The sequence below is a fragment of the Lathyrus oleraceus genome, chromosome 1 (assembly GCF_024323335.1).
Source record: "Lathyrus oleraceus cultivar Zhongwan6 chromosome 1, CAAS_Psat_ZW6_1.0, whole genome shotgun sequence".
NCBI lineage: Eukaryota > Viridiplantae > Streptophyta > Magnoliopsida > Fabales > Fabaceae > Lathyrus > Lathyrus oleraceus.
The window spans coordinates 153453854-153525942 of NC_066579.1; positions in this window are offsets into that span (position 1 = coordinate 153453854).

The following is a 72089-nucleotide window of genomic DNA, read 5'->3' on the forward strand; positions in this document are numbered from 1 at the left end:
AATAACTAATGAGTCCATACAATTTCATGTTGCTTAAGTCTTGGGCTTCTTAAATAGTTATAACCTTCATGTCAAACTTCCTAGGTAGAGATCTTAGGATTTTCTTGACTAGCTTTTCTTCAGACATCTTCTCACTTAAGGCAAACGAAATGTTGCCAATGTCCCTAAGTCTGATGTTAAAATCAGAGATGGGTCCATCTTCGTTCATTCACAGGTTCTCAAATTATGTTGTGAGAAGTTGTAGCCTTGACATATGCACTTTGAATGTGCCTTCATGAGAAGGCTTGAGAATTTCCCAAGATTATTTAACTTCAGTACATGTATTGATAAGTTTGAACATGTTATTGTCAACACCATTGAATATAATATTCAAGGCTTTTTCGTTTCCAAGTGCTTCAACATCTTCATCTTTGGACCAATCAACTTTAGGATTTAAACTTGTTGACCCATCTTGAGAAGTGATCACAGGATGTTTCCAACCTTTAACCGCAACCTTCCAAGTTTTGTTGTCTATGGATTTGAGAAAAGCATCCATATTTTCTTTCCAATAGTTATAATTTGTGCCATCTAAAATAGGTAGCCTGTAGTGCTAAATTTGTGACCATCAAGCTATGGATAAGCTTAACGTCAATAAAACCAGAATCGCCACCATGCTTTTATTGTTTCCAAAGGAAAAACGAGAAAGTACGAACAAAACCCAAAGATAAGAAGTTTTCAAATCAAAACTAATAAAATGCCAAAGATTACAGGTAAGGGGGTTGGTTACACAGAGGGAATGTGTTAGCATCCAAAGTGTCCTAGGTACTCCTAGGGAGCCTTTTTTTATGTGTGCATATGTGTTTGGTATAAAAGATGTTTGAGAAAAAATAGAGTGTGGGGATGAGAAAAGAATTCATTAATTATATTTTTTTTGTGTTTGACAAGACCTTCGGACTCGTGCCTACGTACCAACATAAAAATGAGGGATCAAAACCTCGTAGTTTGTGGTAACAATTTCAAAGTCGGTGAATTGCTTTTAACAAAAGTTTAAATGAAAAGGCACCAAAGGGCCAAAAAAATTGAATGGGTTTGTTAGTTCTTTTTGCCTTTTTAAAATTTTAAGTCAATATGATTAAGTTTATTTACAAATTTGATTTAAGAAAGAGTTTGAAAATTCAATGGCATAAGGCCAACATTTCTAATCATTTAAACAAAGTCTAAGTGTGAAATCACAAGCAAAGAAAGTTTTTGAAAAGGGGGAGAGATTTTGAAGTTGAATAAGTGGGAGAAGATGAAGAGGCTATCCTAAGCATAAAATTAAAAGTTAAGAGTTGAAAATATTTGACCAATGAGATGCAATCCAACAGACAAGAATGTCATATAGAAAACCCACTTCCTTTTGGACTTTGAATCAAGCAATAATCAACAAGCAATTAGCAATATCAGACATCATGAAGATCAAGACATCAAATAAAGATATCCATATCCAAGCAAGCAACTCCATAGCTAGAAGTCTTCTTTGTCTTCTCATGTATCAGATGAAATATTCCTTAATTACTTCAGAAGAAAGCATCAGACACAAGATCAAAATAACAATTAGCACTAAGACAAAGCAACAGATGAATTCAAACAGAGTCCCAAGGCTTGCATCAGATGAAGGCTCAGTTCATAATAACTTGGTCTCAGAATGTTGGCATTGGCCAAGTCCTTTTTGCATAGGGAATGTTGCCTAATCCTAAGTCCAAAAGTTCATATCAAGATCAACAATCCACCAAATATTTTTAGGGTTTTTGTTGTTTATTAAGTGTTTTAAGGTCCTAAGACCATAAACAAAAATCAAAACGCACAAACAAATATATACAATCACAAGATATGGCTCAAATGAGAAAAGTCAGAAGGGGGGGGGGGGGGGGGGGGATGAGAGAAACACAAATTGGTCATGGGAGGAATTTTATCAAATTAAAATCATTCATTCATTTTGGGAGATGAAATGTACATTTCATCAATCCCCTAAATCCAATGATTTTAATCCAATAAAAGTCAAATCAACCTTTACCAAGGCCCAAAAAAATAGTTAAACATCACAAGACCATAAAAATGGTTCAACATAATTTTTACACATTTAATCAATTGAAAATCAATTTAAAAAAGTATTAAAATACAATTTAATTTGGTCAAAACCTAAAATCTCTTCAAAACACCAAATAAATGGCCAAGAGTTTTATCCTAGGTCAAAGGACCTTAGGCAAAAAATTTCATGATTTTTGAAAAGTCAGAAGTATTTTTAAACAATTAAAAATATGCACAAAAATATTTAATTCATGAAAAATATCAAAATTAATCTAAAAAATAATTTTAATTCAGAAAGTGAAAGGGAAAAATATTTAAAGATTTTTGGAGAAAGTCCCATATTTTTTGGATAAAAAATGAAATTAATATGAATTAAACAAAATAAAAGGATTAAACATAAAATCAGAAAAATAAAAAGAAATTCAACAAAACAAGGGCCATCGGATCTCCCTCATTAATTGAGGTGGCAGATCTGATGGCCACGCGCTAACGTGTATGATGCGCTCAAGTCAACCGCGTGGCATAAGTGGTAATCACAACAGATGGCTAAGATTAAAACGTGAGATCATGATCCAATGGTTTTGGACATGCCAACTAGGGGTGTTCAGATCCAATCCAATCCAAAAAAAAAACCAAAAACCGAACCGAAAAAACCGAAATCCAAAAAAACCGATTTTTTTTGGATGTATTTGGATCACCATGTTGCATAACCGATCGGTTCGGTTCGGTTTACGGTTGGCTTCATGAAAACCGAACCGGTCCAAACCGAACCGGTATTACTTCCATTTACTCATCCTATTAAATTAATTATGTTAGCCACCACTAATTTCTCTAGAGAATCTCAATCACTTCTGTAGTTTCCCTATCAATGTTGCAGGCTGTGATTTTGAAACTATCAATTATGCTGTCATTGATATTTTTCTTGAAGTTTTATTATTATATTCACTTTAATGCAGCTTTGGTATGTTACTGTCATATATATTTGTCATATATTTAATTTATATTACAAGTCTCCCTATAAGCACTAAGTAAGCAGGTCTCCATATAAAATATTTATTACAGCAATGTCTATTTCGTTGGGATAGATATTGTCCATATATTATAATGAATCTTTGCAACAATGACATCAAATAGCCATATAATATGAAAATTAGATATTGTCTTAGTAGACGTTGGTGGCATAATTGTAACTGGTATTGAAATATATTCGTTTTAAATTTCACAGTGTTGATTTAAAAACCGAATAAAACCGATTCAACCGAACCGAAGTAAACCGTATAAATTGGATTGGATTGGATTGGATTTTTCTTGTTGTCATCCAAAAACCGAACCAAACCGTATGCTTTATATATTTTGGATCGGATGATATTTTGTCTCAAAACCGATCCAAATCGGACCGTGAACACCCCTAATGCCAACACATCACCGGAGCTAGGGCTCCGGTCTTCTTCTCCGGTGGACCTCACCGGACTGCTCCACCACCAACCACCACGGAAATGAGAAACAAGGACATGGATTTAAAGAAAAAATGCTCAGGAGCTCGAATTTGGCCTCAATTTTCTCCAATTCCAAGTATATCAAGAGATACAGGGATTTGAATTTTGAGAATCATGAATTGAGTTACTTCGATTTGACCTCAAAGAAACTAAATCTTGTTGCCTACATTGGTAGGACTTCAGCCAACCAAAAATCAATCAAAATAACTGAGAAATGACGGAGAATCGAAGAAGAGAAGTTTCTGAAATTCCACCTTTGAGTAGCTTCAATTCAGCTTGATCTTGATCTGGATTTGCTTGATTCTTCCTCCTCTTGCTTGCAGTAATCAATTGAGATGAAAAAGGCAATGAATCCTTGGAGTTTGAACTTCAAAACAGAAGGTGAAATTCAAACATAATTTCAAAGAAATCTTCAAGGAATTCTATGGTGTGAGGTTCTGAGTTCTCTTGGCAAAGCTTGGGCAAGGTGTGTCTGTTGTTTCTGAGGCCGTGAGCTTGTTTAAATAGGCAAGGGAATTATTTTTTGCACCACTTGAAAATTTGCTAAAATTTGAAACCATAGTGCATGGATGCATGGGAAATGATTTGGCCTAAAGAATGATGTAATCCAACTTCAATTCGTTCCTAAAGAGTACTGAGGTCATCACATGGAAGCATGCAAAGAGGAATGATCATTTGAATCCAAAACTTGCCAAAACAAATCCCACAAAGGAGCCATGCGCAAGTCCCTCAATTTTGGTCCAAATGAGGTGATCTTAGACTTTTTGGAAAGGTGGGATCAATGGGAACAACTTTAATGTTGAACACTTGTCCATTTGAAGCTTGGATCATGATGAATTTTGAGGTGTAAGTTTGGAAAATCAAACATATTTGAAAATTTTCTAAGTACCAAGTCAAATGTTCACTTCTTCCACCTTGAATAACTTTTGTTACGGGCTTCAAGTGGAACAAGTTTATTGATCAACTTTGTATCTCTTTTAAACCTCTTCAATTTGGTCACAAATTTGACCTCATTTGGATTTAGCATGAAGAGTTTATGCATTTTAGATGTTGAGGAAAATCACTTGTTGAATGGTAATGGCCCAAAATGACCTATAATATTTCCTCTTGGAACATGCATTTGCAAGTTGAATTTGAACTTCTTCCAAATATCAAAGTTAGAGAGGACATCTTGAATTTAATCATGAAACTTTAGTGGATTTCATCTCATAAAAATTTAGCAAGTTATGGTCCTTGGAAGTTGACCTCCTAACTAGGGTTCAGACAAAATGACCTATAATCTTTCATCATATAAAATGACTTTCCAAGAAAAACTAGCTCTTGACCTAAACATAAAAGTTGTTTGGAATTTCATAATGAGTAACTTTTATCTTGGAATCATTTTCATATGACAAACATTGTAGGAGATAGGGTCTAGGGAAACCCAATTTTGACTAGTTGACTTTCTCTAGTCAACCACCATGAACCAACTTGAAAACTTGACATTGTCTTGATATTTGGGACTCATGGAGGATAATATATGTGTAAAATGATGTAATATGAGGTATCCTTTGAAATATTTGATCAATGGTGAAGAAGCCTGCTGAGGAAGTCATACAAGATACCCAGATGAATTAGGGCTTCCAAGGCAAACAAGATTCAAACTTTGGATGAATTCTTGATCAAAATAATATGTGAAGATAATGGGGATGCACATATGATGTCTAGAACCAATGTAAACCTTATCTTGATTAGTCTCCTTGCATTTAGGGTCTTAAACCCTAAATATAAGCTTGGTGGAACATGGGTGAACACACACACTACCTATAAAAGCAACAAACTATAGATTGACATATTTTTGGTATTTTGGTTAGTAATAATGAAAAATAAAGTATGATACAATCAAATGTGCTTGTGTATCTCTTCCAATGCAAAGCCAATGGATGAGGGGTAATGAGGATCCCAAGGTGTGATCCCAAAGCCAATGCATATGATGGAATAACATGAGGGATCTTAGGGTCAAAATTAGGGTCTTACAGCTGCCCCTATTTAAGGAAATTATAATTGAGGATGCGAAGGTTAAAATATTCGTATCAACTCAGTAGAATGGACTTAAATAACAACAATAGAAACAAATTTTGGTCCCTAAGATACCTCATGATGCATATGATATGAAATGTTAAAAATAATCTCTATGGGGAAAATATTGCCACAAAGGAAAATAATATGGAGAGACTAAGTCCACAGGAGCATAATGCATTCCATAAGGAACACTTTTTGGAGAGAAAGAGACTCTGGGGATAAACAGTTGTGCGTAGGCCAGGCTACGACTTATAACTACTAGGGACACGAGGGAGACTTCCATGAAAATAAATCAATGGAAGGACTCGGTTGGGGATAAGGGAAATCTGCAGGGGAAATGGGTAAATCAGAACAAAATTAAAATACTCGAACCAAACAGGGGATTAGCGACTTCACTGAGGAAATACGCACTCAAACTCAATCGGGGAAGAATGAACTTCAACACAGGAGTACCAAAAGTATATTATCTATTACCGGTTACTGGGTAGACAGATAATATATTCTGATAGAGGATCATCCTTTACCGGTTAGGGTAAATATATCAAGGATGACTCGCTGAGAAAAAGGTGGTGTATTCGTTACCGGTTACTGGGTAAGAATAGCCTACTAGAAAAAATAGGATTTACAACTACCTGTTATTGGGCAGAAGATCGAAGAGAGAATATCTGTCACTGGTTACAGTGAACATATCAAGGATAAACTCAAAGGAAGCATATTCGTCATTGGTTAGGATGAACATATCAAGGATAGACTGTCGGGGAAAAATAGGAATTATATCTATCAGTTACTGGATAAAATACCAAAGAGAGAATATCCATCACCGGTTAGGATGAACATATCAAGGATAGACTCAGCAAGAGAAAACAGGATTTACAACAACTTGTTACTGGGCAGAAGACCTCAAAGAGGAGAAAATCCTTCATCGGTTAAGATGAACATATCAAGGATTAACTCTCTGGGGAATGAAATAGGGATTACAACTACCTTTTTATTGGGTAGAAAACCACAAAGGGAGAATATTCATCATCGGTTAGGATGAACATATCAAGGATAGACTGCCTGGGGAAATGCAGAAACGAATCTGCTAGGGAAAGCAAAGGAAGTAGATTACATTTACCGGGTATTGGGCAAAAGTAATGTACTCAAAAATTGAGAAGAATATTACCAGTTACTGGGTAACATATTCTCAAGGGACCAAAATATCCATCTAGGTAGTAACTAGAAAGAAACGGTCAAAAAAATACTCGACCCAATAAGGATATAACTCAAGGGGAGTGATTTCATCCAGATAGTTAACTGGGGAGGAAATTGAAGCAATAATCATCCACGAGGAAATAACTCAGTGGGGAAATAAGAAAGGTTAAACTCTCTCTGCCTAAGGGGCTGACACTCTTCAATTGAATGAGGGCAGACACACCAATCATGTATGGGGAATAATATCACTATAGCAGGGGATCAGAGATAAGAAATCAAATACAATAAAATGCATAATGAAAATATCTGATGATGTACTTTATGCATGAATATGTATGTATATGATTATAATTATGCTGACAAAACAATCACAAAGGATACAAATATCCCAGATTCGAATCACCGCTGCAACACTTGTCTAATCCCAACAAGATGGAAACACCAACTGGAGAGAAAAATGTTGGAGATGAAAAATAAATCATCTAGCTCTGAATAACTCAATCATGGTTGGGGAGAGAGAGAAAATATATGATGAGGATTCAACTCTGCGGGATTTTTAGGTTAACACCATATCAAATGGGAGACAACCTCGCAGGGGACCAAACTTTGCTCAAAAATCAAGTATTGTCGGGAACAAGAAATCTTCGATATCTGAAGATGAAATTAGTTGAGGAACTACAGGAGATAAAACTCTATACGGGGTCTGAACCATTTACTAAGGGTGAGATCCTACTACTCAGCTGGGGGAAATGGTTTGCAAAAGGGACTGATCGCCAACTCAACTCTACTGGGGATAAATGACGAACTATTTGGGAAAAATCACCAAACCAACTACTTGGGGAAGACCAACAAGGTTTCGCATTCCAACACTTACCTGTTCTTAGACTGTTGTTGATATTCCTTGTTGAAATTGGTTATTCTTAAAGAAATTGCTTTTATATTCTTAAGAAAAAATGATCTTTATTTATTGATTTATTTCAAAATTATCATCATAAAAATTCAATTTTATTTAACTGAAAATAAATAAGAGTAGAAACAATTGGATAAAAGCTCAACTTTATTTAATGGGATGATAGTCTGTAAATGACAAGACTCCATAGATCTTTACAAGAGTTGAAAATGGTAATTTACATGGAAAGTGGCTACATTGAACACAATGATCACTACTCTCCCCTACCAACTTTAATATCCCTTGTGCTCTTGGTTTTGGTTGAGAATGACGAATTAGAACCAAACGATCTACTCAAAATTTCTCTAATGATCAGGACCAACCGAATGCAGTTACTTGCCATAATCCCTAATTTTTGCCTAGATTACCCCAAGGTGGGGTACTCAATTTACCGGGATAATTTTCTATTTTATGTCTCTAACTTTTACCAGAATCTCCCTTTCGGGTTTTCAATCCACCGAGATGCTCATTTTTGCCTAAGCCGCCCTTTTGGGTTTTCAACTTAGCGAGTTGTTCTTTTCTTTTTAGGCGAAGTACTTCTTGACTACATCAGCATTCACATGACGAGTGAACTCTTCACCATCCATATTTGTAATAATCAAAGCACCACCTGAAAAGGCTCTCTTCACAACATATGGGCTTTCATAATTAGGAGTCCATTTGCCCCTAGCATCAGGTTTGAAAGATAAAATCTTCTTGAGCACGAGGTCACCTTCTCTAAAGACACGAGGTCTGACCTTCTTATCAAATGCTTTCTCATTCTTTGCTGATATAACTGACCATGACACATGATAGTTAACATTTTCTCTTCAATTAAATTCAGCTGATCATATCTGGTATGGCACCATTCGGCTTCTGTCAACTTGGCTTCCATCAAGACACGCAATGATGGGATCTCAACCTCCATTGGGAGCAAAACTTCCATACCATAAACAAGAGAGAAAGGGGTTGCCCATGTTGAAGTGCGGATGGATGTACGGTACCCATGCAAAGCAAATGGGAGCATTTCATGCCAATCTTTATATGTCACAGCCATATTTTGAATTATCTTCTCGATGTTCTTGTTTGCTGCTCCAACAACCCCATTCATTTTGGGTCTGTAGGGAGAATAATTATGATGTGCAATCTTGAAGTCTTTGCAAAGAGCTTCCACCATAGTATTGTTCAAGTTAGATCCATTATCAGTAATGATCTTACTTGGCACACCATACTGGCATATAAGCTGATTCTTGATAAACCTCACAACAACTTGCTTGGTTACATTTGCATACGATGCCGCTTCAACCCAATTTATGAAGTAGTCAATAGCCACCAAAATGAAACGATGTTCGTTCGAAGCTTTAGGCTTAATCATACCAATCATATCAATTCCCCACATGGAGAGGAAATGCCATTCAACAGTGTCAGAGGAACATGAATCTTATCTGCATAAATTTGACACTTGTGGCATTTCTTCACAAACTTGCAACAGTCAGATTCCATTGTCAGCCAATAGTAATCTACTCTCAACATCTTCTTAGCCATAGCATGTCCATTCAAATGAGTTTGCTTTGTGCCTATCCACGCATTTGAGCAAAACCATATCGAAATTTCTCTTGTAAAGCACATCACCATTCAGGTAGAAGTTGCCAGCTAATCTTCTCAAAGTATTCTTATCTTTCAAAGACGCCCCAGGCGGGTAAAACTGACTTTGGAGGAAACATTTGATATCATAATACCACGACTTTTCATCTTTGACCTCTTCAACAGTAAACACATGAGTTGGCCTATCAAAACGCATTACAGTCAAATTGGAACTTCATTCCAAAATTTCACAACAATCATGGAAGCCAGTGTTGCAAGAGCATCTGCCATCAGGTTTTCATCTCGAGGGATATGATGAAACTCAACCTTTGTAAAAAAAGTTGAAATCCTCCTCACAAAATCTCTATACAGTATGAAACTGGGTTGATTCATATCCCATTCACCTTTGATCTGGTTCATAACCAAAGCTGAATCACCATAGACATCAAGATACTTGATTCTGAGATCAATGGCCTCTTCAAGCTTCATACTCAGCCATATTGTTTGTACACTTGAAGGTCAATCTAGCTGTAAATGGAAAATGAGTTCCTTGAGGAGTAATAATCACTGCCCCAATGCCATTACCATACGAATTAACAACTCCATCAAATATCATTCCCCAACGGGAACCGGTTTTTGGTCCTTCTTCAAGCAATGGTTCATCACAATATTTCATTTTCAGGTATAAAATCTCTTCATCAGGGAAATCATACTGCACTGACTGGTAATCTTCAATTGGTTGGTGAGCCAAATGGTCAGCCAAGGCACTACCTTTGATAACTTTTTGAGATCGGTATTCAATATCATACTCGGACAACAACATCTGCCAACGAGCAATTCTCCTAGTTAAAGAAGGTTTCTCAAAAATGTACTTGATGTGATCCATTTTGGATATCAACCAAGTAGTATGATTCAACATATACTGGTGCAGACGCTTAGCAGCCCAAGTCAATGCACAAAAAGTCTTTTCAAGCATAGAATACTGAGTCTCACAGTCGGTGAACTTCTTACTGAGGTAGTAAATTGTGTATTCTTTCTTTCCAGATTCATCTTGCTGACCAAGAACACAACCCATAATCTTATCAAGCACAATCAAATACATGATCAAGGGTCTTCCTTCAACAGGCGGAGACAGAATCAGAGGCTCAAGCATATACTCTTTGATACTATCAAACACCTTTTAGCAATCCTCGGTCCAATCACAAGATTGATCTTTCCGAAGAAGCTTGAATATAGGCGCACAGGTGGAAGTCATGTGTGATATAAATCTTGAGATGTAATTCAAGCGGCCGAAAAAACCTCTGACTTGCTTCTCAGTTTTGGGTGCATGCATCTCTTATATTGCTTTGACCTTGGCAGGATCAACCTCAATACCCTTCTCACTGACAATAAAGCCCAACAACTTACCAGAACGAACACCAAAAGTACACTTATTAGGATTCAAGCGGAGTTTGTACTTCCTCAAATGCTGAAATAACTTCAATAAATGCTCAACATGTTCTTCTTCATCACTTGATTTGGCAATCATATCATCAACATAGACCTCAATCTCTTTATGCATCATGTCATGGAAAAGAGTAGTCATAGCTCTCTGGTATGTTGCACCAGCATTCTTTAAACTGAAAGGCATCACTCTATAACAGAATGTTCCCCAGGGTGTAATGAATATGGTCTTCTCCATATCTTCAGGTGCCATCTTGATTTGATTATAACCGGAAAATCCGTCCATAAATGAAAAGACTTTGAATTTAGTTGTATTGTCTACCAAAATATCAATGTGTGGTAGATGAAAATCATATGTTGGACTAGATTTGTTCAAATATCTATAATCAACACAGATGCGGACTTTTCCATCTTTCTTAGAAGCAGGCACAATATTGGCCACCCACTGTGGATACTCAGAGGTAACAAGGAAATCAACATCGATCTGCTTCTACACTTCCTCTTTGATCTTAACTGTCATATATGGATGAGATCTCCTCAACTTCTGCTTGACCGACAGATATTCTAGCTTCAATGGCAATCTATGCTCCACAATCTCAGCATCCAAACCAGGCATGTCTAGATAGGACCAAGCAAACACATCTGAATATTCTTGAAGAAGATCAATCAACCCCTTCTTAGCTTATGGACACAGTTGAGACCAAATCTTGACTTCCTTCACATCATCTGTGAAACCCAAGTTGACTAATTCAATCTTCTCTTCAAATGGCTGAATGGCTTTTGCCTCGTGTTCAAGTAAACGAGATAATTCATCAGATACTTCTTCATCATTAGTCTCTTCCTCAGCTTCAAACACAGGGAAATCAAAGTTTGGAGAGGGAGTAGGATCATTGTATTCAACGGGTTTGAGAACCAATCTGTATAATGATTTGTTATTTTGATTTTAGAGAAGTGAATTGTGACCAAATATTATGCAGATGGAAGATTATTGTTTATTTATGTTTTTTTTGTGATTACCATTTTTCAGAAAAGCAAAAAGTAAAAATAAAATATCATAGATGTGGATGAATAAAATTGCATTTTATTGATGATATTAGAAATGCCCAACAATGTTCACTTTTCCTTTAGGCATAGGAAAATGATTTTTCTGAAAAATGAAAACAAATTACTTAGAGCGATGAATAACAGTAGGAACATCAACAGAAACCCATTTGTTGCAAATCTGGCCATGCGTCACAAAGTTGGCGCATGCTTCGTCTTCATCATCACCGCCTTCAATCACAGCAGCTGAGTCTTGATCATATGAATCCTCCACTGTGGAAATTCGGTTGTACATTTTCAGTTTTGATGTTGAACGGCCCTGGTTGAAATCCCAATTCATCCCCATTCTTGTTCTCAGCAATCTCCGCCATACTGCCCCACTGATCAATGTTGCCAGCCTCAATAGCCTTTTGTGCATCCTTTAAAGAGGACATGGGTGCCCCAATTTTCTTCTCCTCAGCAATAGACAAGGCTTAGAACGGCGTTCCAACCTACTCCTCAACTTCAACATAAGAAAAAGATGACAAATAGCTCACCAATAACGCCTTTTCTCCACCAACAACGATAAGCTTGCCGTTATTTACAAATTTTAGCTTTTGGTGTATAGTGGACGTCACAGCTCCAGCTTAATGAATCCATGGCATTCCCAATAGAAAACTGTAGGTCGGGTGGATATCCATTACCTGGAAAGTAATTTGGAAATCACTCGGACCTATCTTCACTGGAAGGTTCACTTCACCAATGACAGTTTTACGAGAACCATCGAACGCTTTAACAATTAAGCCACTGTGTCTCATTGGGGCGCCTTGGTAAGAGAGTCTTGATAATGTTGACTTCAGAAGCACATTCATTAATGACCAAGTGTCAACTAACACATTGGACAGAGTGTCCTCCTTACAATTCATCGAAATATGTAATGCCAAATTATGATTTCTGCCTTCCTCAGGAAGCTCCTCATCACAAAAACTCAAGTTATTACAAGAAGTAATATTCACAACAATGTGGTCAAACTGATCCATAGTCACATCATGCTCAACATAAGCCTTCTCGAGAACTTTTTGCAATGCCTCCCTATGTGCCTCAGAATTCATCAACAGTGACAACACGAAGATCTTTGATGGAGTTTGGAGTAGCTGCTCCGCAACATTGAACTCGCTTCTTTTGATCAATTTCAAAACTTCATCATCCTCACTAGTCTTCAGTTTGTTGGATTCACCATACTGACACACTGAAGTACTAGCAAGATTCGCTACTGGAATCTCTGCCTTCTTACTTGCTACAGCCTCTTCTACCTCTTTCGAAAAAACTGAATCGACCACACAACCACCATGGGTCACCTTCGCAATATCAACAATATTCACCACAGAATCTGCAACTGGTAGAGGAACCTCTTGACCATTTTCTATCATTGTGGAGTTGTATTGATAAGACACAACTTTATCGGATGCATACGGAACAGGGCCCGCTAACCGTATAACCAACGACGATACCGATCTGTTGTCATTGTTACTGCTGCTGCTATCAAACTGGATAACTACCCGCTCAGGGGTCTTGAATACTGGCACGATCACATTCACATCATCAATATCTCTTGACTGGCAAATCTGAATAAGTCCTTCATCCATCAACCTCTGAATATCCCTCTTGACAATAATACATCTGCGAGGGTTCACGCTATAGATAACACAACCATCATGGTCATGCTCACAGTCACTGACCAAATAGATATCTTTATGAATTTCCATCAAAGATTGTCTGATATGGTGAACATCATAAACCTTGTACTCACTAGGACAACCATCTACCATGTTGACTGAAGCATTACCATGAGCAGGCAACGGATTAGCTTTCACATTAGGCACTCTGTCCTCAAAGGACACCATCCCACTTTTCACAAGCTTTTGTACTTTATACCTCAACGGATAGTAGTTCTCTATGTCGTGGCCAGGGGCTCCCTGGTGAAAATCATAGTGAATTTCAGGTTTGAACCAACATGGAAGTGGCTCAGGAATTTGTGGAGGATTTCTGGGTTGAATGAGGTTCTTGAGAACCAAGGATGGGTTCAATTCTGCGTATGACATAGGAATAGGGTCAAAGAAGACCTTTTTCCTCTTAAAACTTTGCTGGTTATTATTGTTGTAATTTTAGTTGGTTCTTTGTTGCGGTTGTTGTTGACGTTGTTGTTGCTGAATCATAACTGATTGTTTATTGGAATTGTTGGAAAATACATGGATCACTAATGAAACTTGATGTTGATGTTGACGGGGTTGAGAACTCTTTCTGACGTGAGGCCTCCTCTGCCTCCCTACTGATACTGAATTAGTTTCCCCATCCTTCCTTTTGGAGAAACTCCCACCATACTTCTTTCTAGACGATGCTTCTTCTTTAGACAGACGTCTCTCACGGACTCCTTTTTCTAACCTCATCCCCATGTTTACCATTTCGGTAAGTCATTGGGGGCACTTGCGATCATACATTCGTAGTAAAACAAACTCAACATCTTCAAGAAGATCTTCGTCATCTCCTTCTCTTCCAATGGTGGACTTATCTGGGCAGCAAGCTCTCTCCACCTCTTAGCATACTCTTTGAATGTCTCATTATCTTTCTGAGACATAGACCTCAGTTGGTCTCTATCAGGCGCCATATCAACGTTGTATTTGTATTGCTTAATAAAGGCTTCACCTAAGTCATTGAAAGTACGAACACTTGCACTGTCTAAGCCCATATACCATCTTAAAGCGGCACCAGTCAAACTGTCTTGGAAGTAGTTAATCAGCAACTGATCATTATCAGTTTGAGTAGACATCTTTCTTGCGTACATCACAAGGTAGCTTAGCAGATAAGTGTTTCCCTTATACTTTTCAAAGTCAGGGACCTTAAACTTCATCGGGATTGTCACATTAGGCACTAGGCAGAGCTCAGCAGCACTCTTCACAAATAAGTCCTTTCCTCTCAGAGTCTTCAACTCTTTACATAGCTCGAGGAACTGATCCTTCATTTCTTCCATTTTCTTATATACATCTAGGTCCTCAGATGGCTCGGAATGGTAGATGGTGTCCTTAACACGAGGCAGAGTATGAACAACTAGAGGTGGCACTGACATGACCGAGCTAGATGTCGGCAAAGAAACAAAAGTGGGTGAATACCCTTATGGCATAAAGTTGGATGGCATACCCCAAGGGAATCCAGCAGGCATGGAGGGACCAGATTGGCTGGCAACAACAGGAAGGGTTGAGGTAGCAACCTCAAAAATAATAATCCTTTGGGGAGGAGTTGCAGGAGTTGGTGAAGATTGGTTCTGCGCAGCAATGACAGATTCCATCAATGCTGTTAACCTGACAATTTCATCCTTCAGCTCTTTGTTCTCTTGCTCTAAATTCTCCATGATTCTTGGTTGATTAACGCGAGTGTTGTATCAGTGAGTCAGCTTGGCTGAAGCACAGAAGAATAACCGATAAGATATTTGGCGGAAGAAAACATGTTATGCAAATGATGCATGAAATTCAATGTTTTTGTTTTGTTTTTAATTTCAAGGAACATATGAAATCCTATTTGCAAATATACATATTTAAATAATAACAATAGTAACAAAAAAATCTCTTTTTATTCATAAAATTTGGAAGGATTACACTTAGTACAATTTCAGAAACCAAAATAAAAATACAAGAGAAAAGGAGACTAATCATTCTAAGGGCCCCTTAGCAATTATATCAGATGATTGGGTTGCGGGTGCGTACTTCCTTCGGATGCGTCAAATCTCGGACTCAAAGGAGGACTTCATCTGAGTTTTCTCAAGGACAAGTTGATCAACAATCTTCTTCCAAGCACCAGAAGGCTGAGGCATACCAGAGGAAGGTAGGCCCTCTGACTCCCTCTGTCTCTTTACTGCTCGGTCTTCAAGAAGTTCAATAAGCAGATATTTGTCTTTCGACTCAAGTTGTAACTCCTCGTGTTTTAGGCTCAAATCGTGGAACTGCTCTTCCCACGTGTATTTCTCTTGCTTCATCTCGGTGAGTGCATCTTCCAACTCCTCTACATCTTCGTGAGGGAGAGTTGATGACTCAGCCACAACCAAAGACATAGGTCTTTCACAAGCATACAACATCTTCAGCTCCAAGGATCTCTTCTTCACCCAAATAGTGTAATCTTCCAAAGCTACATAGTTGCATGGACCAAGCTTGGATCTTCCTTTCCTATGCACATTATGCCAAGCATGTATCATCTTCTGCTTCAAATGTTGGGGATCTTTACCCTCTTGATAGAAAAGACCTTCTAACTGAGTGTTATTAGGTTTATCTCTCAAGGGGAACCCAAGTTGACAACGAGCCAAAGCAGGGTTGTAGTTGATTCCTCCTTGTGTACCAATGAGAGACACATTAGAGAATTCACCACAACTATCAATAATATACACACTACTCAATGTCACATACCAAACAATATCATAATTAGTGAGAGACATGAGTCTCTGAGACCACCACAAACATTGATTGTTCTCCAAGAAAGCAGGCGTCTGAGGAAAGTGCGAAATAAACCACTTGTATAGAAGAGGAACACGGCACACAATAGTCCCACCACCTTTAGAATTTCTCAAATGCAAAGAGAAATACATGTCACCCAACAGAGTAGGAACATGATTCCCGATCAAGAAGATTCTAATGGCATTAACATCAACAAAACCGTCAATGTTAGAGAACAAAGCTAAACCATAGATGAGCAATACAGAGATGGCTTAAAAAGCATCCATACTACCCGCTTGAGCAAAGACAGTAGCTTTACCAATGAGGAACTCAGAAGTCAACCCAATAATACCTTATTTCTTCATCAAATGAGCATCAATCTCAGATTTCTTCAAATGAAGAGCTTCAGCTATGATATGAGATCTGGGAATCTCTTCCAACCCACTAAAAGGTACTTTGTCAGATATAGGTATTCCCAAGAGATGAGCATACTCCTCTAACGTAGGTGCAAGCTGATAATCAAGAAAAGTGAAGCACCGGTAGAGAGGGTCATAAAACTGAACCAAAAGACTTAGAAGGCCTTCAACTATATCAGCAGATAACACAAACAAGATCTTCCCATGGCGTTGCTTGAAGTCCAAGGGATCTAATACAAAAGATGAAAAATTCCTTAGCTCTTTCAAATCAGGACATCTGAAACTGTACTTCTTAGTGTTCCTCCCTCCATAATCCATGGTCTGAAAATATTTGCAAACATGACCTTAGTTCCTAGAAATTTATTTTCTGTGATGAATGTTATGATATGCATGTATACATGAATGCAACAATCACAAACAAGGGGATCACACCCAAGGCAAACATAAACAAAGGTCAAGGGATGGATCAAGTCATCGTCAAGATCGATAATCCATTTTGGTGGATTATGGTTTTCACCTCATCGACACCCAAGTTCCATTGATATTGATGAGACTTGATCAGATCAACCAAAAATCAAAGGGTTGGTTGTGAGTCACGAGCATGGAGTTAGGTTAAGAGCCATCCCAAAGGGGTGTACTAAGGATAAAAACCTGTAGATCATGTTCAATCAAAGTTCCTAGAGTCTTAATCCCATCTATCGGATATTCAAGGTTAGGATGACTGACTTATCAACCCATAATATTCTCAAGAGAAACTCGCCTGAGTGTAGTATCGTGTAACAACTGTTATCAGATCTACACCCGAACAGTCTCTGCACTACATCTTCTACGGTCCTCAGCTTCTCAAACCCCAAATCAGAGAAAGTAATTCCTAACCACAAATAACTTGTGCGACATCAATAACTCCAAAACGGTCTCCACTGAGTAGATGAGTCGCAAGCCAACTTGTTAAGGACTACTCCATACAAGTTGAACATGACTATACCATCCTCCTATCTTAATTGCACTTAAGTTCGGGTTAGAACTTATCTCACCACTCAGAGATCACCAAGCACAACAGACAGATTGTATCATACAAACAAATATACAAACATCAAATATACAAATATATACACATAAAAAAGTAGGCTAAACCCACTGAGGACTACTCCCCAGCAGAGTCGCCACTTAATTTCTGTAGCGGTAAATGCGTGACCATCAAGTTATGGATAAGCTTAACATCAATGAAATCAGAGTCGCCACCATACTTTTATTTATTCCAAACGAAAAGGGAAAAGTACGAACAAAACCCAAAGATAAGAAGTTTTCAAATTAAAACTAATAAAATTCCAAAGATTACAGGTAAGGGGGTTGGTTACATAGAGGGAAGGTGTTAGCACCCAAAGTGTCCTAGGTACTCCTAGGGAGCCCTTTTTTATGTGCGCATATGTGTTTGGTATAAAATATGTTTGAGAAAAAATAAAGTGTGGGGATGAGAAAAGAATTCATCGATTATATTTGTTTGTGTTTGACAAGACCTTCGGACTTGTGCCTACGTACCAACATAAAAATGAGGGATCAAAACCTCGTAGTTCGTGGTAACAATTTCAAAGTCGGTGAATTGCTTTTAACAAAAGTTTAAATGAAAAGGCACCAAGGGGTCAAAAAAAATTGAATGGGTTTGTTAGTTCTTTTTGTCTTTTTGAAATTTTAAGTCAATATGATTAAGTTTATTTACAAATTTAATTTAAGAAAGAGTTTGAAAATTCAATGGCATAAGGCCAAAGTTTCTAATCATTTAAACAAAGTCTAAGTTTGAAATCACAAGCAAAAAAAGTTTTTGAAAAGGGGGAGAGATTTTGAAATTGAAGAAGTGGGAGAGGATGAAGAGGTTATCCTAAGCATAAAATAAAAGTTAAGTGGGATGCAATCCAACAGACAAGAATGTCATATAGAAAACCCATTTTCCTTTTGGATTTTGAATCAAGCAATAATCAACAAGCAATTAGCAATATCAAACATCATGAAGATCAAGGCATCAAATAAAGATAGCCATATCCAAGCAAGGAACTCCATAGCTAGCAGTCTTCTTTATATTCTCATGTATTAGATGAAATATTTCTTGATTACTTCAGAAGAAAGCATCAGACACAAGATCAAAATAATAATTAGCACCAAGACAAAGCAACAGATGAATTCAATTAGAGTCCCAAGGCTTGCATCAGATGAAGGCTCAGTTCACAATAACTTGGTCTCAGAATGTTGGCATTGGCCAAGTCCTTTTTGCACAGGGAATATTGCCTAATCCTAAGTCCAAAAGTTCATATCAAGATGCACAAACAAATATATACAATCACAAGATATGGCTCAAATGAGCAAAGTGAAAATGACATAAACATAAACAAGTTAAATAAAATGTAAATGGTAATGAATGATAAATGGCTTAAAATTAAATTGCATAAAGTAAATGAGTTGAAAGTAAAACAAAATTAATAAGAATTAGTCAAATATTAGTTAAGTGTTAGTGGTGTTTTGCTTTTTAATTAATTAATTCATTCTTTGGAGAACATTCAACCATCCATTCAGAAGCATGGATCCTTAAACCGAGACATATTCCATAGGAAGGAAAAAAGGTCAAGTTTCCACACAATACCATGAAGGATGGGAAACTTATAATCTCACTTACTAGAATGTTGTACCTTTAGGGTAAAATTTAGCTTTATGTTAAGCAATCGTAATTGGACTTATGTAGAAGTCACAACTATCTGAGGTCGGACAATAAAAATTTAGGTGTTAATACATGTTAGAGATTTGGTATAATGAACCAAACTCTTAAAATATACCACAGACTAAAAGAAAAGATCAAGAGGGATGAACCTATCTCATCCATACTTGTATTAGTTCATCTGACACAAGGTCATTGATGAACCAAATAGCCTTAGGATATTTGAGATTTCATTGGTCAATGAAAGGAATGGGAAAGAATGGGGATGAAGATGAAGGGGGAGGGGAATGGGAGAAACACAAATTGGCCATGGGAGGAATTTTATCAAATCAAAATTATTCATTCATTTAGGGAGATGAAATGTACATTTTATCAATCCCCTAAATCCAATGATTTTAATCCAACAAAAGTCAAATCAACATTGACCAAGGTCCAAACAAATAGTCAAACATCACAAGACCATAAAAATGGCTCAACATAATTTTTACACATTTAATCAATTTAAAAAAAACATTAAAATATAATTTAATTTGGTCAAAACCTAAAATCTCTTCAAAACACCAAATAAATAGCGAAGAGATTTATCCTAGGTCAAACAAGGTCAAAGGACCTTAGACAAAAAATTTCATGATTTTTGAAAATTCAGAAGTATTTTTAAATAATTAAAAATATGCATAAAAACATTTAATTCATGAAAAATATCAAAATTAATCTAAAAAATAATTTTAATTTAGAAAAATGGAAGAGAAAAATATTTAAAGATTTTTGGAGAAAGTCCCATATTTTTTGGATAAAAAATGAAATTAATATGAATTAAACAAAATAAAAGGATTAAACATAAAATTAGAAAAATAAAAAGAAATTCAAAAAAACAAGGGCCATAAGATCTCCCTCATTAATTGAGATGGTAGATTTGATGGCCACGCGCTAAGGTGTATGATGCGCTCAAGCCAACCATGTGGCATAAGTGGTAATCATAACATATCGCTAAGATTAAAACATGAGATCATGATCCAATGGTTTTGGACATGTCAACACATCACCGGAGCTAGGGCTCCGGTCTTCTTCTCCTGTCGACCTCATCGGACTGGTCCACCACCAACCACCATGGAAATGAGAAACAAGGACATGGATTTAAAGAAAAATGCTCAAGAGCTCGAATTTGGCCTCAATTTTCTCCGATTCCAAGTATATCAAGAGATACAGGGATTTGAATTTTGAGGATCATAAACTGAGTTGCTTCGATTTGACCTCAAAGCAACTCAATCTTGTTGCCTACATTGGTAGGACTTCAGCCAACCAAACATCAATCAAAATAATTGAGAAATGAGGGAGAATCGAAGAAGAGAAGTTTCTGAAACTTCACCTTTGAGAAGCTTTAATTCAGCTTATCTTGATCTGGATTTGCTTGATTCTTCCTCCTCTTGCTTGCAGTAATCAATTGAGATTAAAAAGGCAATAAATCCTTGGAGTTTGAACTTCAAAACAGAATGTGAAATTCAAACTCGATTTTAAAGAAATCTTCAAGGAATTTTATGGTGTGAGGTTCTGAGTTCTCTTGGCAAAGCTTGGGCAAGGTGTGTCTGTTGTTTCTAAGGCTATGAGCTTGTTTAAAGAGGCAAGGGAATTCTTTTTTGCACCACTTGAAAATTTGCTAAAATTGGAAACCATAGTGCATGGATGCATGGGCAATGATTTGGGCCTAAAGAATGATGCAATCCAACTTCAATTTATTCCTAAAGAGTACTGAGGTCATCACATAGAAGCATGCAAAGAGGAATGATCATTTGAATCCAAAACTTGCCAAAACAAATCCCACAAAGGAGCCATGCGCAAGTCCCTCAATTTTGGTCCAAATGAGGTGATCTTGGACTTTTTCGAAAGGTGAGATCAAGGGGAACAACTTTAATGTTGAACACTTTTCCATTTGAAGTTTGGATCATGATGAAAATTTTCTAAGTACCAAGTCAAATGTTCACTTCTTCCACCTTGAATAACTTTTGTTACGGGCTTCAAATGGAATAAGTTTATTGATTAACTTTATAGCTATTTAAAACCTCTTCAATTTGGTCACAAATTTGACCTCATTTGGATTTAGCATGAAGAGTTTATGCATTTTAGATGTTGAGGAAAATCACTTGTTCAATGGTAATGACCCAAAATGACCTATAATGTTTCCTCTTGGCACATGCATTTTAAAGTTGAATTTGAAATTCTTACATACATAAATGTTGGATAGGACATATTGGATTTGATCATGAAACTTGAATGTATTTAGTCTCATAAAAATTGAGCAAGTTATGGTCCTTTGAAGTTGACCTCCTAACTAGGGTTCAGACAAAATGACCTATAATCTTTCATCATAAAAAATGACTTTACATACAAAACTAGATCTTGACATAAACATTAAAGTTGTTAGGAATGTCATAAGGAGTAACGTTTCTCTTGTAATAATTTTCATATGACAAAAATTGTAGGAGATAGGGTCTAGGGAAACCCAGTTTTGACTAGTTAACTTTCTCTGGTCAACCACCATGAACCAACTTGCAAACTTGACATTCTCTTGATATTTGGGACTCATGGAGGATAATATATGTGTAATATGATGTAATATGAGGTATCCTTTGAAGTATTTGATCAAATGGTGTAGAAGCCTGTTAAGGAAGTCATACAAGATGCCTAGATGAATTAGCGCTTCCAAGGCAAACAAGCTTCAAACTTTTGATGAATTCTTGATAAAAATGATATGTGAAGATCACGGGGAATAATATAGGATGTCTAGAACAAATTTAAACCATATCTTGATTAGTATCCTTACATTGAGGGTCTTAAACCCTAGATACGAGCTTGGTAGAGCATGGGTGAACACACACACTACCTACAAAAGCAACAAACTATACATTGACATATTTTTGGTATTTTGGTTAGCAAATAATGAAAAACAAAGTATGATATAATCAGATTTTCTTGGTGATCTCTCCCAATGCAAACCTAATGAATAAGGGGTAAGGAGGATGCCAAGGTGTGATCCCAAAGCCAATGCATATGTTGGGATAACATGAGGGATCTTAGGGTCAAAATTAGGGTCTTACATAGCCTGTTGACTGAACCCCCATCCTTAGTGTTGTCCATTTGAACATAAAATATCTTCCATAGATCTCACCCATGTGAAGATAAGCTTCCTATAAGATTTTGATGAAGACAACATTTCAAGCCCTCCATATCAAAAGAATGAAAAAGAATGATTATATCAAAACTATGGTCAAGACTTTCATGGATCAAGTAAAGGTATATGAAATTCTTGATAATATACTCCTAGTGCTCAAAAGTTTTTATCATGCATTATGTGTTCATTATAAAACTTTTTCTATCATGATTTTTGTTTTAAAATGATGTTTAAAACATTGCATATTCAAAAGCATTTTAAATTAGAATTTTTTTTCAATTTTTTGTCTGGACCAATCTATTGGTCCTGTATGTCAATCGATTGATCAAACTTTCTGTTTTAACATTTTTCGCTTCCAAAGCTGAACCAATCGATTGATGCCTTAAAGCAATCGATTGATCCTAGTGTATTTTTCAGTTTTTGGCCTATGTCAATCGATCGGTCATATGTGTCAATCGATTGATGCTGAGAAATTTTTGAAAAATCTGAATTTTATTTCTTCACTCCTTGCACCATTTCATCATAACTCTTCATGGCAAAGTTTTACATATTTTCATCAACAAATCTCATATTTCTCTTTTAACCATTAGCATGCTATGTTGAAAGGATGCATTCATAATATAAATACTCTTTATATTTTCATTTCAAATTCACCTCTTTCAATCAAACTACAAAATCTCTCTGCATTCATCTTCATCTAAATTTTCATATACAGATACTTTTGAAAATATATTTTCATATCATTTTCTTCAAAAGTATTCTTGAGCACTTAGAGATTATTTTATCTTGAACCTTCATATTGTGAAAGAGAAGAAGATTCTAATCAATTGATTAAAATCTTGTCCAATACAAATATTCATATTCATTCAAAATTACTTTGTAAAATCCTAAGTACCAAGGATTGTTTGGTATTAGGTGTGTTGCTTATCATCCAGGATTGTTGGAGATAAGTGTCAAGAAAAGGAAGGATTGTTTTCTTTTCTTGTGAGTTAACTTTTCAAGAGGATTGTTCTTGATCACTTAGTTAGAGGCTTGTTTTAGGAGATCGAACAATAATAAAATCTCTTACACATTATAAGGGGACTGGAGTACTCTCAAGTTGTGAGGGGAACCGGTATAATTCCCGGTGTTCTTTAATTTCCGTAATTTACCGCTTTCATCATCTTATCAATCCAGAAAAGAAAAGAACCTTTATCCAACAAATCAGAATAAATTTTCTAAAGTCCTACTTCACCTCCCTCTTAGGCTCATTCCTAACTTACAACGCAAACAGAATAGGATACCTGCTCTGATACCAATTGAAGTTTTGTTCCTGATGGGAGAGATGTCGGGAACGATGTACGGACAAACGGTCAAACTTATCAAACCAGTAAGACAACAAAATAACAATAATACAATGCAGAAAGCAATACAATAACATAGGAGATTGGTAACCCAGTTCGATGAAATCACACCTATGTCTGGGGGAACTCTACCGATGAAAGGAAATTCACTACTTCAAATTAGTATAATTAGTCTTATAGGAACATCAATCCCATGATGTCCAATGCCTTTTCCTAATCCCAGTGACTTTCTATTTAGGTATCCCCCTAAATATGATAACCCCTCTCACTTTCTTTTAATAACTAATCCCAAGTGACACACTCAATAAATATATCACTAATCTCAAACGACCAACACAATAACAACTCTATTGATTATTGAATTTACAACTCAACTAATACAAACCAATAACTATGCCAAGTTACTGAAACATATAGTTGTGTACAACAGTAGATTCAACAATAATCCTAACAAGGGCATTAGCATGGAATACAAAAAAACAACATACTCAAAAAACCCTAGGCACAAAGAACTTAATCTTATTCACAAAACTCTTGCCAAAACCTGAGAAACGAGCCTCCTTATATAGCAATGTAGTCTTGGCTTTCTCTCCTTGGATATAAGAATTAAATTCATCTAGAATAATAGATAAATTAGTTGGATTTTATTTTCTCCATAAATCTCTCAAACAAAAGATATGATTTGTTATATTTCAAATTCAAATTTAAATATGATTTGATATTCAACAATCATCAAATAAATTATATAAACATTTCTAAATAATCTGTAACAAATCTGACTGAGATTCAGTCAGAAATTTCGTACCAAACAACATTCAGCATTGCCTGCTGACCAGGGCCACATGTTGCACTGCTCACATGATGGAACATCGTATTCCACATGTTGCATAAGTACATCCAAATTAATTATTCTTTATGAATTATATATCTTTTTTGTATAGAGAATCTTGGATAGAATAGTTTTGAACCAAAAATGCAATAACATTTGTCTGTTGCCAGAGACCATATGTTACAACACACATGTTAGAACATCGTGTTCCTCATGTGTCCCTTCTGCACAAGAAACAACTTGAAAAAAATCCATGTTGTTTTTGAATAATGTAGACAATCCCAAAAGGATCAACAACTCCCTACACTCTATTGCACTATGTGCACTTCATTTAGATTTTTATGCATTTTTATTTCCTTGTAATTGGAAGAGAACAATATTGTTGTATCTAATTTCCTCTGTAGTTTACGTTTTATTTATCTTTGTTACTTAGTCATTATTTACCTTATATTTATGAAAAAATTTATATTCATGATAATATCTTCCTTTTCTAATACCAAGATCGAGTAGTTTCATCATAGGCTTAAGATTTTGAGGACTGTCTAAACAGCATACCTCATGTAAACTCTTATGTTAAACTTTGTTAAGAGATTTTTGGCATAACTTTGATTTGTTAGTTTTTTCACGTATATCTCTATGAAAGCAGAGATAGCATCAGATATCAGTCGATACACTAAAAGGTGAAGACTGTTATCCGAGCTAAAATGTCAGATGGTTAAACTAAGACATGAAAGTGTCTCGAGGTTTGAACAATAAAGTTATGCATTTCTAAAAGATAACTTTTCTAAAAAGAATCCTGAATAGAGGAATTTACTTTACAAAAGTAGGTGATTCATTAGTTAAAGATACTATCATATGCTTTGAAAGGAAATGTGATTGTATTTGTCTACTATATTTCTACTATATTTACATGAGTAAGTTGTAGATAGATAATCACAATCCTAAGGTTATTCATTATAAAATTCTTAATCAATCCAAATATATCAAATTAACTTAATATCATTTTAGTTAATCACTGAATACATAAAAAATGATAATTTAAACAGTCCATAATAGAATGATATCTTACTATGTTGATATAACCATTCACTTGTAGCCTATCAAGTTTTTCGCGCCGTTGTAGAGACTGTTTTTGATATTGATTTTTCCCGATTTCATCGATTAGGCTAAATATTTTTTCTATTATTTAATTTTCTCGTTTTTTTGTTGAATACGAAGAACCTGTAGTGTTAGGGATCTTGTTCAACTAATTTATGAGATTGAATAATTTATGCATTAGAGACATTCATAACAACAACAAATGATAGCTAAGAATTGAACATTGAAAGATTATGTACCCCTAAACAATACAAAACCTTATTCCAATATTTTGTGTCCTATGATGGATTCAAATAATTTTGAACTTAAGTCGTCATCCCTATTATACATGGTACATCAAAACAAGATATGGTTCACCGACATATGACATAAACCTACATGTGTCCATCTTTATTGAATACTGCAACACTTTAAAAATGAATGGAGTGACCAACGAGGCGATCTGACTGAGACTTTTCCCCTTTTCGCTAAGGAATAGAACTAGAGCATGGATACATTTCCTACCTTCTGATTCTATTAAGACATGAGTTCAGTTGAAAATCGCTTTCCTAGCTAGATATTTTTCATTAAGTAAAACAACCCAACTTAGAAACCAAATAACCAACTTTACTCAAAAGGATGGGAAATACCTTTACAAATAATGAGAAAGATTTAAGGAAATATTAAGTTTATTGTAAGACCCCAATTTTGACCCTAAGATCCCTCATGTAATTTCATCATGAGCATTAGCATTGGGATCATATCTTGGCATCCTCCCTACCCCTTTTTCATTGGGTTTCTTCTGGGAGAGATCACCAAGTACTTTGTGATTATATCATACTTGTATTTATCATTTCACTAATCCAAATACCAAAAATATGTCTTTGCATTTGTCTAACTCTTTTGTAGGAAGGGCATGATTCCATTGATTCATCAAGTTCACATCTAGGGTTTGAGACCCTCATGACAAAGAGTGCAACCATGAATTGATCCAAGAATGGTTATGAGCATCATATATGAGTCCCAATGTTCTCTACATGTTATATTGATCAAGTTTTCTTCAAGAGTTTGAGGGTAATTTGCCTTGGAAACCCTAGTTTGACTAGGTATCTTGAGTAACTTCTCCAACAAGCTATCTCACCAATTTATCAAATTTCTTAAGGGACGCTAAAAATTTCATCATCTTATGCATATATGATCTACCATGAGCCTAGAAAGTCAAGAGAATTGGAAGTTAGCAAGTTGGTTGAGGGTGGTTGGCCAGATGGATTCATCTGATCAAACTGGGTCTCCCTAGACCCTATCTCCTACAATTTTCACCATATGAAAATGATTCCAAGAGAAAACTTACTCTAAATTACATTCCAAACAACTTTCATGTTGAGACCTAGAGCTAGTTTTGCTTGGAAAATAATTTTCTATGTTGAAACATTATAGGTCATTTCTAAACCCTAATTTGAAAGTCAACTTCCCAAGGCCATAACTTTCTCAATTTTTATGAGATGAAATATTTCCAAGTTTAACAATCAAATTCAATGTGTATACTTAAACTTTTATGTTTGGAGTGGGAGCTAATTCAACTTTCTTGAGCATGTGATATGAGGTAACATTATAGGTCACTTTTGACCTACACCATTGATCAAGTGATTTTTCCAAACTTCAAAAATGCATAACTCTATCATTTCAAATCCAAATGACATGAAATTGGTGACCATTTTGAAGGTATTTGAGAGAGATACAACTTTAATGAAGAAACATTTCTCATTTGAAGCTCATATAAAAAGTTAAGCAAGGTGGAATATTGAGACATATGGCTTGACACAAAAAAAATTTGATATGTGAAAAATTTCCAAACTTCCACCTAAAATTTCTTCAAGTTAAAAACTCCAAATGGAAAAGTGTTGAACATGAAGGTTGTTCCTCTTGATCTCACCTTTCCAAAGAGCTCAAGTTCATTCATTTTGGACAAGGAATGCATAGGTTGCGCATGGCATGAACATGGTGTCATCACTTGGAAAGGATCAAACTTCAAATCAAAATGCACATTTGTCTTGCAATCCAAACTGAATTCAGACTATCTAACGTTCATTTGTGGACTTATGGCAATAATTTTATGGGCCTATGCGCGCCCATGCACTCATGCATCATCAATGACCAAATTTGGAAAGTGAATTCAAGTGTGCAAAAAGCAATAGATTCAGCTATAAATAGAGCCTCATATGCTCAGCAATGAAGACACATTCGCGCCAGCTTTGATCCCCCATCTCTAACCCTCACATTGCAAAGGATAAACCTGAGAAATTCATTTGAATTTGAGGTTGAATTTCCACTGTTTTGAAATTCAAATCTCCAGGAATCCACACCCTTTTGAGCATTCAATCCTTCTTCTGCAAGCATTTGGAGTGAGATCAAACATGAGCAAGATCAAGATCAGTTGAATCTAGACCTCCATTGAAGGTATTTTCCAGAATTTTTGATCTCTTCGATTCTCTTAAGTTCTTGCTCAATTCTATTGATTCTTTGGTTGTCTGAAGTCCTACAAATGTAGGCAAGAAGATTGAGTTGCTTTAAGGCCAAATCGAAGCAACTCAGTTCATGTACCTCAAATTTCAACTCCATGTATCTCTCAATATACTTGGAGTTAGAGTGAATTGATGCCAGATTCGAACTCAGTGACATTTTTAGTTTGAAATCATGTCCTTGTTTTTAATTTTGGTGATGGTTGAAGGTGGACCAGTCCAGAGAGTCCACCGAAGAAGAAGACCGGAGCTACAGCTCTGGTCATGCGTTGACATGTCTCACAGCCATAGGATCCATCTATTTTGTTTTAATCACGATCGTTCCTTTTGAATACCAATGTTATGGCGCGCTGACTCATGTGCATGGTGGATAGCGCGTTTCTGGCCACTTGATCTGTCACCTCAATTAATGAGGGAGATCAAGTGGTCCACATTTTTTCTGATATTTTCATTTTCATTTTAATTGCATTATTTTTAATAATTCATATTAAATTCAATATTGATCCAAAAAATATGGGACTTTCACCAAAAAAATTCAAATATTTTTCTCTTTCATATTTTGAATTTAAATTATTTTTTGGATCATTATTAATATTTTTCATGAATTGATTGATTTTTCATTTGTTTTTAGTTGTTTAAAAATATTTTTAAATGTCCAAAAATTATGAAATGTTTTCTCCAAGGTCCTTTGACCTTGTTTGACCTATGATAAATCTCATGGCCATTTCTTTGGTGTTTGATGAGATTTTAGGAATTGGACAAACCATATTTAATTTAAATGCACTATTTTACTATTTTAATTTGAATAAATGCCAAATAAATTTGTTGACCAATTATGATGGCTTGTTTATGTTTGACTCTTGTTGTTGGGCATTGGTCAAGGTTGATTTGACTTTGTCAAATTAATATCATTGGATTTAGGGGATTGATGGAATGTACATTCCATCTCCCAAAATGAATGGATGATATTAATTTGGTAAAAGTCCTCCTTTGACCAATTTGTGTTTTGATTCATTCCCCTCTCACTTAATCTTATCCCCTTTCTTCATTCATTCATCCCATTTGGCTTATGATATCTCATAATCCTAAGGCTAGTTGATTGAAAAATTGACATGAGTATGGATGAGATTAGGCCACACCTTTTGCATATTCTTTTTGTGAGTGGTATGTTTCATGAGCATAGTCCATTATACTATGTATCTAACATGAATTAACACCAAAATTTTGTTTCCCGACCTCAAATAGTTGTGACTTCTATATAAGTCCAATTACGATTGCTTAACATAGCGCTAAATTTGTGACATACAAGGTATAAGCATTCTAGTTAGTGAGATTGTAAGTCTCCCCTCTTTCATGGTATTGTGTAGAAACTTTGCCTTCTTTCCTTCCTTTGGAAGATGTTTTGGCTCAAGGATTCATGCTTGTGATAAGTGGGTTGAGTATTCTCCGAAGAATATCTTGAAAATGAAAAGCAAAAGCAAAACAATACTAACTTCTAACCAATTAACCACTAACTTTTAATTTCAAGCCTTTACTTTAATGCAATTTACTTTTAGCACTCTATTTCATTTGCTATTGTTCATATCATTCTAATTGTTTATGTTAATGCAATTTTCACTTTGTCCATTTGGACCATATTGTGTGACATATTTTGTTTGTGTATACTTTGCTTGTTTGTATGGTCTTTGACCATTAATGTACATAATAATAACAAAAATCCTAAAAAACTTTTGAGTGGACTGTTGGCTTGATCTTGGACAAATGGACTTAGAATCTAGGCAACCTTCCTATGCTAAAGGACTTGGCCAATGCCAACTTGTTGAAGAACCAAGTGTTTGCAATTTTAAATTCATCTTATACATCTTTGAAGACATCTCTAAGTTCATATGCAACATGAGCATTGTGAAGCTGTTATTTTGAACCTGTGACTTGTGGAATTCATTTGTTACATGGGCTATTTTGGAGAAGATCATGGAATGGATAAGCTTGGATATGGCCATCTTTATTTGATGCTCTTCTCTTCAAGATAATATAATTGTGCATTTGTGTGTTGCTTGATTCTAAAAGTCCAAGGGAATTTTGGGTTTCTATTGACATTCTTGTCTATTGGATTGCTACCCATTTGGTCAGATCTTTTCAACTCTAAACTTTTAATTTTGTACATAGGATAGTCTCTTCATCTTCTCCATATTTCTTTAATTTCAAAATCTCTACCTCCATTTTTCAAAATCTTCTTTGTGTGAACTATTTTTGTTCTAAACTTTGACCGCTTTGCAAAAAGATAGAAACTTTGGCCTTATGCCATTGCATTTTTAAACTTCTTTTCTTAAATCAAACTTGTAAATAGACTTAACTATACTTCACTTAAACTTTAAAAACGATGCATCCACTTTGAAATTTATATCACGAACTACGAGGTTTTGATCCCTCATTTTTATGTTGGTACGTAGGCACAAGACCGAAGGTTTTGTCAACACAAAAAATATAATTAATAAATTATTTTCTCATCCCCCCATTCTATTTGTTTGTAAACATCACTTTATACCAAGTACATATCGTAACAGGGTTTTCATTACCTTTAGGTTTATTGACTAAACCAAAAGTCAACATACAATTCGAGTCGCCACCGCACTTTTATTTGTCCAAAGGAAAGGCTAAAAAGCGAACAAAAGCCAAGTAAGAAGTTTTTCAAATCAAAAACTAATAAAAATGTCAGAGATCTAGGTAAGGGGGTTGGTTATGAAATGGGAAGGTTTTACGCACCCAAAACATCCTTAGTACTCTAAGGGAACCTTTTTTGCAAGTATGTGTTATAGATTGGTATTTGTGAAAAGATGTGTGCAAAAGATTGGAGGGATGAGAAGAGAATAGATTATATTTACAAATTTTGTTGTTTGAATGGATGAACCCATTGCCTACGTACCATCACAAAGGAGGATCAAAACCTCGTAGTTCGTGGTAAAAATTTCAAAGGTTGGTGAATTGATTTTAATCAAAAGCCTTAAGGTCTTTTGTTATCAAAGGGAGAAAACTCAACCTAAACCAACAATCCACCATGTGAGGAAGACTTCAACATGCTAGTGAGGGGTTAACCCTATAATAAGCATGGAAGGCTTATAATCCAACACTAAGGATGAGGTGAGATTTACATCAACCACTATGATAACTCAAACCTATGACTAATGTTTTTGAAAAGAGTTTAACAGGTGGTCATTGGAACCACAAAACAACTTGAAATGGGTTATATTTACAAGTTAGATTTATTTACAAAATGAGGTCAAAATTGGATTAAAGTTTATTTACAATGAGTATTTATGAAAATGGTTTTGAAAAGTCAAAGGCCTAAGGCCTAGGTTTCTAATTTGAAATAAAGTCAAGGTTTTGAAAAATGATTTTTGGCTTGGTTAGAGGGGGGGAGAAGAGAGAAGGGTTATTCCTAAAGTATACAAAGATAAGAGGGGAAAGATAACCCTTGGAGTTCCTTTTCTTGGAGTCATAGAGATGACTCAAGATGCTCCTTTCCTTTGGATTTAGCATATAAAACTAGCACTCAATAATTTGAATTCAAGCCCCTAGGATCTCCATTTGGCTTGGCTCTTAACTTGGCTACTCATGACAATGGTTCTCTTATCACAATCTTAAGATGAGGTTTCTATCACACAAAAGCACACATCAAAAAGCTCACAACATAATAAAGGGAATGGACAAAGAATAAGTTTGAGGAGAAGTCATTTGAGGTCAACTTTGAATTTTAGCATTCTAAAGGCATGAGGCCTAGTTACTCTTCAACATATTTTGCATTCTAAAGGCATGATGCCTAGTTGCTCTTGAACTCCTTTAAGCATGGGTGAGTCCTAATTCTAAGTCCTTTCTCCTTTTGCATTTTGGTTCACATCAAAACAAACATAAAACAACACAAAATAGCAATATATATTTATGTACAATAATGGGCTCAAATGAGCAAAAGAAAAATGACATAAACATAAACTATGTGCTCAAGTGAGCAAAATAAAAATCAATATGAATAATGAGCAAGAAATAAATGACATTAAAAGTAAATGACAAGAATTTAAAAGTTCAAATTAAAGTTAGTAGTTAGTAGAGTTATGTTAGCTTGTCATAAGACAATGTAGCGCTATGTTAAGCAATCGTAAGTGGACTAATGTAGTAGCCACACCTATCTGAGGCTGGTCAATAAGAATATAGGCAAAGAACACAAGTTAGAGGTCATGACTAGTAAGCCAAGCTCCATAAACTTGTCATGCCAAACAAAAGGGGAAGGGTCTTGTATTGACTTTTGGTTATTTGCTTGACCAAGAAGTAACCTATCTTTGACACAAAATAACTCACTTGATCATGGATCAAATTGAGTTTGGTTTGGATCAAATAAGGTTAAACTTCTTATTTGTCAAGACCAACCTCAAGACTTTAACTCATTGGCCATTGAGGGGAAGAAAGGGATGAAGATGAAAGGGAAGGGGTAAGAAGTCAACAACCAAACCCAATTGATCAAGGGATAATTCATCCTTGATAAAATTCATTCATCTTTCTAGGTGATGATCCTTAACGATTTTCAAACCACAAGATTCAATGAATTTGATCAAAGTTGAATCAATTCAACCTTGATCAACACCAAACAGAAGAAGAATCAATATAACAAGTCAAGAAGTCAATAATATTTTTTTGGTATTTTTTGAATTAAAAGAAAATAAAAAATAAAAAAAACAAAGTTGAATGTCAAATTCAATTCAAAACAACTTCAATGAGTCCAATTAAATTCTCATAGGTTCAACATAGTCAAGCAAACTTTGACTAATTTTCTCACAAATTTTTAAAGTCAGGTAGTAATTAAAATCAATTAAAAATAATAAAATATAGCATAATATGAATTAAAATCTCAAATAATCTAAAAAACAAATAAGAAATTATTGAGACTATTTTTCATTGACTTATCATGGTCCACAGATGCTATGAAAATATTTTTGTATTTTTTAAAAGTCAGAAAGAATTTTAAAATGAATTAAAATCATTAAAAACTAAATAATTCATGAAAAATATCAAATGAAGTCACAAAGACAATTAAAAATATAATGTGAGACTAGATTTTTCAAGAAAAAGTTTAGTGTTGGTCTCATATTTTTCTGACTTCATGTGAATTTTTAATGAATTATTGAAAATATAATGAATTAAAGAAAATAAAAGGAAAATGAAATAAAACAAAAAATGTTGAGCCACCAGATCCAAATCATTAATTGATGTGGCAATGGTGTATGGTCTGAATCTGAGGATACACGGTGGAATCAAGTCAACAGTGAAACATGGTGAATTAAAACAAGTAATTAAAATGGACGCATGAGATTAGATTGTGAGAGGGAGATTCAAAGGCTGGGATCAGAACACATGGTGGTGGTGGTGAAAACCACCATCTTCTCCGATCAACCACACAAACTCCAGCCAGAATTACAAAGAAATAGATCTCATCAAAAATGAAAAACAAAGGCATGGAAATGAAGCTCGTGTGATGTAGATCATCACTGTACCATTAGATTCCTCTAATTCTTCCTATATTGAGAGAAAGATGAAGGAGAAAATCATGGTGTCCACACGGATTGTTCATGAAATGGAAAATTGAATGCACAAAAAGCTTGCCTCAAGTATGAGGACTTCAGAGAACCACAAAAACACAAGAAAACTACATTGAATTATGAGTTTCAGATCCAAATAGTTTGAGTTGATACCTTCAAATTGGTGAGTTTCTGGCCACGAATTCTTCAAGCTTTTTGCTCCTCTTTGATCTCTGAATGTATGGAAGATGATTGGCTAAGGAATCTAGCTTTAAAACTCAACTAATGTTGCTGAATTTCAAGCTCGAGAATCTGGAAAAAAAATGGTGAATGATTCCTTTGGTAAGGGTGTGGTTTCGGTGTAGCAGCATATGGGATCTCCAAAAGGTTATGAAATGAAGGAGAGGAGGCCTTTATTTATAGGTGAATGCAGTTGAATTCACACTTTGCTCATGTGCATGGGATTTGCATTTTTGAATGGATGGGCCTTTGTGGACGTGTGAGAGGCCCATGAATGGCTGAAGAAGCTTGCTGAGATCAAATGGAAAGCATTTGGTCGTGCACATGGAATGAAGAATGCTTGCATTTCAAGTTATAATATAAAATATCAAGAATGCACATAAATGAAAAGAATTTCGAATCTCCCAAATGGTAGATCCAAATGACTATTGTGAGTAATGGTTGGAAAGCTCTTGAAATAAGGAACAAAAGTCATGCTAGGAAAAAAAAATTGACATGTGAAAATTGATCAAAACTGGCTTGGAAAGTTCAAGTGTAAAACATGTTCAAATCATTTTGAAAAAGTCACCCAAAAGTAAGCTTGATCAAACCCCTCTATCCTCATGATGCAAGCTTCAAATGAGAAAATCTCCAACATAAAAGTTGTAGATAGTTTCAAGGTGGTCAATATAGACTCAAAGTTTGAATCATTTGGATTTTATATGACAAAGATATGGGCATTTGAAGTTGGGTACTTTTTTCAAATTCAATAAATTAGGTCCAAGATGACCTATAATGTTTGTCAAGGGAACATGTATTTCCTTTAGGATTATGAACTTTTGTCCAATATAACATTTGAAGTATACATCTCAAGATTTCCAATGCCTTTGGTCCCACCTCAAAACCATAAGAATTGAGAAAGTTATGCCCTTGGCAAGTTGACCCAAAATTAGGGTTTCAGTCAAAATGACCTATAATGTTTTGAAATGAGTGATGACCTTCAAAGATTCAAATGGATTTTTGATGAACATGAAAGTTGGTCATATGGTCCTTAGGGACGTTTTTTATTTTGGGGTTATCTTCATTTATCAAACACATCAAGAGTTATAGCTCACTGAACCTCAGCTTAGTCAGATGACTTGACTGGTCAACTTTTCAAGGTCAAACTTCCAATCTTGATGAATAAATGATTGAGGGGACTCAAATAGGCTCATATATGCATAAAATGATAAATGAAAGAAATTCCCTTGATTAGAATTGATCAGAGGTTGAGATTGCTTCATGGGCAAGTGTTGAGTACATGGTTAGAGTATCGGGGTTTGTTATCGTCTCCACAGGGATTATGTGATATTGCCTCCGTTCGACAATTGTTAAGTTCTTAACTTATAGTAACAAGGGGGTTTTAGTTTGGTTACAGTATCTTGCATAAAAAGTAAGAAATTACGGTAAAAGTTTTGGTTTTACGATTTGAGAAAGATTGTCAAAGTTAGGATTCGACGATCACTTTGCATGCATATGTCCGATCAAACAAAACTCATAAACTCCATTAGATGATAAACACTTCCACAAAGTCCTCCCAGTGTGTTTATCTCTAACACACATTGTGGGTTTTCCCGTTTTGATCCATTGTTGATCTCTCAAACAATATATCAAAGTGACAACTTTTAGGTTTAATTTTTTAGTGAACAAACTCATTCAATACTATCTCTAGCTAAAGAACAAGGATGGATGAAAACCTAGGTCAAGAGTTGGAAAACACCTTTCAATAATAAACCAACACAAATAGTTATCAATAAAACAAGGTTTTCACCATATATTCATCATCAAAGAGTTTACAAATGAAGATCAATCCATTTACATACAAAGCTTATGATCATCTACATCTAACCTTGACAAAATGAAGGATTTAGCTACTCATTTTCATGGTAGCTTGCACAACAAGTTTCGGTCGAAGGTTGATCAACATTTGAGTCGAAGAATCGAGATTGGATGGGAATCCACCTTCTTTTTGTAAAATATTGTTAGGAGAAGAAGAAATATGAGAAAATGGGTTTCTAAGCCAAAAACAAGTAAAAGTATGATCCCAAGAAAAATGAAGATGAAAGATGTTGTTCCAAAAAGTAGCCCCTGCTACTTATAGTACTGGTTACTGAGCTGTCAAACTCGCTAGGCGAGCAGAATGGTTCGCCTAGCGAGCCCCAAAATAGGCCACCAGAAGTGTCTGCGTCTAGAGGAATCATCCAAGTCCAGTTTGCATATGTTCGCTAGGCGAATAATTCTTCGCTAGGCGAATAATTCTTCGCTAGGCGAAGACCACGCTTCACTCCTTCGCTCCAGCGAGTTTTGATGTTTTGCTACTGGAATTGCTCGCTGGACGCTCGCCTAGCGAACGTTGATGATTTTGCCACTGGAAGTGTTCGCTACTTCCCTCGCCACAGCGAGTTTTGATCATTTTGCTACTGTAAAATTCTGGGACTGTTCGCTGGCACCTCGCTGCTTGCTCGCCTAGCGAGCACCTCGCTACCTCGCTCGCCTAGCGAGCTTGCTGATGTTTGCTTTCTTTCTTGGTTCCTTTTCCATCTTTCTTGTGCCTTAGTTTTCTACTCTTTTCATGCCTAATTCCTGCACAATAACATACAAATTAAAGGTACCAAGATCATTTCACATTGTATTGCAAATCATCAAAAGCAAGGGCGGTTTCGAACACTTTTTTGACAAAAAGGAGTGAAAGATGCCCACATTTGATAGCTCAAATAAACACACTTTGGCATCTAACAACAAGGCACAGTCAAAGCAGAGTGAAATTAGGGTTTCCTTGGGAAACAATCTTCAAGCCCTTTGGGTTATCTTGATCAAATTGAAAAATTGAGATACTTGGGAGAAATATATGATTATTAGGAACTTTGTGGACCATTGTCATGCTTTTTCTCACCTTCATCTAGCCATTGCATTGGGCTTAGGAGCCTCCTAGGAGCATTGGGGAGTACATGATCACTTGAGCTTCAAAACAAAAGAGTTAGTGACATATTTTTGTGCTTTTGGTTAGTAATCAAATAAGAAAAGCAATAACATATAATACAAGCATGCTTGGTGATCTCAAACCACTCAAACAAGTCCCAACCTTAGGGTTAAGGAGCCAAACATGCTATGATCCTTGAGGCAATGCACTTGTGCAATAACATGATGCCATGAGGGATCTTAGGGTCAAAATTAGGGTCTTACAGATGCCCCTATTTAAGATCATTCTAGCCGGAGATATGAAGGTTAAAATCTTCGTCTCGACGAGATAGAATGATCTTAAATAATAGCAAAGAGACGAATTTTGGTCCCTAAGAGACCTCGTGATGCAAATGTATGCATGCGAAATAAAATCTTCATGGTGAATAATTGCCACAAAGGAAAAGAAATCGGGAGGAACTGAAGATCCATAGGAGTATCACACTCACTAGGGAGACAAAGACTCTGAGGGAAATAAGGTAAAAATGCGTGAGTAGGTCACGACTTTAAAACTTGCTGGGAGACACGAAGGGATTCCATGAAAATAAATCGATGGAAAGACTCGAGCTGACGCAAAGATGCATGTATTGGGGAATATGCCAATACAGAAAAACTATCCACAAATGATACATCGGATAAAATCCGGACTCAAACGAGTATGTCCATAAAGGACCCGGCTGAGGAAGAAACAACGAGATATTACCGGTTACTGGGTAATAAACTCAAATAGAGACATGTTATTGAAACACCGGTTACTGGGTGAGAGAACAACACGCTAAGGGAGAGAGAATATCTAAGACTGGTATAAGGGTGAAAGATATCAATCATCCGAAACATTTGAGGAGGACCCAAAAGGCACATCTCAACTCAGGAAAATCTGACTCCACAGGGGACAAAAAGTCATAATAGGGAGCATAAGGAAGGAACACCAGTGATACCGGTTACTGGGTATATAATAGGTGACCAACCAGGCGTGAACTGGGAACATATCCAAGATACTCATCATCCGAAAGGAGGGCTAAAAAAGCAAACTTGACTTACAGGATGGACATTCGATTCCACAAGGAAATACGAGCCTTACTCGACTGGGGAAGAAAAAGACTTCGACTGAAGAGCGCATGAGATATATTATCTACTACCGTTATATGGGTAAAAACGTAGATAACATACTCGCATGGAAGATTATCCGCAACCGGTTACTGGGTTAATAAAGGATAAATCGACCAAAAAGAAAGGACATCGGGATACCGATTACTGGGTATAAAATGATGACCAATCAGAAGGAGAAACAATCATTACCAAACAAGGGTAAATGAAAGATGACTTGCTAGGGATAAATTTCCTGACAAAAGCAATTATCCAAGAGATATATCACCGGTTACTGGGTGGTATACTCAAAAACAAAGGAATATCAATACCGATTATTGGGTAAAGATAACCAACAAGGAGGGGATTACATCTACTGGTTACTGGGTAGAAAACCACAAAGAAAGGACTTACAAATACCGATTACTGGGTAGAAGGCCACAAAATCCGCTGGGGAAAGGATGAACAATTACTGGTTACTGAGCAATTGAACAACTGAACCACAGGGAACCGTAGGGGATAACAAGAAAGGAATCCATCTAGGAATAAACTAGAAGGACACAATCAAACAAGACTCAACACGATGAGGATATAACTCAGGGGAATAATTCCATCCTGATACACAACTGGGGAGGAAACTGAAACATTAATCATCCATGAGGTCATAACTCAGTGGGGAAGAAAAAAGGAAAGATAGACACTTTCTGCCTATGGGGCTGACTCTATATGGAGAGATCAGACACAAACATCTGCTTTGGGAAGAAAATTTCACCAATAGCAGGAGATAACAAGCAAAGATATATGGTGAAGAATGCATCATGAATATCTGAATGCTATGATTATGCATGTATACGCATGATTTGTGTATAATTAATGCTGACAAACAGACATATCTAACACAAACAAATCCAAGAATCACGGACAGACACTCGGCAAACGTCTCGACAGGAAGGGCAAAGCCTACTGGAGAACTTAGCTTGGGAATAAACCGAGAAGGATGAAAATAAATCATCGGGGATATCAAACCCTATCCAAAAGCTACACTCACTGAGGATACAAAGAAGATGTATTCAGGAGCAGCGAAAGAAGATGATCAAACAGAGAACTCAACTCTGATGGGGATTATCTCTGGAATAAGAGTAAACAAGGGAAGACTTTGACCATAGCTGGAGATAGGCATAATCAAAGCTTCCAACTGCAAGAGATAACACTCTGCACCGGAGAAGTCTTCCATGAGCAAACAATCCTGACATAAGGAAGATGCAGAAAATCTGTCGGGGAGTTTCCATCAACTCTTTCGGGGACAGGTGGTTAATAACAATAAGATCCGCCAGAGAAAAAAACTCTATTGGGGAAGCTTATTAAGGAATGATGTGAAACTCCATGGGGAACAACCACCAATCAGATGTACATAAATTAAAACACTCCCTTTTATCGTCCGGAGAGGAAACTCTGCAAAAGGGAATAATAGCATTTTGCTCCACTGGGGAAGGAAATAAACATTTCACCACCAGCTCTTAATGCTAGAAGAAATCTTCAGACTCGGAGGAGATACCAACATCGAACTCTGAGCTGGCAACCCTACTGGGGACAAGCTGTAAATGCTCTTGAGGAAACTACCCTTGCTGGAGAAATTGGAAATGAATCCTTCATCAACAGGCGACATACCGGGGACACCTCTTTTCAAAATAAATGAAGTGGGAAACAAGCCCTTCATCCATTGCACTAGGCAACTTCCTGCTGAGGAGACAATTATTTGGAAAGGTAGCTCTGCAGGGAACACATGCTTACTCCACTGGAGATTCTTACTCATGTTGGGGAAAGACAGTCTTCCTCATGAGGAGATAGTCAGGATAATGAGACAAGGAATATTCTCCACTTAAAGCATATCAACTTTTATCAATCTATAAGGGATTTTAAGTCAGTCCACACAAGGGATGACAACCATACAAATGATAAAACACAAATGCTAGTTCCCGATATAGAGGGATACACATCTCTAAAATATCAAAGCAAATTTTTTGAAAGGAAGGGATCATCCACAGATCAATCATATATCAATCATGGATTGCTAGAACTCCGTGGGAGAAACAAGTATGTATACACAAACAAACTACCGGGAATGTATTGGATGAACATCCAAAAATCCTGCTAGGGGAAAGCAATCCACAAGACAAATCAATCCACTGCCATCAAGGAGAACTTCTCATGCCAGACCCTCTGGGAAGTCGATGATGAGGATATAAGGAGCAAGAATGCCTGAAAATGAACAAATGTCTTACCCTTTGGTGATCATACTATCCTTGGGAAAGCACTGAGGACATTCCACTTATCCTTTCAGTCATTGTGAATGTTCACTTTGCTTAAAATAGTTTATTCATGAAAATTTTATTTGTTTAAAACACTGATATTCATCAATTAAAACATGCATACATTTGTTGAGCAGAAACAAATAAGAGTGCAAAGAATTGGATAAAGGCTCAAATTTATTTAAGAGAATGGTAGTCCGCAAATGGCGAGACTCCATGGATATTTACAAATTTGAAATTGGTGATATACATGGAAAAGGGATATGTTGAACATAATGACCGTTTCTCCACCAACTCTGAATCCACTGTATTCGAAACTTCAGTTGATTATGGCTGAGCGAGAATCTTTGATAGATGACAGTTGTAGCACAAAGTCTTGTCAGGATGTAATTACTTGCCAAATCCCTAATTTTTGCCTAGATTGCCCTAGGGTGAGGTACTCAATCTAGCGGGATATATATATTCATTTTTTTATGTCTCTAACTTTTGCCTGGATCGCCCTTTCAGGTTTTCAATACACCGAGATGCTCATTTTTGCCTAAGCCGCCCTTTCGGGTTTTCAACTTAGCGAGCTATTCTGTTTTTTTAGGCAAAGTATTTCTTGACTGCATCTGAATTCATAGGATAACTGAAATCCTCCCCATCCATAGTTATGAGCAATAAATCACCACCTAACAAGGCTCTCTTAACAACGTATGAACCTTCATAGTTTGGAGTCCACTTGCACCTGGAATCGGGCGCGAAAGACAAGACTTTCTTGAGCACGAGGTCACCTTATCGGAACATACGAGGCTTGACCTTCTTATCAAAGGCTTTCTTCATCCTTTGTTGATATAACTGACCATGGCACATGGCAGTTAATCTTTTCTCTTCAATCAAATTCAGTTGGTCATAATGACTCTGAACCCATTCAGCCTCAGTCAACTTGGTTTCCATCAAGACTCTCATTGATGGGATCTCGACCTCTACGGGGAGTACAACCTCCATGCCATATACAAGGGAGAAAGGGGTTGCCCCTGTTGAGGTGCGGACGGATGTGTGATAGCCATGCAAAGCAAATGGCAGCATCTCATGCCAATCTTTGTACGTAACAACCATCTTTTGAATAATCTTCTTGATGTTCTTGTTAGCAGGTTCAACAACCCTATTCATCTTGGGTCTATAGGGGGGAGAATTATGATGTGCAATCTTGAAGTCGCTGCACAGCTCTTTCATCATCTTATTGTTCAAGTTAGATCCATTATCAGTAATGATCTTGTCGGGCACCCCATATCGCCATATGAGTTGGTTCTTGATAAACCTCACAACCACCTGCCTGGTCACATTTGCATACGATGCCGCTTCAACCCACTTAGTGAAGTAATCAATGGCTACGAGAATAAAACGGTGACCGTTTGACGCCTTAGGCTATACCATGCCAATCATGTCAATTCCCCATATGGAGAAAGACCATGGTGAGGAAATAACATTCAAAAGCGTCGGGGGAACATGAATCTTGTCTGCATAAATTTGACTTGTGGCATTTCTTCATAAACTTGCAGCACTCAGACTCCATTGTCAGCCAATAGTAGCCTGCTCTCAACATCTTTTTCGCCATGGCATGTCCATTGGAATGAGTACCAAATGAACCCTCATGGACTTCAGCCATCAACAGGTCTGCTTCGTGTCTATCCATGCATCTGAGCAGAACCATGTCAACATTTCTCTTATAAAGCACATCACCATTAAGGTAGAAACTGCCAGTTAATCTCCTCAAAGTCTTCTTATCTTTAATAGATGCCCCAAGAGGGTAAGTCTGACTTTGGAGAAAACACATGATATCATAATACCATGGCTTATCATCTTTCACCTCCACAATTGCAAACACATGAGCTGGTCTATCCAAGCGCATCACAGTAATTCTTGGGACTTCATTCCAATAATTGACAGCAATCATTGAAGCAAGCGTAGCGAGAGCATCTGCCATCTGATTCTCATCTCGAGGAATATGATGGAAGTCAACTTTAGTAAAGAAAGTTGAAATCCTCCTCACATAATCTCTATATGGGATGAGGCAAGGCTGATTCGTCTCCCATTCACCCTTAATCTAATTAACAAAAAGGACCGAATCGTCATAAACATCAAGATGTTTGATCCTAAGATCAACACATTCTTCCAAACCCATAATACAGGCCTCATACTCCGCCATATTATTCGTGCATTTTAAAGTTAGCCTTGCTGTAAAAGAAAAATGTGTGCCTTGAGGAGTAATAATCATTGCCCCAATACCATTTCCATATTGATTGACAATGCCATTGAACACCATACCCCATCGGGAACCAGGCTCTGGCCCTTCATCGAGCGTAGGCTCATCACAATCTTTCATTTTCAAATACAAAATCTCTTTATCAGGGAAGTCGTATTGCACAGACTGATAATCTTCAATTGGTTGATGCGCCAAATGGTCAGCCAAGATACTACCTTTAATAGCTTTTTGAGCTCGATACTCAATATCATACTCAGATATCAGCATTTGCCAACGAGAAATTCTCCCAGTTAAAGCAGGCTTCTCAAAGATATATTTGATCGGATCCATTTTGGATATCAACCAAGTTGTATGACTTAACATATACTGGCGTAGACGCTTAGCAGCCCAAGCCAAAGCACAACATGTCTTCTCAAGCATTGAGTGCTGAGACTCGCAGTCAGTGAACTTCTTACTTAAGTAGTATATTGCATATTCTTTCTTTCCCGATTCATCTTGCTGACAAGGACATAACCCATGGAATCATCAAGCATAGTCAAGTACATAATCAATGGTCTCCCTTCAATAGGCGGAGACAGAATCGGAGGCTCAGATAGATACTCTTTGATACTGTCAAAGGCCTTTTGGAAATCCTCGGTCCAATCATGACGCTGATCTTTCTGAAGGAGCTTGAATATAGGCGCACATGTGGCGGTCATGTGGGATATAAATCTTGAAATGTAATTCAAGCGGCCAAGAAAACCTCGGACTTGCTTCTCAGTTTTGGGCGCAGGCATCTCTTGTATCGCTTTGACCTTGGCAGGATCAACTTCAATACCTCTCTCACTGACAATAAAGCCCAATAACTTGCCGGAACAGACTCCAAATGTACACTTGTTCAGATTCAAGCGGAGTTTCTACTTCCTCAAGTGCTTGAAAAGCTTCAGGAAGTGTTCTACATGTTCAACTTCCGTTTTCGACTTTGCAATCATGTCGTCGACATACACCTCGATCTCCTTGTGCATCATGTTATGAAACAAGGTAGTCATAGCACGTTGATGCGTGGCTCCACCATTCTTCAAACCGAAGGGCATCACTCGATAACAGAATGTTCCCCAAGGTGTGATGAATGTTGTCTTCTCCATATCCTTGGGTGCCATTTTAATCTGATTATAACCGGAAAATCCGTCCATAAATGAGAAGACTTTGAATTTAGCCATATTGTCTACCAACATATCAATGTGTGATAGAGGAAAATCATCTTTTGGGCTCGCTTTATTCAAGTCACGGTAATCCACGCACATTCGGACTTTTCCGTCTTTTTAGGCACATGCACAATATTGGCCACCCATTGAGGATATGTAGAAGTCACCAGAAACCCCGCATCAATTTGCTTCTGAACTTCTTCTTTAATCTTCACTGCCATATCAGGATGAGTTCTTTTGAGCTTTTGCTTTACATGCACACATTCAGGCTTCAACGGCAAGAAATGTTGCACGATATCAGTATCTAGACCAGGCATATCTTCATACGACCAGGAAAAAACGTCGACATATTCTCGTAGCAACTCAATCAACCCCTTCTTAACATACTCTCCAAGGAGTGCCCCAATCTTCACTTTACGAATGCAGTCTTCAGACCCCAAATTGACTGTTTCCAGATTCTCAAGATGTGGCTGAATGATCTTCTCCTCGTACTCAAGAAGATGGGTAATCTCATCAGGAATCTCTTCAACATCATCTTCTTTTGCCTCAAATACAGGGAACTCAAAGTTGGGAGATGGTGTTGGATCATTATGTTCAATGGGTTTGATCAAGCTGCATAATGTTTTTTGAGTATAAGAGAGATTTCAGAATTTAAACAAGGCAAATCATTATGCAGATGAAAAATTGATTTTATTCTCTTTTTTAGGGTTTTATGGTGATCACCAATTTCATGCAAAAAGCAAAAAATGAAAAATAATCTGGAAAACAAGCATTTAACATGCGATTATTGAATGAATATCATTGTATTAACAAATTATGCCAACAATGTCTTCACTTCTCCCTTTGGCATGGGAGAAGGGTTTTTAAACAGGAATGAACATATTACGTTGACTTATGGATAACTGTTGGAACATCCACATCGACCTAATTATTGCAGATCCCGCCAGGTATGACAAAGTTGTCTAGGTCTTCCTCTTCACCTTCTTCAATAATGGCAGCAGCTTCTCGGTCTCCATCGGTGTGGATGAAACCTTCACTCTGAAACAGCCCAAGATCATTAGAAACACCAGAAGAATACCCTATACTAGCCCGGGATTTATTATCTTCCATCTTTATCATTTTCCCTAAACCATTAGTTACGCCACGCTCGATGGCCAACTTCGCGTCTTTATAGGAGACAAATGAAGAAAGTCCTTTCCTAGAAGGCTCAGCAATAGATAAGGCTTGGAATGGAGTTCCAACCTCATCCTCGGCATCGATGTAGGAAAAGGAAGATAAATGGCTGACCAAGAGAGCCTTCTCCCCCCCTATCACCACCAACTTCTTGTTCTTGACGAACTTCAACTTTTGGTGTAGGGTGGATGTCACGGCACCTGCTTCGTGAATCCATGGTCTACCAAGTAAACAGTTGTAGGACGGATGTATGTCCATAACTTGGAAAGTGATCTGGAAGTCACTAGGTCCAATTTTGATCGGGAGGTCTACTTCACCGATCACGGTCTTGCATGATCCATCAAAAGCTTTTACTACCACTCCACTCTGCCTCATGGGAGGCCCCTGATATGAAAGTTTGATGAGAGTGGACTTTGGAAATACATTAAGTGATGACCCCGTGTCCACCAACACATTGGACAAGGCATCGTCTTTGCAGTCCATAGAGATATGTAGGGCCAAATTATGGTCTTTTCCCTCTTTGGGAAGATCATCATCGCAGAAGCTCAAATTGTTGCAGGTAGTTATATTTGCAACAATGCTATCAATTTGTTCAATTGTGACATCGAGATCTACATATGCCACGTCCAACACCCTTTGCAACGCTTCACGGTGTGGCTCTGAATTCATCAACAAAGATAGGACATATATCTTTGATGGAGTTTGAAGCAACTGCTCCACAACGTTGTACTCGCTCCTCTTGATGAGCCTTAGAATCTCATCACCATCCTCTCTCAATATGCCAGACTGGCCAACTAGGATTGGAGCTTTATCAGTTTTGATAACAACAGGGTCAACACCCTTCACAGCAGGAATAAAATGATTTGAAGAAGAAGTCCCCACGGGACCAGCAAAACTAACAACATCTCTCTTCACGACGTTTTCATGGGATTTCGGCTGAGCCGAGAAAACACGACCACTACGGGTCAATCCACTAACATCGGATATGCTTAAAACAGAGGTTGAGGACAACGGCACCTCCTTCCTATCTTCCAGCATAACAGCATTGTAACGGTACGGGATCGCTTTATCTGACACATACGGGACAGGGCCCACTGGCTTTATCACAAGAGTTGGCACCACCTTCCTTTTGCTACCATCATACTTGATGACAATAGGATCAAGAATATTAAACACAGGAGTGATAACGTCCACTTCATCCTCATCACGATTTTGAAGTATCTCGATCATCCCTTGGTCTAGCATCTCTTGGATATCCCTTTTTATCTTGCGGCATCCTCTTTCATTGACAATGCACACATGGCACTTATCATGATCGTGCTTATAGTGACTGTGCTCAAACAACATCCTATGCATTTCCACCAGGGACTGCCTTATATCATTCACATAAAGGACTTTATACTTACCAGGACAACCCTGGACCATGTTGACAGCCGCTTTCCCATGCTCGGGCAATGGGTTCTTCTTAACATTCGGGCCTACATCCTCAAAGAATAGTATCCCACTCCTCACAAGGTCTTGCACCTTCGTCTTCAACGGAAAGCAGTTCTCCACATCATGTCCGGGCGCGCCGGAATGATACACACAATGAAGTTCAGGCTTGTACCACCATTGAGGATTGGCTGGCACAGCAGGAGGATCACATGGAGTTATCAACTTCCTATCAATCAAGGAAGGGTAAAGTTCAACGTAGCTCATAGGAATTGGGTCAAAAGTCACCCTCTTCCTCTCATAATTGTTGGTGTTTTTGTTGTTATTATTGCTACGAGGCTGGTAAGCCTATTGTTGTTGACGAGATTGTTGTTGTGGTTGTTGAGCTTCTCTGAAAGCAGGTGCTATATGAGCCACCTGGTGTTGGTTGACGACTTGTCGAACTTCCTTCCTCCTCACAGAGGGCCTTCTTTTACTATGGGAAGAAACAGCATGAGTCTCCCCTTCCTTCTTTCTGGCAAATCCTCCATACTTCTTTGCTGAAGAACTATCATCACGGGACAGACGTCCTTCACGGACTCCCTCTTCTAGCCTCATCCCCATATTTACCATTTCGATAAAGTCCGAGGGAGCACTAGCAATCATACGCTCATAATAGAAAGAGCTCAAAGTCTTCAAAAAGATCTTTTTCATCTCCTTCTCCTCTAATGGTGGAACTATCTGAGTTGCCAATTCTCTCCACCTCTAGGCATACTCCTTGAAGGTTTCCTTATCTTTTTGGGACATCGCCCTTAGTTGATCTCTATTCGGAGCCATATCTATGTTGTACTTGTACTGCCTTACAAAAACCTCGCAGAGGTCATTGAAAGTGCACACAGAGCCACAGTCAAGACCCATATACCATTTCAGGGCAGCGCCAGACATGCTGTCTTAAAAATAATGTATGAGCAGTTGGTCATTATCAGTATGCATAGACATTTTTCTAGCATACATGACCAAATGGCTGAGCGGACAGCTATTCCCCTTGTATTTTTCAAAGTCAGGGACCTTGAACTTCATCGGAATCTTCACATTTGGGACCAAACAGAGCTCAGAGGCGCTCTTCCCAAACAAGTTCTTCCTCGAAGGGTCTTTATTTCCTTCCTCAAGTCAGAGAACTGGTCTCTCATCTCGTATAATTTATCATACACATCCGGGTTCTCAAAGGCCTCAGAATGATAAATAGTCTCGTTAACACGGACCTGAGGAATGGAAGATGGAGTAGGAACAGAATTAACCACCGGGGGTGGCACCATAGGGACCGGGCTAGATGCCGGCTGAACTTGCACTTGCGGATGATGTCCTTCGGGCATAAAATTATGGGGCATCCCCCAAGGGTAACCAGAAGGCATGACATTGGCTGATCCCATAGCAGGGGCTAGTATAGAGGTAGGAGCTATCTTAGGCACTTGATTGGACATAGATGCTTGCACATTTACAGCTTGCTTCTGAGCTTGGAGCAGAGACTCCACCAGAGCAGATAACCGACTGACTTCTTCTTTGAGCTCTCTGTTCTCGTTCTCTAGTTGTTCGGCCATTACTTTGACGTTTGCGCGAGTGCGGTACGGATGCGTCAGCTTGTCTTCAAAATAAGTGAAGAGCAAAGAGTTAGACCACTGTATCAAGAGCTCGGAACCAAAACCTGCTTATGCATATGATGCATGCAATGCTCGTACATATGCTTTTGTTTTTTATCAGAGGAACTTTATAAGGATCTATTTGCAAACATTTTGAAAATATTGAGTTTTTTGAGACATATGTGGAATACTCATAGCAATATAATATTTGGAAACTTTTTATACCAAAGAAGTAGTACAGTCCCGGTAACCAAATACAATACAAGAGAAAAGGAGAATAAACATCCTATGGAGCCCTAGAAGCAGTCGTCTAAAGCCTTCGAGATCGGAAGATACGTCGCACGAAGCTTCTTCACCTCTCTCTCATAAGCTGCTTCCATGTCGGCCTTCTCCTTGGCGAGTTGATCATACCTCTTCTTCCAAAACCTAGACGAGTGAGGTAGGAGAGAAGTAACCACATTATCGGGCTCATCAATAACCTGATGCTCTAGAAACTCGATCATTGCATCCTTATCCTTGAGTTGCTGAAGAAGCTCCTCACACTCACGAACCCAAGCACGCGAACAGTCTTCGTCTCTCAACTCCTCTACTCCTTGATTAGGGAGGGTTGAAGGCCCAACCATAACCATAGGGGTAGGTCTCGGATACTCATACGGCATGCGGTACTCGATGGCTCTCTTCCTTACCCAAGAGGTGTAAGGCTCCAAAGCAACACAATTCCTCGGACCAAGATCATTCCTCCCTTTCCTATGAACCTTGCACCAGGCGTGGACCATCCTATCCTTCAGGTTTTGGGGATCTTTACCCTCTTGAAACAATAAGCCTTCCAACGAAATGTTGTTAGGTTTATCCTTTAAGGGGAACCCAAGTTGACGGCGAGCCAAAGCAGGGTTGTAGTTAATTCCACCACATGTACCAAGAAGAGGTACATTGGAGAACTCACCACAAGAATCAATAATCTTAATGCCATCATAAACACGATTATACCAAGAGATATCATCATTAGTGAGAGAGATAAGTCTCGTGGACCACCGTAGACATCCCTTGTTCTCCTTGAAGGCAAGTGTCTGAGACAAGTGTGAAATAAACCACTTGTACAACAGAGGCAGACAACATACAATGGAACCACCACCTTTTGCATTCCTCATATGCAAAGAGAAATAAGTGTCACCCAACAGAGTCGGAACGGGATTAAGAGAAGAGAAAATCCTAATAGCGTTCACATCCACGAAGTTGTTGATGTTGGGAAATAACACTAGCCCATAGATGAGGAGTACAAATATGGCTTCAAAAGCTTCCTTACTCATGGCCTTCCCAAACAAGGTAGCTTTGGCAATCAGAAAATCAGAAGGGAACCCTTGAATTCCACCCTTGGTAGTCATATTGGCAACAATGTCAGATACCTCCACGTGAAGCATGTCAGCAATCTCTTGAGAAGACGGAATCTTCTCCAAACCATTGAACGACAATTGGTCAAGAATAGGTATACCCACATGATAAGCGTACTCCTCCAATGTAGGCAAAAGCTGGAAATCCGAAAAGTGAAACACCGATACAGAGGATCGTAGAACTGCACCAACACACTCATCAGACCCTCATCCACCTTGGTAGAGAGAATATCTAGAAGCTTCCCATGACGAGCTTTGAACTCCAAGGGATCTAATACATAAGATGTCAGACACCTTAACTCTCTCAAGTCGGGTTGTCTGAAACTGTACTTCTTCGTATTCCTTCTTTGCTTATCCATGTCTGGAAATTTGCAGATAGACCTTTTAAGTTCCTTGCAAAAATCTTATTGTCGATGACATGAATGCGGATGAATGCATGGATGCAACAAACACACTCAAGGGTCAAGTAAGTCACACCACACAAAGGTCACGGGATGGCTCAAGTCATCGTCAATATCAATCATCCATCTCGGTGGATTATGGTTTACACCTTATCAACACCCAAGTTCCATTGATTTTGAGGATATACGAGAACGGATCGACCACGAATCACGGGTTTGTTGTGAGTCACGAGCATGGAGTCTCGGTTAAGAACCACCTAACGGGAGTGTACTACGGTTAAACCTAACAGTCATGTTCTAAAAGGTTCCCATAGTCATCATCCCATCTTTCGGATATTGTCGGATAAAATGACTACTCGTCCTCCAAAAATATTCTCGAGAGGGACTCTTATGAGTGTAGTATCGCGTAACAATCACATCAAGTCTTACACTTGAACGACCTTCACACTACGTCCTAAAATAGGCCAAGATGGGCTAGGTATCTAAGGTCCTTGGCTTCTAGGGTTTATATTGGAAAGAGTAATGTCTAACCACGACTACTCGTTTGACATTAGTGATCCCAATAAGACCTCCACCAAGTGAATGGACTTGCAAGTTAACTTGTTAAGACTAACTCCACACAAGTCAACAAGACTATGCCATTCTCCTATCATAAGTGCACTCGAGTTTGGGTATAGAACTCATCTCACAAGAAACCACCAAGCATACAAGCAATTAATATACCAAGCAATTGAAACATTACAAACAATACATTCATCCCAAATTTGCACAAAAATATGCCACAAACAAATATAAACATACAACACATACAAGTAAAAAGTAGGCTAAACCCACGTGACTATGCCTATCCCCACCAGAGTCGCCACTTTTCTGTAGTGGGGTTTTCGTTACCTTTAGGTTTATTGACTAAACCAAAAGTCAACATACAATTCGAGTCGCCACCACACTTTTATTTGTCCAAAGGAAAGTCTAAAAAGCGAACAAAAGCCAAGTAAGAAGTTTTTCAAATCAAAAACTAATAAAAATGTCAGAGATCTAGGTAAGGGGGTTGGTTATGAAATGGGAAGGTTTTGCGCACCAAAAACATCCTTAGTACTCTAAGGGAACCTTTTTTGCAAGTATGTGTTATAGGTTGGTATTTGTGAAAAGATTTGTGCAAATGATTGGAGGGATGAGAAGAGAATAGATTATATTTACAAATTTTGTTGTTTGAATGGATGAACCCATTGCCTACGTACCATCACAAAGGAGGACCAAAACCTCGTAGTTCGTGGTAAAAATTTCAAAGGTTGGTGAATTGATTTTAATCAAAAGCCTTAAGGTCTTTTGTTATCAAAGGGAGAAAACTCAACCTAAACCAACAATCCACCATGTGAGGAAGACTTCAACATGCTAGTGAGGGGTTAACCCTATAATAAGCATGGAAGGCTTATAATCCAACACTAAGGATGAGGTGAGATTTACATCAACCACTATGATAACTCAAACCTATGACTAATGTTTTTGAAAAGAGTTTAACAGGTGGTCATTGGAACCACAAAACAGCTTGAAATGGGTTATATTTACAAGTTAGGTTTATTTACAAAATGAGGTCAAAGTTGGATTAAAGTTTATTTACAATGAGTATTTATAAAAATTGTTTTGAAAAGTCAAAGGCCTAAGGCCTAGGTTTCTAATTTGAAATAAAGTCAAGGTTTTGAAAAATGATTTTTGGCTTGGTTAGAGGGGGGAGAAGAGAGAAGGGTTATTCCTAAAGCATACAAAGATAAGAGGGGAAAGATAACCCTTGGAGTTCCTTTTCTTGGAGTCATAGAGATGACTCAAGATGCTTTTTTCCTTTGGATTTAGCACACAAAATAAGCACTCAATAATTTGAATTCAAGCTCCTAGGATCTCCATTTGGCTTGGCTCTTAACTTGGCTACTCATGACAATGGTCCTCTTTTCACAATCTTAAGATGATGTTCCTATCACACAAAAGCACACATCAAAAAGATCACAACATAATAAAGGGAATGGACAAAGAATAAGTTTGAGGAGAAGTCCTTTGAGGTAACTTTAAATTTTAGCATTCTAAAGGCATGAGGCCTAGTTGCTCTTCAACATATTTTGCATTCTAAAGACATGAGGCCTAGTTGCTCTTGAACTCCTTTAAGCATGGGTGAGTCCTAATTCTAAGTCATTTCTCCTTTTCCATTTTGGTTCACATTAAAACAAACACAAAACAACACAAAATAGAAAATATATTTATGTACAATAATGGGTTGAAATGAGCAAAAGAAAAATGACATAAACATAAAATATGTGCTCAAGTGAGAAAAATAAAAATCAAGATGAATAATGAGCAAGAAATAAATGACATTAAAAGTAAATGACAAGAATTTAAGAGCTCAAGTTAAAGTTAGTAGTTAGTAGAGTTATGTTAGCTTATCATAAGACAATGTAGCGCTATGTTAAACAATCGTAAGTGGACTAATGTAGTAGCCACACCTATCTGAGGCCGGTCAATAAGAATATAGGCAAAGAACACAAGTTAGAGGTCATGAGTAGTAAGCCAAGCTCCATAAACTTGCCATGCCAAACAAAAGGGGAAGGGCCTTGTATTGACTTTTGGTTATTTGTTTGACCAAGAAGTAACCTATCTTTGACACAAAATAACTCACTTGATCATGGATCAAATTGAGTTTGGTTTGGATCAAAGAAGGTTAAACTTCTTATTTGTCAAGACCAACCTCAAGACTTTAACTCATTGGCCATTGAGGGGAAGAAAGGGGTGAAGATGAAAGGGAGGGGGTAAGAAGTCAACAACCAATCCCAATTGATCAAGGGATAATTCATCATTGATCAAATTCATTCATCTTTCTAGGTGATGATCCTTAAGGATTTTCAAACCACAAGATTCAATGAATTTGATCAAAGTTGAATCAATTCAACCTTGATCAACACCAAAAAGAAGAAGAATCAATATAACAAGTCAAGAAGTCAGTAATATTTTTTTGGTATTTTTTGAATTAAAAGAAAATACAAATAAAAAATAAACAAACAAAGTTGAACCTCAAATTCAATTCAAAACAACTTTAATGAGTCCAATTAAATTCTCATAGGTTCAACATAGTCAAACAAAGTTTGACTAATTTTCTCACAAAATTTTAAAGTTAGGAAGTAATTAAAATCAATTAAATCAACCAAAAATAACATAATATGAATTAAAATCTCAAATAATCTCAAAAACAAATAAGAAATTGTTGAGACTATTTTTCATTGACTTATCATGATTCATAGATGCTATGAAAATATTTTTGTATTTTTTAAAAGTCAGAAAGCATTTTAAAATGAATTAAAATCATTAAAAACTAAATAATTCATGAAAAATATCAAATGAAGTCACAAAGATAATTAAAAATCATAATGTGAAACTAGATTTTCCAAGAAAAATTTTAGTGTTGGTCTCATATTTTTCTGACTTCATATGAATTTTTAATGAATTATTGAAAATGTAATGAATTAAAGAAAATAAAAGGAAAATGAAATAAAACGAAAAATGCTGAGCCACCATATCCAATTCATTAATTTACGTGGCAATGGTGTATGGTCTGGATCTGAGGATACACAGTGGACTCAAGTCAACAGCGAATTATGGTGAATTAAAATAAGTAATTAAAATGGACGCATGAGATTAGATTGTGAGAGAGAGATCCAAAGGCTGGGATCAGAACACGTGGTGGTGGTGGTGGTGGTGGAAACCACCATCTTCTCCGATCAACCATACAAACTCCGGCCAGAATTGCAGAGAAATAGATCTCATAAAAATGAAAAACAAAGGCATGGAAATGAAGCTCGTGTGAAGTAGATCATCACTGTACCATTAGATTCCTCTCATTCTTCCTATATTGAGAGAAAGATGAAGGAGAAAATCATGGTGTCCACACGGATTGTTCATGAAATGGCAAATTGAATGCACCAAAAGCTTGTCTCAAGTATGAGGACTTCAGAGAACCACAAAAACACAAGAAAACTACATTGAATTATGAGTTTCAGATCCAAACAGTTTGAGTTGATACCTTCAAATTGGTGAGTTTCTGGCCACGAATTCTTCAAGCTTTTTGCTCCTCTTTGATCTCTGAATGTATGGAAGATGATTGGCTAAGGAGTCTAGCTTTGAAACTCAACTAATGTTGCTGAATTTCAAAATCGAGAATCTGGAAAAAAAAATGGTGAATGATTCCTTTGGTAAGGGTGTGGTTTCAGTGCAACAACATATGAGATCTCTAAAAGGTTGTGAAATGAAGGAGAGGAGGCCTTTATTTATAGGTGAATACAACTGAATTCACACTTTGCTCATGTGCATGGGATTTGCATTTTTGAATGCATGGGCCTTTGTGGATGTGTGAGAGGCCCATGAATGGCTGAAGAAGCTTGCTGAGATCAAATGGAAAGCATGTGGTCGTGCACATGGAATGAAGAATGCTTGCATTTCAAGTTATAACATAAAATATTAAGAATGCACATAAATGAAAAGAAATTCGAATCTCCCAAATGGTAGATCCAAATGGCTATTGTGAGTAATGGTTGGAAAGCTCTTGAAATAAGGAACAAAAGTCATGTTGGGAAAAAAATCATTTGATGATTGCGACTTTATAAGTCTATTGGGGTACTAACTGCAAGTGCACAGTTCTATCGCGTAGTTTTAAAAGATATCGATCCCACAGGGACTTATGAATCGATATACTGTTTTTCTAAGGTTACTTCGTAAAGCTAAGGCGGATGATACTTTGATGATTAGGGGGAAAAGTAAAACTAATATTGGATCTAATTTAAATATCAATTAAGCGGATATCGGTATGTAGTTCGTCGTAATTAGGGAATCAAATCTTCGTTGGTTTCTTGGTTTTTAAAATAAATCTTTTCAGTAGACACTATTGATTTAAAAGTCTTATCTCAAACTCTCGCTCTGTTGAATAGACTATGACTTTATGTTAACGTAGCTGTCACTTATTAGTTAAGTCCAAAATCACTTTTTGAAAACAACAGAATCTATAGAAACTCTTTTCATTAAAATAATAACCGTTTAAACACCCTCGTCTCAAACTCTCGCTCTATTGACTTAGATTATATAATTAAACTTAAATGCTTAACTCTCGTCCTCACATTTAACCTTTAAAAATACTTTTTGAAAAAGATTAGAATTTAATTAACTCTAAAAATTGCTTTCGCCCTGATTTAGAATTAATGACCAATTTACACTGTCCAGTTAAAAACTCAAACTGTCGTTCTATTGATTTTAACTTCTTTACGTCTTTTACTTTCGTACAAAAACCTTGGTATTAACTCTGTAAATTGAGACCATAAAAAGAGTGCAAAAGTGCATTCCATAAGTAACTTGCACGCTTCAACGAGTCAAGCGGAAGAATAGGCTTCAACGTGCCTCTGTTGCGCGTCAAAAGCCAAAAATATAGGAGTGGGGTGTGACGTTCGTCACACCATGTGTTACGCTCGTAACACAAAGTAGCAGGGCGTGACGCTCGTCACACCTTGTGTGGCGGTTGTCACAGCTTCAGCGCTCCTGGCTTGTAATTGTGGGCTGGGCTTTAGTGGAATTTGATTTCATCCTCTTTTTCACCCCCTTTTCTTCCTTTTTCACTTATGCTTCAAATAAGTTACCTGAGACAAATAGAAGGGAAAATACCACGTAGTATCGAATAATATGAAATAAATTGAAACAAATAATAATATAATTTAATTAAATCGAGTCCAAAAATGTGATATTATTTCATGTTATCAAACTCCCCCATACTTAGACCTTTGCTTGTCCTCAAGCAAGATACAGTATAAAAATCGTTTTAAAAATTTGGCCAGATGAAATTTCAAAACACACATCAATTCGTACTAGGTTGCATGTAAACCTTGTTTAGAAGTAACTTGAGTTTAATCTTGACATCAACAACCACCGTCACAACCTCAGATAACCCCACCTTATGCAAACCAGTTCGAGTAATGCTATTATAGCTATCCTAGTTCCTTTACTCTTATTTCACCCGTTTTCATTCTAGCGAAATCACATTAAGCCCTTTATCTTTTTGCGCGCATAGTGGAGTAACCGGTTAGTGATTCTGATCCCCTTTTTAGCTTGAAGTTCTGGTACAAAAGTTGGATAACTTCGTTATTTAGTCCATTGCAGATTACGGGGGATCGGACCGTAGTCCGCCCTACCAAGTTCAGCACCAGATACCTGCTGAACCAACTCATAATGGATCTTTCGTATTATGCTTTTGTATGATCTGCAACCTTTAGATTAAATGATCTGGTAAGGATCACCTAACTTAATTAGTGCATTTCCTGATATATATTTTTTTGTTATTTTGGGAATCATTCACTTATATTCATCGGCTCTCCACGTAGTTTGCTATTAAGATGGTGCTGACTTCTTGTATAAACTACTCGGGGTTACTATAAAACTAAAAGTTCAAGGGATTGGTATAATAGGTACTTTTCTGATCTAACATGTTGAGGTTTTCTTAGAGCGTTGGTATGGTAATAATTTTGTCTTGATTTCACTTAAGTTTGATAAAATAAGCAACCTTTATATTTACTGAGTGTGTTGAATTTTTGTTATGGCTCAAGAAAATTGAGGGGAATAGATAATAGAAAATTTTCACACTAGGGACTTAACTTAAAATAAATATATATTATTATAAATTTTTTTTTTCATAATAAGGAAGGGAAATAACAATACTTGAAAAGAGAAGGTTGAAAGAACAAGGTTTTCCCCCCACACTTAAATGAAACATTGTCCCCAATGTTTCAAAGAAAACAAAAGAAATAGGAAAGAGAAAAAGAAACTAAAGTCAATGCTGTCTGCCGCCTCTTGTTCTTGGACCTGGTGATCGTTGACGTACTTCTAAGTCGTCAAACCTGCTGAGCAACTCAGTGAACCGCTGGTCGGTTATTGCATTCCTTGCTTCCTGTTGTTGTTGCATTTGGCGCATCATTTGCATCACTTCGAGATTCTGCGCTTGCATACCATCAATAGCATCCATGATGTCGTCGTTGGTTGCTGGCCTTCTTCGTCGACGACGTCGTGAGGATGGACCAGTTGCATTATCGGAAGGGTTGAGCGGGACTGATTGTTGCTCAGGACCTTGATCACCTTGCTCCATTTCTTCAAACTCGTCTGGAGGCGGATTTGCGTGTGTAGGCTCTGTAGCTTCGGGAGCATTAAGGTCGTAGATGAAGCGGTTGGGGTTGGTGACATCTGTGAGGGCAATGTTGGGTAAAACAACGCTTGGGACTTCGTGGTTATTCACCATAAGATAACACCTTCCGCCTACCCTGTTTTTGATTAGGCGGCTGGACCGACAATAGCTTATATCCATAAATAGGGGTGGGAGAGCTTGTAAATTTTGAAGTCGGTCCCCTAGATTCAAACCAAGTGCTATGGAGGTTATTAATCCTCCAATCACGAAAGGTTGGCGGCCTCTAGCACATAGGGTGCGGATATGATGAAATAAGAAAGAAACAACGTTTACTTTTGTATCCATTTTAAAGACGCAGTGGAGGAAGAATAATTCCTTGGCGTTGACTTTGCTGTTGTTCGGTCTTCCAAAAACTGTGTTTTGTAGGATGCAGATAAAATACCGGATGGTTGGGTTATGTATATGGGAAGCAAGTAGTGCATCCCAATTATCGATTTCCACACCGGATATTTTTCTAAAGAGGTCGAAGGCATGTATGTGCCACTGGGAGTTCGGAGGGATTCTTGGGTGGACACGGTCTCCTACAGGGAATTGTAGCATGGCACTCAACTGATCCTGGGATAATGAGTATTCGGTGTTGAACATGCGGAAGGTTGCGATTCCGGTTAAGTACTCGTCTTCACCGGTAGGAGTGTTGTACGAATAAGAACTTAAAAATTCTAAGGTCAGAGATGGGTAGGTAGGTTGATTGTGTGTGCATAGAAAGGTTAAATCAGCAAGCGGAGCATCCATTGTATACCTTGAAGTAATCCTAATTCTTGTAAACAATTTAAATCAGGATAGCTGGTAGATATGACACCTCGCTGTTGGAAACGCTCAAACTGCTCCCTTTGATAATTATCATCTTCGGGTCGGAAGATGATATTTCCGAATTGTTGGTTTCCCGCCATACTGATAAGTGGGTTGAAAGGAGGAGAAGGGATGAAAAAGGATTTTGTATGGAGAAATGTATGTTGGAATGATGTAGAAAGAAAGGTATGGTGGGTATTTATAGGAAAAGTTTTGGAAGTTGGAAAGGGGGTGGGTGAAAAATAATTAAATGTGGGTAAATGTGAGTAAATGGGTAAGTGAATGGGGAAGGTAAAAAGTGGGGTGGTGTAACGGTCGTGTCCCCAACGGTTACTAACGTTCACCTAGTCTGAAGGTGTCACGCTCGTGACAGGGGTGTTACGGGCGTCACAGGCACTTGGTGTGACGACCGTGATGGCGTGTGTGATGCTCGTCACACAGTCAGCTTGCAACGGTCACTGCTTGCGTGGGTGCTTCATATTTTTTATTTTATTCTTGTTATTTTGTTTTGCTTATGCTTATTTTATTTTGCTATTGTAATGCTTTTAAATTGCCTTGCATGCTATTCTACTACCATAATATATGTATTTCTTTAACAAGCATAGTAATTATTAGCATATAGTGGATATCATTACTTGTAATTATAGAAATTGCATAGATCAAAATAAAATAAACCAATAATGCAATAGCTTCATAAAATAATCATAGTGTAACATTGGAAAACAAAAGCAAACATGCAAAAGAAAAACAAATACTAATATTAAAAATAATGTGAAACAAAACTAATAAATAGCCTAAACTAAAACTAAGTAACTAAGAAAAACAACTTCTAGCCACTTGCAGGATCTCTGACCGGAGGAGCGAATGAGTTAACACGGTTTAGCAACTCGTGGAATTGATTTGTCATGCTGCTCATGTATCCCAGAAATTCTTGTCCCATATTAGCTAACTCTTCTCTGAGGGCGTCTTGTTCTGACATCAAAGCTTGAATGGTGGTGTTATAATTAGCTCCGGGCATATGATGTCTAAGATCTGGTATTGCCGACTCTTCGGTCGGGATAGGTTGAGGTGGAGGGTCAATATCATAATAACCAGATGGTGTCTGAGGGTCAAACACAGCATAAGGAATCTGGTCATCACAAATCTCATAGTCCTGGATGGATTCAGTAGATCTAGCAGGAGAAGGTGTTCCGTTCAGGTTGTAGAGCCAGTTATTGCGGTTATGAACACTAGTCCTCGGACTAGGCAAGGTGAATAGGCAAAGAACTTGGTTGTCAATTATTAGTTCGAACTCTTCAGGCCCGAGGTTTGCTATAAACATAATGTTGAAAAGGAAGGGTATACTCATAGTCGCAATGCCACAAAAAGGGCTTAGGTCAAGCATAGGTTGACGTAATCCGATAGCATTTCCAATCATGGTTATCAATCCGCCTATTTGAATCGGTGCTCGTTCATCTTGGACAAGGCGGTCAAAGTTCGCCAACATAAAAGTGGCACCATTCACTGGACGGTTATGGGAAGCACAAAATATGAAGAGTTCATCACGTGATACTGCAGTAGTATTCGACTTATTCCCAAAAAGGGTGTGGGCCAGGATCTTATGGAAATAACGAAAGGCCGGGTTATGTATGTTTCCAGAAAGAAACTCATGTTCCTCGGGGTCGTCATTTCCAGTCAAACTTCCCCAAAAATGTTCAAGTTCTCTATATTCAAAAAGGTCTTCTTGGCTCACTGTGAATGTATCAAAAGAGGTAGGGAAACCTAAAAGGTTAGTAAAGTCTTGAATGTTAAATTGATACTCCATGTTGAACATTCTGAAATGAATGAAACCTCTTCTTATTCCTTTTCCATGACTGGGTAGATAGATCAGAGAGCTAAGGAATTCTAGAGTCAGTCTCCGGTAAGTGACGAATTGTCTTCGAATAGGAGTGGTTTCCCACCCTATTTGACTCAGCAAATACATGACACTTTCTCTTAGTCCAAGGGCAGTCATTGCCCAGTCATCAGCATACAAGCTAGGTAGCATCTCTCTCTCTGCTAGTTCCTCAAACTTTTGTTTCTGAGCTTTCCCTCTGAATTTGATACCCATACGATCAATTTGTCCCATCAGGTTAGTGTTAGCTAGAGAAAAGAAAAAGAAGAGTTTTAGTCAGGATTTGGCCAAATGCCGAAAGAAGAAAAGAAGAAAAATTTTATAAATTAAAATAAATGAAGAATGAATACTAAATAAAATTTAAAAGAATAGTCAAAGAAGAAATAAAAAAAAATATTTGTGGGTTGTCTCCCACGAAGCGCTTTGTTTAATGTCGCAAGCTCGACATAAAAACTATCAAATATAATCTATAAATTCTGGAGGCATTACGTCTAAGTGCAGGACTTGCGAATCTTCATTGTTCTCAGCATAATGATAATGTTTTAGACGCTGCCCGTTTACGATAAATGGTTCAATAGATTTTCCTTTAATTTCCACCGCTCCACTTGGAAAGACATTGGTGATTTGGAAAGGGCCTGACCATCTAGAACGTAGTTTTCCTGGGAATAACTTAAGTCTAGAGTTGAACAAAAGGACTATATCGCCTTGTTTGAAGATTTTTCTTGATATACGTTTATCATGCCATTTTTTCGTTCTTTCTTTGTAGATTCTGGCATTTTCGTAGGCGTCTTGTCGAAGTTCCTCTAATTCGTTTATGTCAAGAATTCGCTTTTCACCAGCGGCCTTATAGTTTAAATTTAGATTTTTAATAGCCCAGTAGGCCTTATGTTCTAATTCTACTGGGAGGTGGCAATATTTTCCATAAATAAGCTTAAATGGGGTTGTTCCTATGGGAGTTTTGTAGGCGGTTCGATATGCCCATAAAGCTTCGGATAGTTTTGATGACCAGTCTTTCCTTGAGGTGGCGACTGTTTTTTCTAATATTTGTTTAATTTCTCTGTTAGACACTTCCACTTGTCCGCTGGTTTGAGGATGGTAAGGTGTCGCTACTCTATGTCTTACACCATACTTAAACAGTAGTTTTTTGAGTACCTTAGATATGAAATGCGATCCTCCATCACTGACTACTATTCTTGGGACACCAAATCTTGGGAAAATTATATTCTTAAAGAGTCTAGTTACTACTCGTGTGTTGGAGAAGCTATAGCTTCAATCCATTTTGATACGTAGTCAACTATTACGAGTATGTACTTGTTACCAAAAGAAGGCGGAAAAGGTCCCATGAAATCTATTCCCCACACGTCGAAAATCTCTACTTCCAAAATGCCCTTTTGTGGCATCTCGTCACGTCTAGATATGTTTCCTGTGCGTTGACATCTATCACATTTCTTGATGGCATTATGTACATCTTTCCATATGTTTGGCCAATAAAGACCGGCTTGTAGGATTTTAGAACAGGTCTTGGATGTACTTGCATGTCCACCATAAGGAGCGGAGTGACAGTGTTGGATTATATTTTCTATCTCTTCTTCAGGTATACACCGACGGAAAATACCATCGGGGCCTCTTTTGAAAAGTAAAGGGTCATCCCAGTAATAATGTTTTATGTCATGGGAAAATAGAAAGTGTACTATTTTTCTCACTGTAGTAATAAAAGGGAAATTCCCCGTTTGTCGATCTCAAGGACTGCTTGACGATACAGAGTTTACAGATTGTTTCAATTAGACAAAAAGCCTTTGGGTTTTTGTATTGTGAGTAATTATACTACCAATTGCAAATAAATAAAACAAGTAAAAAGGTTGAATGAGAGACAAATGAGAGAAGATTGTTAGGGTTCGGTGAATGAAACTTCCTGTAACAGATATAATTTATGAAGGCTTAGACAATAATTCTGTCCAATTAATTCCGGTCCTCAAGTGTATCTATTCCTAATTCCTTAGTGAAAAGACATTTGATTATGTAACCTAATTACTATGTCCATAAATAATTAAGTTCATACTCAAGCATTCGAATATCAAGAATTACCGGTCAGATAGAAAATCCCTAGTCCTAGGTTATTTTTACTATCCAAAGTTCTTATACAGATCCATGAACAATTGTTGTCCAGCTGAAACTATTCATAGTAATCATCATTCATTGGTCCGACGAATAAAGTATAAAGAACGGTAATAAGAACACATCAATGGAAAAGAAGAAATAGTCAATGCATTCATAAACATAAAATCTGTCACATTCAGAATCAGGGTCACCCCCTAGCAATGGGGGGGTTTAGCTACTCATAATAGAAATAAAAACAAAGATGAACATTGTTGTCATTACAGAATTTCTTGAGGAATCAATCTTCAATCGTCGGAAAACTCTTGAACATATGAATCCTCTGATAATCGTAGAGTCTCCAGGTCTCAAACGCGTCTCTTTTTTCTCCAAAATTGTCCAACCTGGGGAAAATCGTGTTCTCCCCTCTAAATAGCTATGCAGTTGGGCTTTTCCTGATTTTGGGCTTCATACGCATATTGCCCAGTCTGGTACGCGTACTGCACGTAAGACAGCCTCTAATACGCGTATTGCCCAGTCTGGTACGCGTATTGCCCAGTCTGGTACGCGTATCACCAGAAGCTTGTCTTTTTGCTAGATTTGCCATCCCTCTGGTCATATACGTATGGTACGCATACTGGGAAGGTCCATACGCGTATCATGTAAGGTCATACGCGTATGGACAGCAGGTTCTCCAAGAATTTGGTTTTTTCTTCCGTTTTCTTGCTCGGGCTTAATTTCGCATCTGACGTTTGATCCCCTGAGCTTCCAGACTAGTTTTTGACCTGCTAACATACCCAAAAGTGTAAAATATCCTCAAGAAACTCATAAGTAACAACACACTTCATATTATAGAATTGAGCTTATATCTAACTAAAAATGCTTCAGTTTACGCAGTTTACCTGACTTATTTACGGTTAAATAGTGACATGTCTAGCATCAATGTTGACTGATCACAACCCCAAACTTAGCTTGTTGCTTGTCCTCAAGTAACATTTTATTACCATCAAAGATCATGTCACCCCAAACTTACTGTAAAACAGTTCTTACCACAATACTGCTGAAATCTTTCGCACTGGACCTCTTGATGTTTTTTCAGGTTTTCTGATTTTTCCACATAGCCAACGAGCTAGAAACTCTTTCCCTCAGAGATATGACTTTACCTGTCAGCTTATATCACACTTTCACCAAATCTCTCTGGGTTAAAGTGTTATTACTCTCAAATCACAATATGCAATATCAAATCAGAAGTTTGAATAAATTCTCTCATCCTATCAACATGTACAATCACACACACTTTTTGAGGTCTTTTGGGTTGTAACGGGGCTTTGATTTAGGTGGGGTATGAAATTTGAACAACGGTTTTTGGTCCAGAGTACATGAACTCATTCTCTCACTACGTTTCTTTCCTATTATTCATGTAGGGTTTTGTAATCCTCTTTTCCTTTTATCTCTAGTGAATGTAGCATTTTTCAAAAGCTGTTCTTTTATTATTTTTCGCTTTCTCTTTCTTTCTTTTCATGTTGTTGTTGTTTTTCTTTCTTTTTTTCTTTTTTTTTTCTTTTTTTTTTCTTTTTTTTATACTACATTCACTTACTATTCACTTACTGCAAAGCTACCCCAAACTTAAAGGTTGCTATTCCAACAGCAACCCCAAACTTAGATAGAAACGTAGAGATGAAATCAATCCTCACATACTCTGAACAGGGTAGGATAGTTACAAGGTCATGGATTGAGAAAAACGGGTATATCAGAAATAAATGATTAACAGGCTCAACAGGGTGAAACAATGGATAATAATAATAGATGGGATGGCTAGAAAGGCTCTAGGTGATAAACAAAAACATGCCTCAGTGTGTGTATTCGTACAGCTAATAATAACAAAAGAACATACGCAAACCAAGATTGATAAAGACATACCTGATATCTCTCATATGATGATAAGTGTTTGGCTTTTTCTGATCTCACCAGGACGGGTTAAGCTGACTTGTTCTATCATAACTCTGAGTTTAAAGCTCATGTGCTCGTGGTTCTGATGTTAATCTTAACCAGTGCGTCCAATCATAAACAACAGTATCTACCGTCAAGGGGACTGAATGAGAGGACACCCAAGTATTTGGTGTAAGTGATCAAGATAACCAATAGCCAGACATAGTCACATATCTAACGAAATAAACAGGAAAATGGAGGTAAACAAAATCAAATTCATTAGATTAAGACAACCCATAATAGGTGATTACATTAAAGCAAAAGAAAATAAAAACTGAATAAACCAAAAAAACAAAAAAATTACACAAAGAAAACCAAAAGTACAAAAAAAACATAACATGATCAAAGTCAATCACCCAGTCCACCGTCCTGCATATGAGTGTCAAAGTCAATCTCATCTGTCGGATCCAACAGAGTGTGCCCCCGTGCGAAGGCAGAGATAGGCGTCAACGTCTCTGTGTGGCCCGAAGGAGTATGCTGCTGCTGAGGTGGTGTCTGGTGCGGTGGCTGCTGCGGAATCTCTCCCCCTATCTGAATTGGCTGGTTCCACCAAGGAAAGGTGAACTGTCCAAAGTGAGGTGCTGGAGGCGGTCCGGAGAATCTATCTCTAAAGCGATGTGCCTCCTCCCAAAGATCTGTCTGATGAGTAAGAACTCTCCCTGACAGTCCATACTGAAAACAGAAGTCCTGCATAACACAAAACTGTGACATCTGCATCTGGTACTCCCTAGAGTTCTCATCAATCGGAGGAGGCTGAGGGGGCTGTGTCTCTGTAGCAGTCGGCTGAGCCTCCTGGCGCGGAGCACTGGTGCTGCCCTCCCTGTCATGTGGTCGCCTCAGAGGTCGGGGCGGATCATCTGTGACCGTCCTCTCCTTCATCCAATGGGTGTTCAGCGGTGCAGCCGGTCGCAACATGAGTGAATCAGGGAAATTCGGAACACCAGCTTTCTTACACAGCAAGTAAATCACAGTCGCATGGCCTAATGATTTCTTTGGCGACTGAGCAATCTCATCCATATCAGCAGCAATTATCTGTCCAATATTCACATGTTTCTTCTGCAGGATCTGATGAAGAAGCAGGGCACGCTCCGATATCAATTCAGACCCGCTCCGATTAGTGCTTAAATTATGATGAATGAAATATGCCATGGCCTTAGGAATCGGAGCTAGATCAACAACCATAATCTTAGCCGGAGAGATTTTTGAAGTCGGTGCCCAATCATGACCCGTCCTAATCAGTGCATCTTTCATTTCATTGTATGGCCAGTAGGTCTTATCAGACCGTTTCACTTCGGCAAATGGGCAAACAGAATCATAGAATTTGCATTTCAACACAGTGTTAATCGTCTTCCCATCATATTTGATAACCTTGCCCCTTACCCATGAAACGAACGCTGCATTCCATGTTGGGTCTTCTTCATCAGAGTTAACCCGTAGTGCATTAGCGAAGAATTCCCAGATCAGATCCAGCGAAACCGGTTGGATTTTGTCATTGAAGTAGATTAACTTCTGTTTTTTAAGAATATTAGTGACCTCTGGAAACGTGTCATTCTGATACATCCAGTGTTTCTCTTCGACCATACTTCGACTCTTGATTTGCTCATATCTACCTTCATGGTATGTGGTGCGGAATGTGTTGACCTCTTCTGGTGATTGAGACATGATATGGACCTGCAACTGAGTGAAAGAGAAGAAACAGAGAGAAATCACAGCAATACGCAAAAACACGTAAGGAGAAAAATGAGAAAATGAAGTCCGTACGGACAAAAAATTATATAAACAGACCCCAAATACTCATACGCGTATGGTACGCAGCCAGTACGCGTATCAGACTCCCGTACGCGTATCATACGCGTATCTGGCTCCCATACGCGTATCATACGCTGCTGGAACTAGTGAAAAATGTGATTCACGTAACAGATCACGTATCAGGTCCTGATACGCGTATCACATGGTCCCATACGCGTACCATACGCGTATCACCAGAGGAGTGATATTTTTCCATCCCTTACGCGTATCACCAGAGAAGTGATATTTTCCCATCACATACGCGTATCATACGCGTATCACCAGAGAAATGATATTTTTCCATCCAATACGCGTATCATAAAGTTCATACGCGTATTGGCCTTTAAAAAAAATCCTTTTTTTTTCTTATCACTGTCTCGACAAAATTAACATAACAAAAAAAACTTCAAACCTTCCTTGGGTTGCCTCCCAAGCAGCGCTTTGTTTAACGTCGCATGGCTCGACGGGGCACCTCATACTCAGATGAGTTTAACTGTGTCAATTGGTCCCCCTTCACCGAGATTATATGGTTTCAACCTCTGACCATTAACTTTGAAGGTGTCGCCATTCTTCTCATTTTTAAGCTCTATTGCTCCATGAGGAAGTACTTTGTTAATGACGAACGGTCCAGACCATCTTGACCTCAATTTCCCTTGGAACAGCTTCAACCTGGAATTAAACAACAGTACGAGTTGTCCCTCCCGAAATTCCCTCTTCTGGATCTTTTGATCATGCCATTTTTTTGTTTGTTCTTTGTAAATTTTGACATTTTCATAAGATTGATTCCTGAACACTTCCAACTCATGAAGTTGAAGAATTCGGGACTCACCAGCTTTGAAAAGATCACAGTTAAGGAATTTGGAGGCCCAGAAGGCTCTGTGCTCGAGTTCGAGTGGTAAATGACAAGCCTTACCGTAAACTAGTTGATAGGGGGACATACCTATAGGTGTTTTAAATGCAGTCCTGTATGCCCACAATGCATCATCCAGCTTTACTGACCAATCTTTCCGAGAAGCACTTACCGTCTTTTCTAAGATCTGCTTTATTTGACGGTTGGACACTTCCACTTGCCCACTCGTCTGGGGGTGATATGGTGTGGCTATCTTATGTCTGACATTATACTTTTTCAACAAATTATCCATGAGTTTATTTATAAAATGCGTACCTTGGTCACTAATTAAAGCCCGTGGTACCCCAAACCTGGAGAAGATGTTATGCCTCAAGAACTTCACCACCACTTTAGCATCATTTGTTGGTAATGCCATAGCCTCTACCCACTTTGACACATAATCGACCGCAACCAATATGTAATTCTTACCAGATGATGGTGGAAACGGTCCCATAAAATCAATACCCCAAACATCAAACAGCTCCACTTCTAGCATGGAGTTTTGCGGCATCTGATTCCGCTTTGTAATGTTACCTATTCGTTGGCACCTATCACATTCTCGGACTGTAGAATTTGCATCCTTGAATAGCGACGGCCAATACAAACCCGATTGGAGGACTTTCGTTGCAGTTCTATCCCCACTGAAGTGTCCCCCATACTCCGAATTATGACAAGCTTTCAGAATGTCGGCTTGCTCTCTTTCTGGAACACATCTTCTGATCAAACCATCCACTCCCTTTTTATAGAGAAATGGATCATCCCATAGGTATAACCTGCAATCATAAAGAAACTTTTTCTTTTGGTGAGAATTAAAGTCATCAGGTATAACCCCACCTACCACATAGTTCGCATAGTCAGCAAACCATGGTATCTCCTGAACAGCAAGTATTTTCTCATCAGCGAATGTGTCCTGAATAGGATGTTCCTCCTCAGTTTCTTTGATTGGGGACATGCGAGATAAGTGGTCCGCGACCGTGTTCTCGCACCCCTTTTTGTCTTTGATTTCCAAATCAAACTCCTGAAGGAGGAGGATCCATTTCAAAAGTCTCGGCTTTGATTCCTGCTTAGCAAACAAATACTTTAAAGCAGCATGATCAGTATACACAATGACTTTTGAACCAAGCAAATATGATCTAAATTTGTCAAAAGCATAAACCACGGCCAACAACTCCTTTTCAGTAGTTGCATAATTCATTTGGGCCGGGTTAAGGACATGACTAGCATAATAAATCACATGCAATAATTTGTCCTTTCTCTGTCCTAGGACAGCCCCCACAGCAAGGTCACTTGCATCACACATTATTTCGAAAGGCAAGGACCAATCGGGGGCGATTACAACAGGTGCACTGATCAACTTACTCTTTAAAGTCTCGAAAGCTACCATGCAGTTTTTATCAAAATTAAATTGCTTGTCCTTGACTAGCAAATCAGTCAATGGTTTGGCAACTTTTGAGAAGTCTCTGATAAACCTGCGATAAAAACCTACATGACCCAAAAAACTCCTTATCCCTTTTTCATTCACCGGGGGTGGGAGGTTAGCTATCACCTCCACTTTGGCTTTGTCCACTTCAATTCCTTTGTGGGAAATTTTGTGTCCTAGCACAATTCCTTCCTGCACCATGAAATGACATTTCTCCCAATTGAGAATAAGGTTAGTTTCCTGACATCTTTGCAAAACAAGAGACAAGTTAGCTAAACAGTTATCAAAAGAAGAACCAAACACAGAGAAATCATCCATAAACACCTCCATATACTTTTCAAGCATGTCGGCGAATATAGACGTCATACACCTCTGAAAAGTAGTTGGGGCATTGCATAGCCCAAATGGCATCCGTCTGTAAGCGAAAATACCATAAGGACATGTAAATGCAGTTTTATCCTGATCTTTCGGGGCTACAGCAATTTGATTGTATCCCGAATATCCATCCAGAAAGCAATAATACTCATGACCTGCAAGTCTTTCTAACATTTGATCAATAAAAGGGAGAGGAAAATGATCCTTTCTTGTTGCAGTGTTTAGTCTTCTGTAATCGATGCATACTCGCCACCCTGTCACTGTGCGAGTTGGGATCAGTTCATTCTTTTCATTTAAAATTACTGTGGTTCCTCCTTTATTTGGTACCACATGCACAGGACTTACCCACGAGCTTTCAGAAATGGGGTAAATCATTCCCGAATCCAACAACTTTACAACCTCTTTCCTTACCACTTCTTTCATTGCTGGGTTTAACCTCCTTTGTGGTTGTACTACTAGTTTCTGATTATCCTCCATCAGTATCTTATGCATGCATACTATGGGGCTAATCCCTTTTAAATCCTCAATAGTCCAACCAATAGCACTTTTATGTTTCTTCAGTACCTGTATCAACTTTTCTTCATCTATGGCATTTAGCTCAGAACTGATAATAGCAGGACAATTTGTTCCAGATCCTAGAAAGACATATTTAAGGTTTACAGGTAATTATTTTAATTCAAAATTTATACCTGGTTTACTTACCTTTTCATCTTCTAATTCTGGTGAAGCTCTCAGATCCTCCCACCTGCGTGGTTTGGATTTCATCCAAAGGGGTTGTGTATCCAGCATGGCAAGCACTTCTTTTTCTTTTTCATCATCATTCTCTTCAATCTCTCTGACCGACAGACTAAGAACTCTTTCCAACGGTAATTCAGGAAACTTTCTTTGCATTGTGCTAGTTACCATTTGATCAATTACTTCCACAGAGTGGTTTGTACACATATCCTCTTTATGTTTCATGGTATCTCGGACATCAATTCTGAGCTCTTCATCATATACCTTTAGGGTCAAGGTACCTCCCTCAATGTCTATCATGCATCTACCTGTTTCTAAGAAAGGTCTGCCCAAAATCAGAGGTATCTCTTCATCTTCTGGCATTTCCAAAATTACAAAATCAACAGGAAAAACAAATTTATCAACTTTGACCAGTACATCCTCAACTACCCCAAAAGGTCTCTTCACTTAGTGGTCAGCAAATTGAAGTGTCATTCTGGTATCTTGAACATTTCCAATTCCTAGCTTCCTGTAAATAGACAAAGGCATAAGGCTAACACTAGCCCCCAAATCAATCAGCGCCCTTTTAAAGGACCTATCTCCAATGGTACACGGGATGGTCACAGAGCCTCTATCTGGCTTCTTCACTGGAATCTTCATACCCTGCAAAATAGCACTACAAGTTTCAGTTAGTATAACAGGGTCAGTGTCAGTGGTGCGCTTCTTGGAGATGATGTCTTTCATGAATTTCGCATAGATAGGCATCTGCTCGAGTGCCTCAGAGAATGGAATATTGATTTCTAATTTCTTGAACAGCTCCATGAATTTCTGAAATTTTTTCTCATCTTGCTTCTTCGTTTTGTTTCTTTGTGGGAAGGGAAGCTTAATGATGGGTTTTGGTTCAGGTAGCTTTTCTTGTACCACCGGCAGTATCACACTTTCTTCCTCAGGTGGTGTCTTATTTTCTAAGATCTCCAGGTCCACTTCAAGTAATTTATCTTCTTCTTCATCCTTCTTCTTAAGATCTTCAATAGATTTTCCGCTTCTTGTTGTTACCGCACTCACATTATTGTGCTCCCTCGGATTTGTCACTGTTGCACTAGGTAGTGCGCCTGGTGTTTGGGAATTTGTTATCTGTTGTGCTATCTGACCCAATTGAATCTCCATATTTTTAATGGATGCATTGGTGCTCTTCTAATTATTCCTGGTTTCTTCCTGAAATTGCATACTCTGAGTTGCCATCTTCTCTATAGCAATCTCCCAATCCGCTTTCTTGGGTACTTGTTGCTGATAATGTTGTTGTTGCGACTGATATTGTGGTTGGTAAGGTGGTTGTTGTTGTGGATGTCCTTGCTTCTGAATATTACCTTGCTGATCCTTCCAAGAGAAATTAGGATGATTTTTCCACCCCGGATTATATGTATTTGAGTAGGGATTATTCTGCCTCAGGTAATTTATAGCTTGCACTTGTTCTGCGGTTGCAACACAATGCATGGCAAAGTGTGGTCCACTACAAATCTCATAAATCATGGTCTGAACCGGTTGAACTTGAGCAACAGTCTGGGTACCTAAATTCATAGCTTTCAATCTTCTTTCAACCTCAGCTGCAATCTGGTCTTCCATTTTCACTACCTGATTTGCTAATTTCAAGTCAATTTTTCCCTCCGGCTGATTTACAGTACGGTCATATAATTCCAAATGCTCATTCGCTGCAATAGCTTCGATGATTTTTTTGATACCGGTTGCTGTTGAAAAATTAGACGAGCCACCAGCAACTGTATCAATGAGTTGCTTAGTTCTCATCTTCAGCCCGTTTACAAAATTCTGCATTTGTTCAGTTTCGTCCAGATTATGTGTAGGACATGCAACTAAACATCTCTTGAATCTTTTGTATGCATCTCCAAGTGTCTCTCCGTCTTTCTGTTTAAAATTCACAATGTCATACCTCTTACGGATATACACAGAAGCAGGAAAATACTCGTTCAAAAATGCTGTTTCCATTTGTTGCCACGTAGTAATGCTTCCTGCGGGTAGGGAATAGAACCATTCCTCAGCATCCTCAGATAACGTGAATGGGAACATTACCAATCTCTTTGCCTCTTCAGAATGCCAATCAATTTTTAATGATGTAGTCATAGTCAGAAACCTCTGCAGATGCTTGTTTGCATCCTCATTGATTTTTCCTGCAAAAGGTTTGCTTTCTAACTGACGGATAGTTGAGGGGTGTAACTGGAAGTGAGCAACATTAACAGGTTGGTTAACAATGGTCAACCGCACTGCTGGGTTATTCTGTCTACCATAGTCACCTAAAAGTCTTTCCGCTGGAGGTGGGTCTGCAGCCATGTTAACAGTGTCTGGATGTGAATCTGTGTCTGACTCAGATTTTTCGGAGTGAACAGAGACTGGTGTGCTAGGTGTGGCCGGTTCTTCGGTGTCAGAGTTTGCCAGTTTTTTTCTTCTAGCTTCTCTGAGCTTTGCGCGCAATGTTCTCTCTAGTTCTGCGTCAAAATGAAAATCAGCTGAGGCCTTACCTCGCATACACAGATTAGACAGAAATTAGTTATAATAACAATAAAAAATAAAATTAACAGTAAATAAAATTTTGGATGCAGAGCAACAAAATTCTAATTGAAAATAAATTTATAAACTCTATTATCTTTGGCAGTCCCCGGCAACAGCGCCAAAAACTTGATGGGAAAATAGCAAGTGTACTATTTTTCTCACTGTAGTAATAAAAGGGAAATTCCCCGTTTGTCGATCTCAAGGACTGCTTGACGATACAGAGTTTACAGATTGTTTCAATTAGACAAAAAGCCTTTGGGTTTTTGTATTGTGAGTAATTATACTACCAATTGCAAATAAATAAAACAAGTAAAAAGGTTGAACGAGAGACAAATGAGAGAAGATTGCTAGGGTTCGGTGAATGAAACTTCCTGTAACAGATATAATTTATGAAGGCTTAGACAATAATTCTGTCCAATTAATT